Genomic DNA, 72,089 nt, shown 5'->3' with positions numbered 1-72,089 from the left:
TATAACATATATATTTAGATTGGCTTTGATTGAAATAGGCAGAGACAGAGAGACAGACATACAGACAGACAGAAATATTTTGTACTTCGGCTTTAAAACTTTAAAGTATACTGTAAAACATATTTTTCATATTCTTTAACCATTTGAATTGCATGAATTCATTCGCAAGCAGATGGAACAGTCTCGCTCCGTTACAGGTACATTTTTATGCAATAGGGGCGGGCCTAATGATCTGATGTTTGTTTTCTGGCGAGCCTTGACAAAGATGTTTAAGGTCTGCATTATTCTCAAACATAATACATTATTGGCAATATATATCAACTTTGGTATTTAAATATTTTACAATCAATCGTTCAAAAACTTTACCATCAGTGCTAAGCAATGTTATCGGTCCATAATTAGCAGAATCATGTTTATCTCCCTTCTTAAACAAAGGCATTACTACAGCTTGTTTCCACTGGTTTGGAAAGATACGAGTTTCCAACGAAGATCTGAATATAAATATGAGATATTTAGGGAGAGCTACCGAACTTGCGGTGTGTTTCAACATATAATCTTATTCTTATTTTATTCAAAACATTTCATCATCATTTTTTCCATAAAAACCAACAGCCAAATCAAATCTCAAAAATGTGCTCTGAATGACTCTCGTAGTAAAATTCATTTATCGTTTGAAATGCCATGAAATCTCATTCAATATAAGATATCTGACAAAGTTACTAAATATAATATCATATGATACGATATAATATCATATATCTTACGGATGTATTACTAAATTAAATGTCCTAAATATTTTGTGAGATATCTCATAAACTATATCTTGATATATAAGATATGTTGTATAATGTGAAATATTAGATCGATATGGCTCCCTGACTAAATGTAAAGCTAGATTGCCGTAGAAGATCTCCTCTATTGCGCTGCTGCCCTCATTAAAATGCTGTCGTTTATATAAACACGTTCATTTAAAACGTTGTTTCTCTTTGGACCACAATTTTAACATGTTGTCAGAATGTTTTATCCTGATGAAAAATGTCGGATTCCCGCGTCCGTAGTGTGACTTTTCATTGAAATGGCTCCTATATCCTGGCGCCCTGTCGTCAACTGATGGTAATCAGCAATTTGATTGTTATGTGTTATCGTGTACAATTTGAATGGTCTCAGGTATTGTATGTGGTAAGAGAGTGGGGTTCCCCCAAATTGATTCAACATTCAACAGTCAGGGTCAACAATAGTAATTTATATAAGATGACACTCCGATCTTTTACAAATTCAGATTAATCTAATAAGTCATTAACAATGAAACAATTAAAAAATACAAATATTTCTATGTTTTTTGGTATTACTTTAATCATCATGAAAACTATAGAATTTAATTTTTGATAATGTGTCAGATTACACTTATCCATTGCATTGGACATTGAACTGTAATCGACTCGTACAGTACCTCGGGACATCTAGTTGTCATATTGAACGACTGCGTGAACAAGGGGAACTAACTCCTGTTTCGGTAGCTTCACTTGCAGTGTCCAAGCTTGTCGGCGAAACTGCCTGGGTAAATCACGCAGCTCATATGATATTATTTTGGTAAAATTTCATATATCAATTACTAAACGATCGATTTGAAAATATCACTAAAACTAGCATAATTGTCCCAGAAGATATGCTTTACATACATGTATCTTGTCTGCTCTACTTATTGGTATTGAAGCTTGGATGCCGATCTACATGTGAACATGTCTTTGCTCGCGATGTGCCTATCATTAATATACGTCTATCGTCATTGTAGATAAACAGTGTCCTTACTTGTCATTTTCTGAAGTTGATGAGTTAATATCAAAGGAATTATTCAAATGCTTTAAATTTCAATATGTTTGAAAATATAGATATAAAAATATACATTTATAAATCATTTAATATGTATACTCTCTAAGTTTAATTAGTCTAATGAGCAGTGAAGCTTCGGTATTTTGTTTCACTTCCATGATACCTGACTGCTTGTAATTAAATTGATCAAGAGCACATAGAAATTATAAACAAAAAATCAGAATATCGATTTCATTATAAACTCTAAAACAATCTGCTGTGGGAAATGGGGTTTTAATGAATATTTCTGATATGATTATGGCGTATGGTTTCTATTCACAAACACATCTGTTTGCTCTCATTGTATATCCCCCGAGAATAAAACCCGATTGATTTTTTAATGTTTCCTACTTGAACGGTACATTCTAACTAGTTAATTGGAACAGTAGTCCATCGGGAGGAAGGCAGTTTTATATGTGTCAATTGTGAAGTTATTCATATTAAAAAAAAGGGACATGTTGTAAATACAAAGATTTGAAATAGCATGATGTCATATTTTTATATTGCTTGTTGTGTATTGCGTTCTATTAACAGATAGGTACATGTATATGTAACAGTCATATATTGAAAACTGATGTTTTTTTCTCACATTGATTGCAGTAAAGCTATTGTACCTGATTTCAATAGTTCCAAAATACTTAAAGAGACAGCCGTTCCTTCAACAAATCATTATCTGTGAGAATCTTCCCGAACTTGTGGAAGAAAGCAAATATTTAACCTGTTCACAAAAAAGATAGTCGAAACGATGTTAAAAACAACCGACCAATCTCATTACTCTGTATCTAAGGGAAAGTATTTGGAAGGTGTGTGTATAAATACGTCTTTAATTCCCTACTTGACTACCACATTCTCACTAGTAATCAGTCAGGTTTTATATCAGGAAACCCAACTGTCAACCAGTTACTCAGTATTTCAAACGATTTTATGAACGCTTTAGACACAGGGAAATAAATAAAAGTTATTTTCTGTGACATCAGCAAGGCCTTCGACAGAGTGTGGCATGAGGGTCTTCTGTACAAATTATCCCAAATAGATATCGCTGGGTCCCTTCTCAAATGGTTTAGAAGTTATTTAACTGATAGAAAACAAAGAATTTTAATTAATAATGCACAAAATGATTGTGTTGAAGTCAAAACGAGGGTTCCTCAAGGGTCAATTCTCCGCCCGCTTCTATTTCTTATTTCCATAAACGATATCGTTAACAACATCAATTCTATTATCTGCAGACGATACATCACTATACATGATAGTCGATAAACCAACTACTACAGGAATCGCTCTTCAGGCAGATCTACAAACACTAACAAACTGGTCGAAATCGTGGTTGGTAAGCTTCAATACTAAAAAACCCGAAAGTATGTTAATTAGTAAAAAACAATCAAGTCCTCATTACCAACCATTGAACATGAATAATGAAGAAATAACCAATTGTTGAAGTACAAAAGCACCTAGGAGTAATCTTTTTCGAATGAAGGGAGCATGGTCGAACATGCAAACTACATTATTAATAAAGCCTCAGCCAGAATCAATATTCTACGTTCTCTAAAATTCAAACTCGACCGAAACACATTGATAAACTGCATAGAGAAGTAGGCTGGGACAAATTACTAAACGTTGACATCAACACAAACTACTTGCTTTGACAAAATGTTCTACCAAAATACCCCTCAATACTTCAACCGTCTTGTACCACAATCAGTCACTGGAATACATAGCCATAATACTAGACATTCGGATGTTACAACTATCGCTGCCATTCAATGTCATTTTAATGTGTATCAAAGATCTTTCTTGCCCCCTGTCATCAATAGCTGGAACTCTATTCCAGTTAACTTCAGGAGAAACCCTTCCATTTATCAATTTAAATCACATATTTTAAAAACGCAACAACAAAAACCTCCACCAAAACACTACTCATGTGGCTCACGATTAGGACAAATATACCATGCTAGACTACGCATGTCAAGCAGATCTCTTAATGAACATTTATATAGGAAAACATTGTTAGAACCCCTCTTTGCGCATGCGGTAGCATCGAAAACACTTCCCATTACCTGTTAGAATGTACCTTATACACTGCCATCAGACAACTACACATTGAAACCCTTCAGTATCAAAAAACTGTCCAATTATTATTATATGGCGATGAATCGTTATCTTTAGAATAAAATAAAATAATTGTCATCACTGCTCAGGATTACATCCTTACGTCCAACCGATTATCAATAACATTAAGGTAATACAATATGATATATAATAGCTCAATGTATGTATGTATGTATGTATGTATGTATGTATGCCTCCTGCCTGCCTGTCTGTCTGTATGCATAGTTACGCAACATGCCTGTATGCATACACGCATGTGCGCAAGTAAATATAATATAAGTATCTTATATGTATGTAGGTGGGTAGGATTGTACGTAAGTATGTATGTATGTATGTATGTGTGTATGTATGTATGTATGTATGATAGGCATATGTGTTTATGATATGTGTGGCCATGCATACATGGAAGTTTGTGTGCAATCAATGTTAAAAGAAATACCAATGCTGCTATGTATATCATCTTATGACGTCTTTGAATAGGATTCTTAATTTTATATGTAAAGTAAGTCATGTGGTTGGTCTTTCCCGATGCAAACAGTATAGTGGAAACGGATATACCAGGAGGAAAAGAATGATCAGGTGAACGACATATTAAGGCACGGGTTGTGACGAACAATTGATCAGTTACAGCGTATGGAATGTGAACAGTCTATTACAACGGCTGTCTGCGTAGGGAAAATCCACCCACATTATTAATATAGATTATATTTTATATCAGCATTAAAATGCAGCTTGTTTATGAACGATATGACTTATATACATATATATACACTTCCTTGAAATAGTCTGTAAATCAACCACAAAGTGTATTAACGATAACGCAACAGAAAGATTTGTCTTAACCACAATGTACTGATTTTCTGAATATTTTAACAGTGCAATTCCCCAACTCTTTTCTAACTTCCCCTATAATTTATCCCTATTCACGTCAATGTTCCTAAGCCTTAGTTGTTCATGTTGGTTACGATGAAAATTAACAGATTTATATCAGTGTATTAACACTTGTTTCTGTCTCCAATTCATTTATGTTCAATCGTGTTTGTATTATGTATTAATATATGTTATGTGAATAAAACAAAGTTTAAACTAAATTCATAGTTATGGTTATTTAAGGAGGTTCCAGGTTTTACGTAATGGAGGAAAACCGGAGCGCCCGGAGAAACACAACCGACCTGTGAAAAGTACTTGGCGACTGCCCGACGTACAGTAGTAGGCCTCGAGCCCGCGATCCAGTGGTGGAGGCTAGTGACTCACTGATCGAAACGGCCAGACGCCTGAACCACTCTGCTAATTACAATGTAATATGGTTTAACTTTCTATACCAGTGGCTTAGCGAGCACTGGTTCGGAGTGGCTTCCTCTATCCGCGAGCCTAGGACAAGGCCGCTGTAAGGCGAAATAGGGAATGCAACAAGCAGTATTTTTATTTTTATTTTGTTTTTATTTGAAAGTTAAGTATATTCCCCTGCACACCAGCGTATAGGCAACTATTCGCCAGTATACACATCAGCATTATGTTTTCGGCACACTGATACTCTCCCTGACAATACGTTTAGAAAACAATAATGGAATGATAACGAAGGAAAAATCAAAACAAAATCGGTGTTTTTCTCTTGAAACTCCGGCTTTCCTCATCCACCAAAACATGGCAGGTCCTTAACGGACCATAGCTGTTAACAGGACGTAGAACGCAAACAAAACAAACCGATATAAATCCTTTATAAATGCTCACAGAAGAAATTTGATTAGGTTCATTTTGACGCTTTTCCTCTCTCCTCACTTAGTATAAGAATATCGAAAGAAGCAAACGTTTAGACGACGTTAGGCTTTTTCCAGAAATATTGTTTGGATTGACATTGCAGTAACTTCATCATAGCCAATATTAGAGAATATTTGTATTAGGATAATTGATAACTATTGATTTATAATGTAAACATACGCATTGAACAGAGTTTTTGTTTGACATTCAAGCGATATGAACGCAAGTTCGTGACAACCAGAGCCGCCGGCTTCATGAAATATGTTTTTATGACCGATTTCCGTTCATACCGATAGAAATGTTCAAATTGTGTTTTGCAATAGAATGTACTTTCTTGGTAGAGACTGCTGTGTCACTGTAAGCCAACATTAGTGCATAATAACAGGAATGTCCTTTACGTGCCAAGTCAATCGTTGCTTCTGTAGAAAATGCCAGAAAGTGCAACGAAAATGTGCATTTACATTGCATAAAGCATGAAGTTTATTGTTACGGTTGTGGGATCGCACAACGTTACACGATGTGCGGTGTGTGAACGGTGTGCGCACGATGGGCGAACGATAAAAAGATGGACGATCATTGCTTGCGCACTTCTGTGTGCACGATGGACGGACGTTGTGCGATAACAATCGTGGTTGGTGTAAATTGAGGAATGCCTTAACAATTTATACGGTTTCGTGTTTAAACATATAAACTTGATGTTTACGTATGTTTCTATATTCTCGTAACATTTATAAACTTATATTTTTGTCTATACATTCTTATATTTAGAAATTGTGTTTTCTGTATTTTTAAACAAACTTAATCGACACATGTAAAATTACAACACAACCCGTATACAGGTAAACATAACCACTTTGTACATGTACCTGGACCGAGGTTTTCTCCCCGCCTGGGGCACTTACGTAACTCGTCGGGTAAGGCCGGGGGTGTGAACATCCAGGTGAAGGGGAGCTGTATGCAAACGAATGCAAATAACAAATACTATTCATTACGTTCAAACGGTATCGCATATCAGCTCTGTGTGTCAGGCACTGGTCAGGTAAAACTCCGGAAACTCATCAAATTGTTATTTACCTGTTCTGCTACCTTGGCGCGAAACCCATTCTTGACAGATATATACACAGTGTACATTATCGCATACAAGCCTTCCGTAGTTTTGTGAATCCGTAATTTTGATCTACAAATGATACCAAATCGCACAGTTGCGCGGAGAGAAGCGCACAACGGTGCGAACGATTGCTAAATCGCACAGTTGTGCGCACCATGTGTGGACGATGTGCGGACGGTGTGTGAACGATGTATGCACGGTGTGCGCACGCTATTTTTGGTGCGTTGTGCGGTCCCACAACTGTATTTGTTCAAATGTTACGATACTCATTCGTTTTTTAGACAGTGCTATTCGACCAACCGGAAAGGACCTTTCTAATGACTGTTTCATGTTCTTTGTGAAAGCAATTATAAATAGCTTCCACGTGTCTATAGGCTTGTACGCAAATGAGTTAGCAAATTGTTTAAACAGCAAAACAAAACAAGAGGCCCAATGGGCCTACATCGCTCATCTGGTATTAATCTCACAGTTGTAACCTTAATAGTGGACTAAAATAGAGCTACAGACAAAATATCAGTGTCATGATTTCAAGTCATTCAGAAGAATCTGTTAAACAATTAAAACATATTTGCATGGACATTAAGTTGAACAAACGTTATAGCCCTCCATCCCGGAAAGCAACTTGCCAACTACAATGTAACACCACCCTATACCTTTTGTTTATTGAGTAGATGACTTTTACTTGAGAAGATTTATGCACTATCGACCCGATGTAACCATGAAAGTGTGTCAATGTCATTCACATGAACAAGCAACCATCCTGTACGCTTTAGTTATTCAGAAGAAGTCGTTTAAAGATTTCAACATAGTTGACCCATGTGACCTTGAATATAAGTAAAGGTCATTCATTTGAACAAACTTGGTAGCCCTTCATCATAACATTTTTCTGGCCAAATATCATCAACCTGGAACTTATGGTTATACAGAAGAAGTTGTTTTAAGGTCTTTAGTGACCCCTGTGACCTTGAATATGGGCGAAGGTTATTCATTTTAACAAACTTAGAAGCCCTTTATCCCCGCATGCAACTGGCCAAATATCATCACCCTGGAGCTTTTGTTTATACATAAGAAGTTGTTAAACATTTTCAACATATTTGAGCTTTATCTAAGCATGCTATTGGCCAAATATGAACACCATGCTATTGGCCAAATATGAACACCCTGGGCGTCTTTGTAATTTAGAAGAAGTTGTTAAAAAGTTTAAATATATTAGACCCACCTGTGACCTTGAATATGGGCGAAGGTCATTCATTTGCACAAACTTGGTAGTGCTTCATCCCAATATGTTATTTGCCAAATATCATTACCCAGGGCCTCTTGATTATATAGAAAAAGTAGTTTAAAGTAAAATGTTGACGACGGACGCCGCACCATGGCATACTCATTTGGCCCTACAACGCCCTGCCCTGAATCCGCTCCTAAATTAATCCACTCAGAATTAGTGCTAGCTACAATGTAAAAGTTTGTACGTATACGCCCCTGGCTGCTACTTTATGGAAGCAAAATAGCATGTGCATCAATACGTGGCTGGTGCTCAGTTTAATGTATTACACTTCTATCACATTCGTTATTTGTGTAGTGAGAACATGATATTTTACACTTTGTGTCCTTTTCTTTCCGAAAGTAACGCATTCCACAACAGTTACATATTGTATTGATTAAAACATATTTTATCGCAAATAACATATTTTGCAAACGCATTGGACACAAGTTTGCCAACTAATTAAAGTCCTCTTCGACACAAATTAATGGATCACAATATATATCATGCAATTTTAGAGCTACATAAATATACATATGACAAGAAAGAATTGTAGTTAAGAGAGGGTACAAAGAAGAGATCGAGATATTTTTTTTAACATAAGTTTTATTGCATAATACAATTTGTTTTAATCATTTTCCACGTTGACGGAGCTTGTGATATACTAATAACTTTTCACACACCTTCAGCTTGTCTATTGTCCATTACATCCCGTACCTTGTTGCACCTTTTCCTTGACGTTCCTTCCTTGCTGTTAAAATCCGTTTTCACTTACCCGTCTTCGGGGAAAAAGCCCACCCACATAGCATAATCAGTTTGTATAAATAAATTGTTTTGTATAAGATTGTGAATGTTAGCTGTGTACGGTATTCCGATAACAGTTGTATATTGGTAGGATAAATTAATACATGTGTATAATGAAAAGTGCATGTTTTGTAGTGAACACAACCAAATTAATCATAAAAGTAATAGACAGTAAGTAAATAATATCAAATTATGCACATAATACACATTCATTATCAATTTACCTATTATGATATATATCTCGTAAGACAAATAAGACAGACGAAAGATTGAGAAGAAGTGAAAGTGTAGGGGGGGGGGGGGGGGAAATTTTNTGTGCGATCTGTATATGTAGAGTGGAACTAATCTTACAAGATTTGAGTTATCATTATTTCTTAGATTAATATCTCCGTTCAGTATAAGATCAATATTTACTTGACCAGGGTACTTTGACATTGACCTTAAAAGTGAAAGACGGGATAGATTATGTTTAGGACAGGTAAAATAGAAATGGTTCGAATCTTCACAGGGATGCCCACAACTACATGCAGGCGTATTAATTAAATATGCTCTAAATAAACCAGAGTTGAGATAACTCGCACGAAATGTTGTTTAAGTTTATTTTCGTTTTTATTGATACTTTTGTTTATTCTTGATTTGAAAATGTTTAAGGTTTCAGATGATTTAATATTTTCATCAAGATCATTCCATGCTTTAATAGTTGATAGGAAAACAGAGTTTCGCATAATTTGCAATCGATAATTAGGTAATTTTTTTGGTGTGCATTCCTTAAAATTTATCTAGTCATATTTCCAATAACTGGTGGCATAACATCGCGTGAGTATTCGGGGGCAATATCGTTTTTTATTGTATAGAACATTGATAATTTCACTTCTTACTTATGTATAATGGTATCCAGCCCGTTTCAGTGTATAGTAACTGCAGTTTAGTATATATGGGCAACTCTGTGACATTTCGAGCTGCTTCTAATTGGATTTTTCAATGTTTAATAAATAAACTTCCCCGCAATTATCTCCATACCTCACATGCATATTCAAGAAGTGGTCGGATGTATGTCAGATACATTTTATCAATATTATTTCTGCTCAATATAAGTTTGAGTTTTCCTAACGTTGCAATATATTTGAAAGCTTTGCGAATAATATCATCTATATGTTCTGTCCATTGCTTAATGTAACGCCAATGTGTTTATGAGTTTGAGAAGTGTCACTATCACGATTTCTGTTTTTTTCGGATTAAAAGTCAGAAGCCAGTCGTTCGACCATTTTTCTAATCAATTCAGGTCAGAGTTGATTTCAGATTCTATATTAGTAAGATTAGGCGATGAATATGACAGTGAAGTGTCATCCGCAAATAAGCGTGCTAATGAAGTAAGTTCTTTTGAAATATCATTTATTAATATAAGAAATAATAGTGGACCTAGTACAGAACCTTGAGGTACACCCGCAGTGGTGTGTTTAACTGAATATACGAATTCGTTAATAAATACTGCTTGTTCTATATTCATAAGATAGTCTGAAATCCATTTTAAGATATTGCCTGAGATGTAATATTGTTCAAATTTATAAAGTTCTCTTCTATATTATCCAATAGGATAAACAACACGAATACAAAAACTGTATTTCCCAGCGACATAGGCACTGACCGATGTTTATTTACAGTCATCATGCTTAATAAACACAATTACACAATAATGTACATCTCACACAAAAACATATAACTTCTTACCTATTAATCTCAATATAATAACCCCATTTAAAAATTTATAAATACACGTGTGCTTCTTGTTACCTGTGTCGCCTGAATAACACGTATAGGTACAGTTGTGGGATCGCACAACGTTACACGATGTGCGGTGTGCGCACGATGTGTGCACGGTGTGTGAACGGTGTGTGCACGATGGGCGAACGATAAAAAACTGAACGATCATTTCTTGCGCACATCTGTGCGCACGATGGACGGACGTTGCGCGATAACAATCGTGGTTGGTGTAAATTGAGGAATGCCTTAACAATTTATACGGTTTCGTGTTTAAACATATAAACTTGGTGTTTACGTATGTTTCTATATTCTAGCAACATCTGTAAACTTATCTTTCTGTCTATACATTCTTCTATTTAGAAATTATGTTTTGTGTGTTTTTAAACAAACTTAATCGACACATGTAAAATTACAACACAATCCCGTATCAAAGACGTATAATACGTCGGGTAAGGCCGGGGGTGTGAAAATCCAGGTGAAGGGGAGCTATAGGCAAACGAATGCAAATAACAAATACTTTTCATTACGGTCAAACGGTATCGCATATCAGCTCTGTGTGTCAGGCACTGGTCAGGTAAAACTCCGGACACTCATAAAATTCGTATTTACCTGTTCTGTTACCTTGGAGCCAAACCCATTCTTGACAGCCTTACGGTCGCTGTAATTCTGTGTAACACGCATTGTGAAATTGTATAATCTTGATTACTGTGATGAGAAATTACAGATATATACACAGTGTACATTATCGCATACAAGCCTTCCGTATTTTTGTCATTCCGTAATTTTGATCTACAAATGATACGAAATCGCACAGTTGAGCGGAAAGAAGCGCACAACGGGGCGAACGATTGCTAAATCGCACAGTTGTGCGCACCATGTGTGGACGATGTGCGGACGGTGTGTGAACGATGTATGCACGGTGTGCGCACGCTATTTTTGGTGCGTTGTGCGGTCCCACAACTGTAACAACCCAGACCATTATATACTACTCCCCCAAACAGCTTAGTAATGATATATGTCTGTAATATTTGAAACTGCATGGATGTTACCTGATTTCAATATTGGCATGTCTTTTGCAACTTTCCATTTGTTTGGTTAAAGGCCTAAAGGAGAGAGAGGTTAAAAATAATTGAGAGGGGGAGGGCGGGCGATCGCTTTCGTTATATATTTTAGCATTCTCTGACTTATTCCATCAGGTCCTGTTGATTTGTAAATATCTAATATTTTCATTAAAAGTAGATCTACATGTAGATTTCATTACTGGTGGTTGTCTGCTAGCATAAAACGTATGTGGAACAAGTGTGTAGCCAAACAAAAATAAATTCAAAATTTCAAGAAATTAATAACCAAAACGCCTTTGTATTTTATTGATTATGCATTTATATTCAAGTATGCAATCCTACCCCTGTTGATGAAGGGAGAACAAATCAAAATAACATAGCAGCCTATATTGCCGGGAAAATGTCATTAAAACCCGTGGATGTATAAAAACTTGGTTGTGATTTTCGGGTGAGCCTGGTTTCAGCAGCCACCTGTCTTAAACGGTCAATTTCTACCGGTCCCTTGGGTGGCCTGTTAATACAGGTTTGACTGTATTTTAACTTCAGATAGAAAAACCTTTATGTTATAGATATAATAAGATCAAGTAAAGTTGAGGATGAACGAGTGGTTCTAGTTGGCTCAGTAATAATATTCGACATGTTTAATGTAGAAAGCGTATGTTGAGGTTCCCCCTGCCAAGTTTCAAACAATCAACATTTTGATCACCCAATAGCTATCACAAGGAGGCAAGCACACCAACATACCATGTTTCCTGCATACACACATGCAAGCACGCATACACTACGCACATTTAGGCACGTCCTTAAATGACCTTAGCTGTTAATAGGACGTTAAACAAAATTAAACTAAACCAAACCAGATATTACATTGTTAGTAATGTCGAAAGCCAAATCAAAGATGTGCTTCAGGCCCTGCCACAGACCGCTGCCCTGCAGGTAGGGCGTAAGAATTGTACCTGCTGCCCCCAATTGCATGATCGTAAGAGGCGACTAAATTTGGGACCTTATCTCTTCTCTCCTTTCTAAATAACTTTATTCTTCCTAATGTCTCCCTTGACAATGCCTCACTTTTGGCCATTTGTTGAGCGTTCGCCCCTGTGAGGAAGGCTTTGGGTTCTGTCCCCTGGCCGAGACATACCAAAGTCTTTAAAAATGGTAGTTTCTACTCCTGCTTAACGCTCAGCAAATTAGGAGTGGGACGACTGGTTCGCCCGTTGTCAGTATAATGTGACCGGGTGGGGCGTCCTGCTGGGTGTCTTCGGCAGTATGTTTCAGTGAGGTAGCACTATAAAGTCGGCATCAGTTCCGCGCTATCACAAGGAGATAAACACGAACATATCGCAGCCTCCCAAAATACACACACATACATTACACGCATGCATCTTGCACACAGGGGAGGCCGTCCTTAAATGACCTTAGCTGTTAATAGGACGTTAAACAAAATCAAACAAACAAACAAACAAAGCCACAGACCGTCCGTGTTAACTGCATTTGGTGGTCTGTAGAGATTCCAAATCAAATATGTCGTATTTTGGAAACTTACTTTTTAAGGTCTGTTTGTCGTTTAACAGCAAGTGATGGTGAATAATATATGGCTACTCCACCACCGAACATGTTTCTATCTCTCTTCTGAAGGGATTGTCAAAAAAAACGTCCGCCTGTATTGGGTATACTAGGGTCTAAATGGGTTTCGGTTAAGCAAAGGATATTAATGTCATCTGTCAATGATTCTAAATAACTAGCTTTATTTCTTAAACTTCTGATATTTAAGCGCATTAAATTAAGAGAATCAACACAAGTAGTGTTCATTGATGAGTTAGGACCTGGGTTAGGATGTACATCGTCTGATAAAGACAACTATATACTAATAGTGGTGAATAAGCTGTCGTCAATGACGCTATGAAGGAGGAATAAGTATACTGTAATTCAGAACATAGAGTAATCCTGGGGGATTTTAAAATAAAAGCTAACAGGAACAGATGCTAATTTTTGTGTGAATACAACTTATAGCAGTCCTCCACGCTCCGACCTCAATGCCATTCGTAGCGTATCATCGTCGACATCATTGGAAGGAATGTACAGTTGCATTAGAAGGGGGACGATAGGAAAGAAGGGCAGAAGTAGAGGTGGTGAGAGATAAGGTTTGATATTTACTTGAGTTATATAAGGCAGAACACATTTAATCATTTCCATATGGTTGGAAACTTACTTTGATTAGCGGTATGAATGGTGACTATTTATGTTAAGTATATGAATACAGATGTGTTATGGACGTTGTATTAAATACGTTGAATCGGGGTAAAGGGTTAAAGAAGTTATGTATGATACAATCCTGGATATTTTCTTAAATGTTGGAATACCCAGTACGCATATTACTGATGATGTTGTATACACTGCAAAAACGAACTGCAGTATATATTGTATAACACGCCTTACTACAAACGACATGGCTATTGAGTGTCAGACAATTATTTTAATAATAAAGATACAGAAAATCTTAAAAATAAATTAACATTTGGTAAATGAAATTACATGTATTTGTTTTATTAACAGAAGTAAACGGCTCATTTGTCTCAGCTCAAGGTCTCGACGTCCTTTAAGATGTTTCAACCGATATTCATATGCTTTAGATACCCAAGTCCGAAACGTACATGTACTTTGGGTATCAATGGGGTTTATTGTCTTTTCTAGATCGTTAGGTACTATTTTAGTGATTTAGGGAATAAAACTGTATTTTTCACACGAGAATCATCAAAGGACGATCAACTTTCAATATTTGAACACTTCATTCCGACCAATACATAATTTTTATAAGTGTTGATCAAATATACAGTTACTGATTGAAGTATCTCATTTGAAGATTATTTGTGATTATCCTGAAAATAATTGTCCGCCGCTCAATAAAAGTGTTCTTTGTAAAACTGTATGCGAACCTTATGTTCCTCTCGCGTATATTTGTATCTAATTATAAAATTTGCATAAGGTTTGAAGAAGCGTATACGATGTTTATTTTTAGTGAAGAAAAAGGCACGTGTATCGCTCTCACGATACAATCATCTGTTATTTTTATTTAAACATATTTTTATTTGCATCTAGTATACATAAGGGATTGGGCACAAATTGTCCAATTCATACAAAGCCTTTTCCCAATAACATGATAAAATGTAATCATCTTCTTGACAGCGTCCAAGAATTCACGAAAACTGACATTAATAGTTGATGGTAAATGTCGTTTCCTCTGTGGATCGAAATAAAAAGGAATTGGAATCGAGCGACACTAAGTCATATACTGTCGAAAGTTTGTTATAATTTTGTATATCCAGTGTGTTGGGTTTTGATAAAATGACTTTGTACCCAATCTGACCAATGTTAGCAAGACTGAGTGAATGTATTTAGGGTATTCCGTCTTTTCGTATTGCAGAGTTATTTGTTTGTGAGAGTAACGTCATCAATTTTTGAGAAAACGACGTAATTTTCTCACACAAACCAATGACGTAACAATGAATACCTGCTCACAAAAGAAGATACTGTAATACGAAAGGACGGAATACGCTGCATACATACATTTACAAAGTGACATATTTCATCTTTCCAAAGAGTTAATAACCTGTAAATACGTCAGACCTGTTAAATTTACTACAGTAATTGAAATATTGTCCTTATTAAATCATGGAAGACATTTTTGATCTGTGCGCAAGACTAATTATGCTTTTAATTCTTAGGTGATATTAAAACATTTCTATGAGGTTGGTTAAAAAATAAAGGGAGATAACTCTAAACACACCATACGTTATGTATAAATAGGTAAACACATTTGTATTTCATTTCAAAAACATTAATGAATAGACTGTAGATTTTCAGCGTTATCGATAAATTGTCATCTCGGCGAAAACCTCATCTATATTATACAGTGATGTGTTAGATCACGTGCCACGATCAGCTGCTGTTCATAACACTTTTTCACTACCACGTGTAGCGATGGCTTTCTATCTATAATATGATGTCATAGACGTCCGCTTTACCGCCATTAAATGTCTCACATCTCCGCCCATTGGCATACATGTATCTTGTAGATTTTTATTGACATGCTTGGTACGACGTAACACCCAATCAGGAGCTGTTCATTCTATGAAATCAATTATTACAGCTTAATTGAATATTCTGGACGATGCCGCGTCTATATATATTTAGGACAAACAGAGGAGGCGAGTGAGTTGATTTAGAAAATCAATGCCTCAAATACAATACTGTCTTAAACACTCTGTATCTCCGTGAAATTGTACTTACAAGTCGGTGTGTTGAAGATCTTCAATTGTGATTAAGACATGCTGTCAAAAGTGTAGATACAGACATGTTGGGAAAATGTTTTTATATTTACATTTTTCTTTCAAATTCATGTTTGATGAACTCGTTACAGTATGTATCAGCCGTGACAGAGATCAAAGTCGGTGTGTTACTAATGACAGAAGCGGTAGAACCGTTCGATTTGCGCCGCGTCAAACCTGCTTTAGACATCGCATTTGAATTCTCAGAAAGCTATTATGGAATAAAATATAATCCAATTACGTTGAATTATACAGGGTTTTGTCCAAAGCAGTCTTCCATTGGACACTTTTCAGAACTCTACTACGAACATAATGTTCATGCAGTTATAGGACCCGCCTGTTCGGAAACCATCTTATCCATAGGTAGACTTGCACAGTACTTGCATACTCCGATGGTTAGTGGTGTCGGCGACCTCATCATTCGGAGTCCTTCAGACATGTACACGACTTTTACAAGGATGTCATACAATCTTGGGAAGTTTTCAAGTAAGTATGGATTGAACTAATTTCAATATCATTAGGATGAAATCGTCCTTCGTCTCAACTCTTCCCGTTAAAGAGATATGCTACGTCACTATCGTATGTGTCTCCCTGCCAAAAGGTGTCTACATCTGTAAAAATATATTTTTATAAATGGCACATGTGTGAGGTACACAAGATTTGATGACACATTTGAAAGATTGATTATTATTATAATTATTATTATTAGCTTAACATTGAAGGCTGGAGTGCCGTTCGGTTATCGAATTTTTACACACATTTAAACGTATGTAAGGAAGGATTAGATATGTATGCCTAACATGTGCATATAACGTTAAATTAAGTAGACTACAGCTATTCTAGTAGGCAATACATTAATGAACGACCAACAGCAAAATGAAATCATTTACTCCGAGACACCGTCTTCGCTTAATGTAAAGACGCCATGTTTTACAGCTATATTGACAGAAAAAAGAGAAATTTAAACAGTATGCTCGATCGTTATTATCAAATTTAGATAATTGTTCATGTTCTGTTCTTGCACGAGAGGGCATTATGGCCAACAGTTAAGCTTTTGTTTTTTTCGAGCGATGCCAATGTGGGCAATAGTGTTCTTGCAGGAAAGTGAGAATACTTCAAAATTATGAAGAAATACAAAAAAGAAGGTAGTTTTTCCAAAAAGAGCAAAATGAAGCCATTTATGATTTGGATCCCCCAGTTTACCCTCACATATCTCGGAATGGTCTCAAAGCTGTCCTGAATTTTATATCATATCATGATAGTGTAACCCATATTATATATTTCAGTACTCGAGTGTGTTGTATTGTATATGTAATACAGTGAAATACAAAGTCAGAAAAAGCATATAATTTACTATGGGTAATAGCATTAAGCGTTTTAGAAAGGATCTTAGACGTAAAATAAAAGAAACGAGAAGCAATAATCCTAGAGATTATTGGAAACTTTTAAAATCTCCTGGAGACAGAAAAAAGAAAAATAATATATCAATTGATCTGCCCCTTATAATCATATTGATGTAAAATTGATAACTGCTAATGATTTTTTACATAGGAAAATAACAAGAGAGGAGGGTGAACGTGCTATTTTTAAATTTATTGAAAAAGAACAAGGCCTGTTCAGATGATCACATAGCGAGCGAATACATAAAACACTTTTCTTTTAAAATGACAGATGTATATGTTAAATTGTTCAATGTTGTTTTAAGCACTGGAAAACTTCCAGAGAGCTGGCTAAGGGGCTCTATTGTTCCTATTTTCAAGAATAAAGGGTTGTCTAAAGACCCCAAAAATTATAGACCCATCACTATTGTTAGCTGCTTTGGTAATTATTTAATAGTATTTTAAACGAAAGACTCCAGAAGTACTCGGATGAGTATAGTTTGATATGTTAAAACCAAGCTGGATTTCGGGAGAATTACTCAACTGTTGATACTATTTTGTATTGTTCACATTAATTAATCTTACTTATATGACGGAAAAAACTTAACTGCATTTGCATTGATTTCGAAAAAGCATAAGATATAGTTTGGAGGAATGGACCCTGGAACAAAATGTTATTTTTACCATATTAATGGCAAAATGTATTCTATTATATACAATATGTACCAAGGCATTAAGTCTAAGATAACTTTTAATGGTCAAAATTTTTTCCCCATGTGATAACAGTTTGAGACAAACTGTCAAACCCATATTACTGTAAGGATGTGAGATTTGGGGATATACAAACCTACAAGTTATTGAACGTATACATCTTAAATTTTGTAAATTACTGTTAGGGCTCGAGAGAAGTTCACCTTATATGGTTTATGGAGAACTAGGTACTTGTCCATTAACAGTTTCAGTGGAATCCAGAATGATAACGAATTGGTCACACAAGATTGATTCCAAAGAATGTATATTAAATGTTATCATGTCTTATTTGCTATGTCATAATCAAATTCATGGTAATAATGCAGTCCCCTATTTAAGTTGTATCCATCAGATATTAAATAATTGTGGCTTAACTTACATTTGGAATGCACATTTCGTAGAAAAATTAAATAATTCCTAGTTAAAATTAAATGTTTAACAAATTCTCTATGACCAATTTGTTCGAAATTGGGAAAATGATGCATTTAATTCATCGAGAGCAATGTCATGATTTTTAGAGAAAAGTACAATTTTGAAGATTATTTAGATCTTTTAACTGATAACGAAAGACGTGTTTTGTGAAAATTTAAGTCAATGAATCACAAATTTATCATCGAGACCAGAAGACGGGATAGCATTGACCGTCAGAATAGGACAGAACATATTATAACAGCCGGTAAATTGGAGACGAATTTCATTACCTATTGCAATGTCCATCACTAACTGAATTCAGAAAAAACATATTTTGTTAAGAACTATTATATTAGAGCTATCATTTTAAAGTTTAACGAGCCGATACATTTCAAACATGTAGGTACCTTGAAGATACTATGTGCATTTATAAGAATAATCTTTAATAATATTTGTCCTCCGTGATATGAATAATTGCAATAATATTGATGGGATTGTGAATGTGTGATTTACCTAATGAACAACTGTATTGTAAATAAGCTTGTAAACATGTTTCTCTATACTTTGTATTGTAAAGAGAATAAACTGAATTGAATTGTGCCTGTGTGACCTGTAGCTGACGGTACTTTGCCAATTGTGAGTGTACACGCGTTCTATGGGATGTGATCAAACCGGTTTCGAGTTCTTATGATAATTTGTGGAAGTTACTTACATTATTATTTAATAAAACCTGCTTTCCCGATCCCGCAACTACATAAACGGCGTGATCTTAAACGGCTTAGCCGAAAAATGACATTGATGGTAATACATTTGAAAACGATTGTGTTTTGGATGTTATGAAGAAAAGACGCATCAGTTATATTAAAAAAAAAACAGTTAAAGCGCAGTATGACATTTATGTTTTGTTTTTTCAAAATCTTTAAAAACCAAAATGACTAAACTCAAATTTACGTTATAAATTTACATATGTATTAATACGAGGCTAACACACCCTGTCTCCGGCATACATACACGCATGCATGCATACACAACACACAAGGAGACACGTCCTGAAATGACCTTAACTGTTAATAGGACGCTAAATAAAATAAAACAAAACCTATACGAGGCTATGACGCGACCGGTTTTGTTATCGACACGTGTTAACTCCGACACGGTATTGTGTCCTGTTTAATATCGACCAGTTCATTACTGTCTAGTCATCGCTTATTAACGAAAGTGCCGGCTCGGTTAATATTCATTAAGTTATTGTTATACATAATTGGTGGATATCAGAATTCAATAAACTTCCTACTATCTATTATATTCTTGTATGAATGAGAGGAAAAGAAATGGTAATTGCTTTAATAAAATGCGTTTAACACTTCTGAAATGTTATGTGCATGGTATAGAACACGTAACACAGACAAGACAGGTTATAAAATAACTGGAAGTGTCCTCTGCTAATTCTAGGTCAAAATCGATATCCCTCAGGTCATTACTGTTGCTGTTCATTGTAGATGCGATGTCCTCCAAAGTCAATATTCATCTATTTCCAGTTTCACTTTTCCCTTTATTGTTTAACTCCTAGTACGTTAAAAATTAGCAATGCTGTTGAACAGTTGAGCATGTGGTGTTTTTTGTTGCCAGGGGAATAAAGTCTTGGTTATCATTGCGTTTGTATTTGGTTGAGGAGATACAGTCGTAGTTGTTTCTGCGTTTGTCGTCTATAGGAAAATGTCAAGGAATTAAAATCACGGAATCTATTTATGGGCGGCTCAAATAAATAAATAATGTCTATTATTATAGGAGGTCATATAATATTTTGTCGGTCAATCATATCCAATGAAAAAGATGAAGTAATGATAAAGGACCATCAATAATATATGAACCTGATCTGAGGAATATTTACCAAAGCTTGCCAAACGCCTCGGTAGACATTCACTCAGATCAAGACTGTAACTATTATCTATTAACTTAAATACTAGTATACAATTGTTTCATTATGTTTCACTTTTCATTAAACCCTATCGGAGTTGTGAATTCACAACATGATCATAAATACTATCCTCTGAGAGATCGAATAACTAAATAAACTGATCGGAGCCGAGCTGATTCCTACTGTAGTATCCATAGAGTCTTCACACTTACGTCATCCATCAAATGAGAAATAATAAGAAAGTCAGATTTCCGTATTACAATGAATCTTCGATAATCACGATTCTTAAAAATATCTTACCAGTGTCATTGGCACCAATAATTCGAGATGAAAACATATATGTACATCATAGTGGTTCTCGAATAACGATGCCAATGACAGGATATATTCCGAAAGAGTTGGCGATCTGTAAAAGTGTCATCACAGCAACACAGGGAAGCCAGAATTTGTTACAGCAGCTATTTATTTGGACATAAACTGACAATGTTCAAAGTCATAACAGACCTGTTAGATATTAAGATTATTTGTCGCTAAATATACCCCACCATCCCCCCATCAACCAATTATGCTAAATAAGATAAAACATTTTTGTTTTTACAATTTAATCTTAATTCCTGAAGCGTATAATATTACTCTGAACACATCAGTACATGTAGGTCCTAACATAGCTGATTGATAACAGGTAACAAAGTCTTATCTCAATATGTATTTCAGCAATGGAGATCTCCGAGACCGAAAAACCCCGATTATCAATTTAATCTCAAACGAATTTATGTGTGGTTTCGTTTTAACGAGTTACATGTACATTTCATAGATGTATTATTCAACATATATATTTAAACAGGTTTTATCAAGGTATTCTAATTTTCATGATTTTCGCGGCAGCAATTTTGTCCGCGAAATATACAATATCGCATTTAACCGTCCACAATGTATTAATTACCATGGCAATTAATCTTGAAATTCTGAAAATAAAAATCCCTCGAAAATGAGCATATAACAAACGGCAAAGGCTGGGGAACGTGAAAAAAGAGTTTTGCAGAAGTATGCAATATCAATATTTATTAAAGGATGAAAATAACAAAGACTCGAGGTTCTAATTAACCGCTTTATGATATCACAACGTAGGTCGTCTCAAAGCGGTTCACAAATTATTATCCGTGGTTATAGGGCCTTTGCAACCAGCCAATATATGTCTCAACTCCCTGGGGAGCATACAGCCGTTGCTGCCATTTCGGCGCTCACAACTAGCATTCAACAATTCTAGCACTACCCAATCACGTATTCATTAACAGCTGAGAAGACTGGAACAAGCAGAGTAAATAATCTTGCTCAAAGATAAATACAGTGCCTACGTAGCCTTGCCGTGACTCGAACCCGCTGCCCTGCAGGTAGGGCGTAAGAATTGTACCTGCTGCCCCCAATTGCATGATCGTAAGAGGCGACTAAATTTGGGACCTTATCTCTTCTCTCCTTTCTAAATAACTTTCTTTTTCCTAATGTCTCCCTTGACAATGCCTCACTTTTGGCCATTTGTTGAGCGTTCGCCCCTGTGAGGAAGGCTTTGGGTTCTGTCCCCTGGCCGAGACATACCAAAGTCTTTAAAAATGGTAGTTTCTACTCCTGCTTAACGCTCAGCAAATTAGGAGTGGGACGACTGGTTCGCCCGTTGTCAGTATAATGTGACCGGGTGGGGCGTCCTGCTGGGTGTCTTCGGCAGTATGTTTCAGTGAGGTAGCACTATAAAGTCGGCATCAGTTCCGCGCTATTACAAGAAGACAAACACGAACATATCGCAGCCTCCCAAAATACACACACATACACTACACGCATGCATCTTGCACACAGGGGAGGCCGTCCTTAAATGACCTTAGCTGTTAATAGGACGTTAAACAAAATCAAACACAAAAAAAAGGCTCGAACCCGCAACCCTTTTGCCATGAGCCCTGCGTCCTACCACTAGACTACCGTGCCTCCTATACAGTATACAGATATTACGAGTAGTTTGGTTTGTGTTGTTTTATTTTGTTTATCGTCGTATCAACATCTAAGGTAATTTAAGGACGTTTGTAAGGTAAGTTTGGGGTATTTGCCCCTTTGTGATAGCGCGGATCTGATGCCGACTTTATGGTGCTATTTCACTGAAAAACTATGCCGAATGCACACAGCACAGCATTCTGCCCGGTCACATTATACTGACAACGGTTGAACCAGTTGTTGCCATTTTCCCAAATGCTGAACATTAAGCAGGAAATACCATTTTAAGGACTTTGTTATGTCCCTGCCTGGGGACAAAACCCATTGCATTCCTCACCTGGACGAAGGTTCAACATTAAAGACAAAAGTGAGGTATTGCCAAGCAAGGCTCTAGGAAATAAAAGGTAGTTAGAATTAGAGAGAAATAAGTGCAGAAGATTTATTATGATCGCTTTTGTATTCCCAAGTTGAGGGCACAAAAGCAAATCCCCAATTCTGCAGGCGGTTTCCGCATTAGTCGTCTCTTACGATGCATGCAGTGTGTAACAGTAGGTGTATTCTTATTTCGATCTCCGACCTGCAGAGGTGCTGTACCTAGTTCACGACGGAGACCACACTGTGTAGGGACACTAAATACACCATGCTGACGACACAGTTTTCAGCACGGCTGTACATATATGTGTATATATTCAAGCAAAAAAACATTCTTATCTATGTCTAAATAAAGCAATTGATTTGTGAGTTAATTAATCTATTTTGAATTATTTATTTATATATTTTTTTTGACTTTCATTTTTTTTTCTTTTTTTTCTTCTGTTTGTAAGTCCACATTGTTCGTGGAATTACCAGGTTTAAAAGTATACATGCATTACATCAAAACATTAACGCAGAGGCTCATACATGTACTTAATTAACAGTTGTTAATGTCTTCAATCTTTCGCAGTACAAGGTTAACTATGTACCTTAGTGCTATAAAGTCAAAAGATTCACAAAAATAAACCCGTTCTATGCTGACAAAAGTAATTTTATGCTTGTCTTACGTTAGATTAGCATGTTGTTTCTCAATCTGACCGCTTCTTACGACTACATGTTGACCATAACAGCCTTGAGTGAACAGAGATAAGGATGTTATAATTATACCAATCGGACGTTTTCGTTTTCATGACTGCATTGTGCAGATACCTACATTATAACTTTGCCATTATTTTTGTTCTTTCTTTTTGATTTTCTTCTCGTCAATTAAGGCCCGATTAACCAGTGACATGAGCATAACCGTTGTCCTTTGTAAAGACTTTTGATCTATTTTTGCTAAACTATAAAATATCGCTAATGAAAAATTGCGGTAAACGAAACGGATGCAAAAGAATGAGACAAAATACACTACATGCACTTAAGTCCGGCATACCAGACTTCAACTTTAATTGAAAGAGATTTTATAACCAAGATCTAATATTTACAGCTTCCGTGATGTCTTTGATGAGCAAATACGGATGGAGACATATCTCCATCATCTATGACGTGGAATATATCTTTTTTGAGCTGGCAGGTGTCAATCTAGTCAGGGATTTCGTTAACCACGCCTCCTGGCCACGCCCCCTCGACTTACAGTTTGGATCATCCAAACTTAGCGATCCGGGAACTTTACTGACGACGGCAAGTCGACAATCAAGGGGTAATGTTAATTATATTAATAACGTATATGGCGTATTTGATGTACGTAGGCGAAGCTGTTCAAGTATAGAATGTTTTTAGTTCATTGTTCATTGTTCTTGCAAAATATATTTTTTCTTCAAGGAATTCGACATTAGTTGCACAAACTTGTCTAGGTCTTCCACAACGAATGCAATTAGTTATTCTTAATGTGATAATGTGAAGATACAGTTTGAGTCTGGTCTGGTCGCTGTGACCTTTCCATTAGTCAATTTTCGTTAATACAGAACATACATGGATGTAATTAACACCATTACAGTTTACAAACAACTACAACAACATCACATCTACATTATCAACAATATGAACAGATGCGCTAAGGTGAAAGCAAAACTGAGTGTTTATGCCCCTTCTTCAGCCAATACATTGTAGTTATACTTGCTAGTTTTACAATCTCAGGAACTGTTATATCCATCTGTAGAGGGTACTATGGTATCTGTTTCAGGAATTAAAAAACTATTAGAAATACAAAGGACGTTAGCATCTAATAGACATTTTGAGAATACATTGCACCATATTATCAAGTCGTCCATCTTAAATTCATTAGCAGTACTTCAAATGTATGACTGCTCTATCAGGAAATGGTTCTAAAATACAGTTGTAGAATATTTTTATAGAAAATATAGACTGTTGAATATGTAAAGTGGTAACTCTTAGTAACAATAATGAAATATTAATCAAAGTGTCATGTACATACCTTCTTATCCTTAAAGTTTTTGTGATTTTCTGTAACGCGGAGCTGTTCCGAGATTTTATGTACCGGGCCTACCAGTTGGGAATGGCAGATGGGGGTTACGTCTTCCTTACCATGGAACTTTTTCCTAGCGATTGGCTTGGCTATTATACCGAATTCCGTCGAGGTAAGGGAGTTTTAGTATAATTTGAGGAACTTGCCAGTAAAATAAAGTTTTTGAGAAATTTTGAAATATTAAAACAAAATCGATTTTCGAAGTGTATAACAGAAGTACAAGATTTTATGTGAAACCATGCTTGAAATAAAAGAACAACACGTATTGAAATATATGAAATCTAGAAACATTGTGTTTTGAAATAGTGGTTTTCCGGAATAGCTATCCAACAGAAATATAAATATTTAAGAATGGTAATATAAAACTCTTACGATTTAATTACAGGTGATTACAAAGATGTAGGCGTAACTCGGGCATACGAGTCCGCCCTGGTTTTCACACTACATCTCCCAAAAAGTGGCAAATACCTTAATTTCGCCTCCGAAGTGAAATTGCGGGCAAGTCGAGATTATGGCTTTGACTTCGGCGACGAAACGGTAAGATACTGAAACAAAATAAGTAAGATTAGAAAAAAATGACCTTATTGTTTAATTCGAAAAGAAACATAAATGTAAATATTTTGTAACTTGGTAAGGTATGAGTAAAAACTACCCCAACACTTCACATGAGGTTTTGTTCACAACTATGTAATACTTTTGTGATTACTGACATTAAAATCTGTAAATATGAAGTTTTGATTTCGACTATTTCTGTTAAAACACTTTTGGTGTGGTTGGTTTAGTATTGTTTAACGTCCTATCAACAGCTATGGTCATTTCAGGACGGCCTCCCCTGTGTGCAAGATGCATGCGTGTAGGGTGTGCGTGTGTGTTTTGGGAGGCTGTGATATGTTCGTGTTTTTCTCCTTGTGATAGCGCGGAACACATGAACATTTGCTGTGATTGAGCATTTATCGAATCAAAACACTGACCCGTAATTTTTGGACTCCAAGACCAGTTTGAAACATGGCTAATGTCCAAAAATGTTTTATATAGCGCATGGATTAATTTGCAGACACACAGAAAAAGAAGGAAATATACAAACCTACGCGAACATTTCTCTGTTTTATATACACCCGCCAATAAGATGTAAGAAAGATTACCAGGAAGGTATGGAGATACTTCTTAATACTTAAAAAGTAAAACCTTTTTCATTCATGAAATTATTTTTCTGAATTGCAGGTAAACTATTTTATTACGGCATTTCACGACGGTGTTTTATACCTGTCCGAAGCTTTCAACCGAACGCTGGCTGACGGACAAAACATAACGGACGGTCTGAAGGTCTCCCAGAAATTATGGAACAACACATATTCGGGTAAAAATGCTTGACTGCAAGAACACTTTATTTTTTTCAGACAATTAAAACGAAGAAATCGTTTTGTGCCAGATAAGTGAAAAGAAGTCAGTTCTACAGAATGTGATTGGTTTGGTTTGGTTTAGCGTCGGATACTAGTATAGTAGTCTAGGTCATTTAAAGAATATCTCTTTGTATGTAATGTATGCATGTATTTGTGTATGTACGCTGGATGCGGTATGTTGGTTTATTAACCTTCTGACGTTAGTGCGGATCTGATGCTGACTTTAAAGTGGGTGTTTTTCTGAAATGCCATACCATTCCATCTGGTAGCGTTATCCTGACAATTGATTAAAAAGCTCTTGTGATTTCCGTAAATGCTGAGCGTCCAGCAGGATAGAAAATTGGAACCATTTTGAATGTCTTTGAAAGTCCCGGCCTAGAGACAAAACCCATTGCCCTCTTTTCTCGGAAACAAATGGTCAACACTAAGACTAGTATTGAGACTTTGCAAAGTAAGACGCTAGGAAAGAAAACGATTGTTAGGAAAAGGAGAGGAAATATAAAAATATCAAATGTTGCCATGGGTGTAGCAGATTAATCCGGTTGCTTTTGTCCCAAAATACATTATATGAAAGTAAATTCCCAGTTCTGAAGGGTTCCCACATTAGTCACCATTTGCATCATGTAGTGGGTTACAGCAGGTATATTTTTTTGTCACTCCCGGACATTCAAATCTAAGTAAATATCAGAATTATATCTTCATTGGATAATATTTCATTGAATCCACTAGTTTACACTTATTCTTTATAATACTTTACATTTCTGTATGTTAAATCTAGACACTTGATTTAAGGTATTTCTGGAACAATTGCCATTGATGAAATGGGTGACAGAATTGCTGATTTTGACTTTCTAGATATGACGGATCCTGTTTCAAAAAGCTTCAATGTACGTATATTTTAAGTGTTACCATTACCTTAATATCTCTTAAATATGGATGCAATAAATATGTTTTTCAAACCTGACTGCAATAAACTTCCAAATAACAATTCGAAAATAGTTAAAGAAGTCGATATAGAGTCGTTTTGGAATACTTAATCTGTGCAACTCTTTTCCTCAACTTTTGTTCTCAATGTGGTAATTTTTCATTTTTGTTTATAATTTATTTTTCCTTTCATTTTATTATTACATTTTGTTGTCAACAGATCGTTGGGGCGTTTAGGGGTTTTACCCAAAAATACGAGGCCGTTGCTGGGATCGAAATTCTTTGGCCGAACGGATTGCCTGTTGACATCCCCGTGTGTGGGTTTGAAAATGAACTTTGTATCTCAGGTAGCTATTTTTCTAATGAAAAATGTTTTACATACAACAACTGTATTTGTCCAATGTCATCAGTAAAATGTTGCCGATTTCATGATTGTTGGCGGCTAGACATTATATAACCTGTGGATTTTACAATCGAGACCCATCAACAGATAAGAGGTCATTAGGGCCAATAAAAGTAGACAAACATGTTAAAGGAAAAACATCAAACGAACGAAAAGGTAAAAGACAAACGTCAACTGGAATACATTGTAAAAGTGGCTATGATTTGTTATATCTTTCTGAACAGACCGACAATTTTTAGATAGTTAAGAATTGTAGAGATACTGTTTAATTTGAAAAGTGATTTGAGATCAGTTATACTATTATAAAAAAAGGACAACCTCGTCTAGGTGGAATATCTGGTATTATAGCAATTTCGATTAATGATAGGTCTAAATCCGAATTTTCTAGTAGTTTTTGAAGTGGTTTTCCAAAAGACGGGATCAATTTCTTGTTTCGTCCAAAAAGCTGTGTATACTTTGGACAAAGTACTGATTGGAGAGGTGGGTTTTCTGGGTTAGATTTTAACTGGTAAGCAAACTGTAGACATAATACACCACAGCATCCCGCCCGGTCACATTATACTGACAACGGGTGAACCAATTGTTACCATTCCCCTAAATTCTGAATGTAAATCAGGGAATAACAACTACCATTTTTAAGGACTTTGGTATGTCCCGGCCTGGGGACAGTACCCATTGCCTTCATCACCTGGGCGAACGCTCAACATAATGGTCAAACGTGAGATGCTGCCAAGCAAGGCGCCAGGAATTAAAAGGAAGGTAGAAGTAGAAAGAAATATTAAGATCCCAAATATTGAGATATTCTTTAAAGTTTTGTTGCGAATGCTCTGTAGAACAGATAAAGAATCAGAATAGATTATTGACTTCGGTACACCACTTGATTCAATGTGTTCGGTTTTTACTGTTTCATGGAGTGTAAAGTCAACTTCGGGCGAAGTCAAAAGCCATGGAGGAACATCAATTGGTTCAAATGATTGAATAACATCAACATTTATTTTGGCGTTTTCCAAGATAGATTTAATGCAAATACCAAAGGTTGGAATACACTTCGGTTTGTTTTGAAATAAAGTTTCATAATTTGGATTGAATACAAGTGAATAGGATGGATTATTTTGAAGGATTTGATTTTAATTGGATTGTATACTGCAATAACAGTTTCTCTCGACGATTATATAGTGATGGTTCGTTTGCTTCCACGTAGATAATATTTCCTATCGAATATAACGCCTAGGAATACACCGCAAGCAATGTTTCGGTAACGCAAATTCTGCAAATAAACAAAAAAACAGAAGACGACGTTTTAATTTAACATAACAAGTACTAGTAATAATAATAATAATAAAAATATACAGCATTTATATAGCGCCCTATATAATTTGTAAAATTACTCTAAGGCACTTTACAACATATGGATAATAGTTATGGTTATAATTGTGAAAACAAACAAACAAACAAATGACATAGTACGTGTACGCTCGCTATTACTACATGTACATGACACTGTATTTAATGTGTTGTCGGAGACCCTAAGGATAACATGTTTTTGAGACCTCTGCTGAGGAAAATATTGATGACTCTTAAATCAAAATATTTGTTATAGCTCTACGCTTTTTTTAATGTTGTACTTCAGAGTGCCATCTTTACAGATTTATTGAATGCAAAACGTTTCAACTATTCATCGTGAACAAATTGTATCCAGATTAGTAATGCATATTTGGAATATTTATCATTTAATATTGAAATAAATATAACATTAGTTTGATAAAATAAATGCCCTTAGTATAATGTAACTGTATGTGTATTAACAAACAAATAACCTATTTAGCTTGTGTAAATATTAATTATTCCATAATTCATATTTTATATCAATATTCAGATTTTGATTGCTATGTAAACTTTATCTTTACAAGTTTGCACGTTCGAAACCTCTCCGTCTATATGCCATAAAAACAATACGTAATTCTATTTGTATCGTCTTACTTAAGCTGAAAGCGATGACTCCAAGTTGGTTCTTCCGTTGACTCTATCATTAGGAGGGGTGCTTTTGTTAGGAATTGTTGCGGCCATCTTCACTTACAGGTACGACTTATCAACACAAATGTACGCACACACGTACACACATTACTATCTTTTGTTAATTTGAAAAACAAAACTAGCATTTATAAGCGCAGTTATATTCTAAATGCATTCAATGAATTGAAATATAATATGATTTTTTCCGTTATCTTTCCGCTGACAATACAAATAACTTGCACAATGTATTTTCTGTCTTTTCTTTTCTTCATAGCTGTTCTATTGTGATTTACCCCATTCATCTAATTATCCTACTATAGAAATGTTTTTTTTGGTTGTTTTCAAGAAAACTTAAATTTGAAATGGAAAGTGTAAAAACGCCGTGGTTGGTTACATGGGTCGACGTGGTTTTGTCCAAAGCAGATAGGAGAGGAGGATCATTTCTATCGAAGTCAAGGCTCTCTATGGCTTCTGCGGTAAGAACGAAAACAACATTATTTTAAAATGGAGTATTCTCCATTCATAAATATTTTATAAAATCTAATTTGTTACATTTTGAATACTTGATGTTATGTAGTAAGTGTTGAATCTTTTTGAGTAAATAATAATCAATAAGGAGCTACATGAAAAGGGTTTGATCGGTAAGTTTTGTTTAAGCAGCTTCTGTATCAAAAGGTTACCTTGAATTAATGCCATAAAATGACGCTTGGTGTTATAAACGAACAAATCACTGCATGTTATTTACTCAAATGATAAGAAAGTTGACATAACAGTTACATATAACTTTTGGAAAAATAATTGGAAAATTGAAACAATAAGAAAGGTAAAATAAATTAAATATCGTACAAGGAAAAAAGGAAGAGCCATGTAATGTTTTAATGTTGTATTCTTTGTTGCGGTATTTAAAATGATTGATGATGAATTCGAGGGAATTAATTAGAAAACAGTTTTTTAATTCGTTCCAATTACCCCTTGGACCAAATACAACTCGAGCGATACTTCTATGTGAAAGGTAAAACACATGTACTTATATATCTCTATTGGATCATGTGATTCATATTGATAACGTTATTGTAATAATTGCATAGGAAACGTAGTTCGTTGAGCCTCAAAAATCCAGCCAAAGTGGCCTGTAGAAAGAACATGTTACATTTAAATGACGTCACTTATCGCATAAAAGTGACGTCATGTTTTCAAACGTCAGCCAACATGACTGACTGAACATTAAACAAAAACATTTCAGAATCATGATTTAGAAAAAACATAGTTTTTAAACTGCATTTCACCGGGTGCTCTTATCGTTACCTGACTTTGGTTGTCCAACTAGATAACGTATGGCGTGAATAGTTACATTCCCCCTTAATAACAACGAACCGTCTTTAATGTGTATCATAAAAGTGTTGAGACCATGAACAATTTTCGAGGTCCTCAAAATGTCTTAAACTTATGCAAGGTTCAAGGTGAACGGATACTTTGAGATATCGGGGTTCGTATTAAAGAAGTTTGAGTGTGCTGTAAAAAATATATAATTGTTCTTAACAGGACACAGATGTTTCCCATCAACAGCTGTTTACTTCGGTTGGGAATTGTATGGGGAACGTCGTTGCCATAAGGAAATTGTCTATCCCAACCGTGGAGCTCAACAAGACAACATTACTGGAATTCCACAAGGTAAAAAGTACATACCATACCTATTGTATATAGCTGCTTTTCCGTGCTCGGGGTAGAAACATACATCATCAAATTGATTTGAATCGATTTGATCCTTCTTCCTGAATATACATACTGTGTTTAAATAAAGCGTGTATTGTCCATCTTATTTTGCCAAGAAGAAAAGCAATAGTTGTTAAAAATGAGAATTTCTCTTTTAACAAATGAAACTCTCAATGAGAAACGAATATCTCAAAAGTGAAGCTAGTTTTATTGATGCATCTTCTTTATAGAAAATCAAAAGAAAACTTTTGAGTGGAGCTCTCCTTTAATTATATCATTGAGTTACGATACTAATTTCAAATCTATAAATATTGCATTTCATTGATGATAACCTAACTTTTGAGACTAATGAATCTAGTTTGTGAATACTTTATAGGTACATGTATCATAGGTAATGTAGGTATAGGTTAATTATTAATTAAATTGATTTTGCCAGAAATTTGAATTTACCACCTGTCAGCTTTTACTAGGCTACATAAACATACATACATGTACATGCCATAAAGTTTGCTCAACATGTCCGGAGCGGTTACAAGTAGGTCGAGTGTTCACTCTATTTTACGGTTTTCCTCCTAGTTATACAGTGTGCAGCACCAGAACCTAGTCCGATTCGTCGGAGCATGCTTGGAGCCTGAGAATTGTGCTATACTTATGGAGTACTGCTCTAGAGGCAGTCTGCAGGTACGATTCACTTCATACACGATATATGTTAATGCTGCCTTGGCCAGTATTGATAAAGATATCTTCATTTTTTACCTATAGTGGTTCACTTATTACAGCAATTGATTAACATGTGTAAGTATCTGCCGGTCATATCGACAAAACAGATATTTAATAAATTCAATATGTGTGACGTGATTTTCTGCGTACTATGTGTATGGGGAGATAGACGGTTTTTAACTGAAACATTTTCGTTCAAAACAATTTTGAACACAATCGTGGAGATAAATGTACAGTATTTTCATTTTCTTCACTATAAAAAAACGTCTATTTGAACACATTTAAAGTATCACATCTATCTCTTGTGTAATATTGAGAAGTAAAGCATGTATGCAGAAAACTTAGGCTTACCAAGTTTCAATCAATGAGAAACACACATATACTGATATTGAAATAACTATTGCCAATATCCTCAATTTTAGAAAAATCACATCGTGTCTTCCCTTATCATGTAAAGAAGTTAACTTCTTTTGCAGGACATTATAGAAAATGATGACATCAACCTCGATTGGACGTTTAGATATTCTCTCATCTGGGACATTCTTAAGGTAAATGATATGATAATTCTTCACGACTCCTTAACATATAAGAAATATAAGTTCTTCACGACACAGCAACACAGCGAGGTCACGTTTACTAGGACCCTCTGCAGTCACCACAGATGACCTATTGCAATATTCAGGCTTTACAAAACGGCGTGGTCATACAGGATCCATTGAAGTCTTAATGGTCAATTTACACAATCAGCTCTGACATGTCCATACGACAGCCTCCATGGCCCATCAAATCAATAATAAAAAAAGGTTTAAATGATTGGTTTGGTTCAATTTTGTTCAACGGCATATTAACAGGTAAGGTCATTTAAGGACGTGCCTCCATGTGTGTAGTGTATCCGTGCTTGCGTGTGTGTATGCAGGAGATACGGTATGTTGTTGTGCTTGCCTCCTTGTGATAGTGCGGATCTGATGCTGACTTTATAGTGCTATCTCACTGAAACGCCATGCCGATGTGCTTGCCTCCTTGTGATAGTGCGGATCTGATGCCGACTTTATAGTGCTAGCCCTGCAGGTAGGGCGTAAGAATTGTACCTGCTGCCCCCAATTGCATGATCGTAAGAGGCGACTAAATTTGGGACCTTATCTCTTCTCTCCTTTCTAAATAACTTTCTTCTTCCTAATGTCTCCCTTGACAATGCCTCACTTTTGGCCATTTGTTGAGCGTTCGCCCCTGTGAGGAAGGCTTTGGGTTCTGTCCCCTGGCCGAGACATACCAAAGTCTTTAAAAATGGTAGTTTCTACTCCTGCTTAACGCTCAGCAAATTAGGAGTGGGACGACTGGTTCGCCCGTTGTCAGTATAATGTGACCGGGTGGGGCGTCCTGCTGGGTGTCTTCGGCAGTATGTTTCAGTGAGGTAGCACTATAAAGTCGGCATCAGTTCCGCGCTATTACAAGAAGACAAACACGAACATATCGCAGCCTCCCAAAATACACACACATACACTACACGCATGCATCTTGCACACAGGGGAGGCCGTCCTTAAATGACCTTAGCTGTTAATAGGACGTTAAACAAAATCAAACAAACAAACAAACAAACAAACAAACTTTATAGTGCTATCTCACTGAAACGCCATGCCGAAGGCACCAAGCAAATCATTCTGCCCGGTCACATTATATTGACAACGGGTGAACCAGTTGTTGCCATTTTCCGTTATGCTGAACGTTAGGCAGGGAATAACAACTACCATGTTTAAGGACTTTCGTATGTATCGGCCTGGGGACAGAACCTTTTGCCTTCCTCATCTTTGGAAACGGTCAACCTTCAAGCAAAAAATGAGGTGTTGCCAAACAAGTCACTAGGAAACTAGAAAATGCCCCTAAGACATAAATGCCCACGCTCATGGATGGGACGGGACCCGATGTGACGGGGCGGAACACAACACTATATGCCCCACCCCCACCCCATTTTATGGCGGGGGCATAATAGAAGGTTGTTAGAAGTAGAAAGAGAGATATACAGATCCAAAATATTGCAATGGGCGCTGCAGATTTATTTTGGTCGCTTTTCTGCAGGTAGGGCGTAAGAATTGTACCTGTTCTGTTACCAGGGAGCTAAACCCATTCTTGACAGGCTAACATGTACAGTCACTGTAATGCTGTGTAACAGGCATTGTAAAATTGAACACAATCCTAATTAATTTGATGAGTAATTTATATACATAGTTCCTTATTCCATACGAGGGTTCCGGATATATTTCGTTCCGTAATATTGATTAACCAATTGTACCAGATCGCACATTTGTGTGGAGAGAAGCGTACCACGTGGTGAACGATTGTTAAATCGCACAGTTGTGAGCACCATGAGTGGACGATGTGTGGACGAGGTGTGCACGATGTATGCACGATGTGCGCACACTAGTTTTGGTGCATTGTGCCATCACACAATTCTAATATATTGTTAATCACAGTATATTCGTGTTATAGTTTATTTAGCAATGTATAACAATAAAAGTAATGTAGTTATTGATAGCAATTAATAGAGGAATGATACATGAAAAAAACCCTCAAAAGATTGAACTACGCCATTTTTCTAATATGAAAACACGGAAATTAATTTCGTGCAAACATTTCGCAATTATAGGTTTTGTTTTGTAAATTGATCCCACATTGCCCGCAACCCTGTACATTCTAAACTGAATTGGTATACCAGTGTGCGTTTGCTTTCGACGTTGTTTTTTTATTCTACTTTACGATATACATTAAAAATATATTTCTCGCTCACACTTTGCTTTTTTAACATTTTAACTAATGTTTATCCTCCAGGGAATGCAGTACATCGAAAACAGTCCACTAAAATACCATGGCCGACTGAGCAGTACCAACTGTGTGATTGACAGTCGGTTTATGTTGAAGTTGACAGATTTTGGCATCCCTAGTGTATATTTCGCAGAACGCCAAGCTGTCCTTAAAAACCAGGACATAAATTACTACAGTGAGTTTTAATTTTCAAAAGCATATTAGTTTTTGATACTGATTTGTACACCATATATTTTGATAATGATTTCCACACCATATATTTTAAATACAGTGCTAAAAGTATGTTATGGTTTAGCACTAATTCATTTTGAGATGAATAATTATCACAATCGTATTAAAATCAAATCACCAGTGTATTCCATTTTGATAGAAAAAGAAAAAAACTATTCATTTGATATCAACACAAACTGATGTACTAGGTTTTAACATGAACTTATTTACTTGATATTAACATTAACTAATTTACCTGATAACAACAGGAACTGTTCCGACGTGAATTGGTCCTGGTTCACCTGCCCGGCCACGTGACTTATTTTCAAATATTTAAATGATTTGAAATGCATCAACAATATATATTGTTCAACGTCGCGAGAATTTTAATTGTGAAATGAATACTCGAAGTTCAGAATTACTCTGTAGTGACAATGGAAACATTCTTCATTTTACATATACCTTTGGGTTTCAAAATCGGGACAGGTAGTCAACAAAACATTAAATGTAAATAAATGTATGTGCATGTAAACATTTCAAAAGCCATTTGCCTTTGTAAAGGTTAACTGGCATCGACAATGCTAAAAATAAATGCATTTTTAGCAGTTACAAACAATAGTGCTTTAGGCTTTCATGACAGACGACGTTTAGTTAAGGTTGTACACATTTTTGCACGGTAGCAAGGAGAAATGACAATGACAAATTACACAATTAGTGATTTTAACTTTTCGGTCGCACTGTCCTTCGGTATTTTGTATCATTCTGGACATACAATTTTTTGTTATTCATGTTTCAATTAAATTGAACGGGTATATAATATTTGAAAAGTAAGATATTTGTATTTCGATTTGATATGTTTCCACATCTCATGTACACGAATTGCATAAGAAATAGTAATGTATGGTGCTCTAGTGTAGTACTAATATAGGACTGATCTGTCGATATATGAATGCTTTTGATATTTTGTTACTTTTGTTCAACAACAATCATCGTAAACGAACGTGGAAATATATATCTGTATGAGGGTTTCATGTTTTATCTCCCTAGAGCTGTTGTGGACTGCTCCAGAAATTCTCAGAGAAGATGCAGCCAAACTGAACAGTCTCGGCCAACATGTATACCAGAAGGGGGATGTATACGGATTCGGTATTATTCTACAGGAAATTGCCACGAGAAGTACACCGTACAGTGATATGAACTTAAACGCAGATGGTAAGTATAGAGGTTCACGGATGTATAGAGATTTAGAAAAAAACAAAGGTTTTTGTTCATGATTAATTCACTTCGTCACCTACTGCTAAGATTAACCAGCAAACATCTTTACCTTGGACACGTCATTCTAAAATTGTATTTGTACTGTTTCATGGCCTAACAACAATGCGAGTCATTTAGGGCCAAATAACACGTTAAAAAGGGCAATCACAAAAATAAATATATCAAACTAGAAACTCGTTCAATGTTGAAATATTGTTACACCTATTAAAAGTTTAACAGGTGTAACGATGTATCAAAATTGAACGAATTGGTTGTAAATCATGTCAGATCTAATCATAATGATCAATTGAGTTAAAAATAATCACATATTGATTGATCAGAAACTGTACTCAATAAACTTTTCATACACGATACATTATAGAATCTGTCACGTTTCTGTTTGAAATCGGTGCATTCAATCATAAAATGTTTGACTGTAAATGGCTAATGACAATAAAGTAGCTCTTCTTTATGTAAAATGCTACTGTGTGATGAAGGTATGGCCTATGCGTAGTCGCGAGAGGACAACCTCCTCTCAATGGCCCGCTCCACCCACTTTCCGCACATGAATCTACGTTAGGTTGAACTGCGTTTCAGATATGAAAGGTCTGGTTTCGACCCCGGGTTTTTGTGTAGAATCAATATGTGTTTCCGTTTTATTTCATGTCTAGACTCCTGATGCTAACGCCCTTTTTCATTTAGTATGTTGTTGTTGTATTAAACACTAGAAATGAGGTACAGCTACATGCATTCATTTATAATTATAGTTTATTATTATTATCTATTTGATAGAGCTCATGTTATATGATACTATCCCTTAAATTTTGTTTAAAAAATATCAAATATAGTTCCAATGTAAGACTGTCAATATTATGCCAATGTTCAACTTTAAACAGACCGTCGTCAACGTATAGTGGAATTATCTCTATTGTTTTGCCTGCAGCAGGACAGAGATCCTTAAATGATGTTAAACCATTTTTGGTGCACATTGTACGTTGTTTCGGCATTCGTTTTCATGTATCAGTTTTGAATTTGGATTTAACCATGTATACTGAGGTTTCGTTTTTGATTTATTTCTCGATAGATTTTAAACCACCAGGTTAAAGTTGAGTATTGAAATGAATCTAATACACATTTATGATATTATTCAACAAAGTACCGTTAAAAAATAGTCAATTATGATTGGTTGTACATCTTTGTGAAAGTTTGCACGGAACTGATTTTCATAACAACGCTTATACTAAAAATATATTGCATTCCTTATCTTCACGTTAATAAAACCCAAACGTTTATTAAAGCTCACGCTGGTTCTTTTGGTCCATTGAAACGATCTGATCACACTATTTTACGAATTGATGGAACACCCATGTTTGGAGGGCATAATGGTCGATTTTATGATTAACAGTTCTGTCAGAAATCGAACTTTAATCGGAACCATTCGGGAATTTCAGTCGTAATTCGAAATTTACGTCACTCAATGATTGGTCCCTAATTTCGGTGAAAAAAAATGAAAGTTTTCAATCGGTAAACGTTCACGTGTACCGTATCTTTCCAAGAACATTTTTGGTGTGTAGGTTTATACAGTATAAGGTCTGATCAACAGAAATGTATACCTGATGGAATATTACTAAAAAAAATATCTTTCCTCTATGGCAGATATCATACATCGAGTGATAACCGTGTCAACAATCCCATTCCGGCCTAATGTTTCTGGGACTGACTGCAGTAATGAACTGCTGAAACTGATAGAGATATGCTGGGACGAAACAGCAAACGATCGACCGACGTTTGATGGTATAGCATTAGGATTTAAAAAGATCAATTCGTAAGTGTGTAATGATGATTTATAGTTTTGTATGCATGATTATGCTTAAGGTACACCTTCACTGAAATTGCCATACCTAAAAATGTCAACAGTGTGCATAGGCGATTATGGGCCAGTATTGGTCTCGGCTGTAAGTACGTTCTAGAACTGATTGAAATTCTTCTAATTGAGTGTAAATATGTTTGTGAGAAAGTAAAATAAGATATATTTGGATTAAATTATATTGTCGAAGCTGTTTAAATCTTGCAAGAAATGAACAGAAATGTACAAGTATTAATGATTTTTTTAATAAATAAATCCCTTTTATAATTTGTTGATCTGAAAAATATATATATCATATGTCGAAATTTGATTAACGCGTAAGGAGCAGTTTAGTAAATGTTGTGTATTAAAACAATATCAAAAATAACAATTAATGAAACATTTTGTGACATAGATCATAAAATCAATCTGGTTTATGTCATCGGAACAACTTTTAAAAATCTTAAAATAATTTTTTTTTTCAGTATTACATTTTTGTGTGTTCAGAAGCATATTAATCATGATTCGAGAATCGAAAGAAGTAGAATAAAATATTTTCTTATGAGTACATAATTTTATTCTTAAAATGTTGTTTTTTTGAAAGTGCAAACTCAAGTAATATCATGAACAACCTGCTGAAACGCATGGAGCAATACGCGGATAATCTAGAGAGTCTGGTACAGGAGCGGACTGACGCCTACCTCGAGGAGAAGAAAAAGGCAGTAGAACTGCTTCATAGACTTTTGCCAGCGTGAGTAGATTAAGAACAACTCACAATGTTCAATAATATTTGAAACTTAAAGAAATTTTCTAAGTATGTGATTACTTGAAGTATTTGAGCATACCGTTTGAAGTATAAGACAAAACCGGATGTGTAAGTATAACAGCAATAATACACCTGTCTTCGACAGACGCCACGGGTGTTCAATAGAAGCACTATGGGGGTGTAACATGGTTTACAGATTTTCTACTCTGTGCTAGGAATGTTCTTTTTGTACTTGGAACATTTATAAATGTATCTGGCAAAGAAGTCAATTAATTTTATTTAATTTCATCAAATCTGTATGGGATTTCTCGCCTTTGTACAAAGTTGTTTTTGTGGTACATAATTATTGATCAGAAGATTAAAAATCATAGTTTTTTTTTTGAACTTCTGGTGTCAATTTTGTAGAGTTTATTACATTCAAATATTTTAATTTGTTTAGGAATTTTCTTGTTGTTAATATCTTTATGTACTATTTCTGTTTTATTCTATTGAAGGTCTGTGGCTGACCAGCTCGAGGCCGGTAAGAACGTACTTCCCGAGACCTACGACTGTGTAACCATTTACTTCAGTGATATTGTTGGCTTCACAAATATAGCATCCGACAGCACCCCGATGCAGGTAAAGTTTACCACTAGATATATGAAGTAAGGAAGCACTTGTTTTTAACATTTATTATGTCCATGCAGAAAACTTAAGTGAACGGTTTTTTTTAACGTTTGATCAAAACGTAAAACAAAAAGTTGCTACTCAAAATTAAATAAATCAACTAGAAGATTTACAAGCAATTACAATTAACTACATTCAGGGTATCATGTTAGCTTCACTACCCATACAACCGGGTAAAACTCCATATGCTTCTTTATTATTTATCCCTAATATCATGTTCTATCTTTCATTCTTAATAGTTTCCTATGTACATATTTAGAATATCGCTGTAAAGGTATACATGTATTATAAGCACTGCTTGTTATGATCGATGAGAATGACTATGTATAAGTACATTATTACAAGTTTGCCAATCATCACAATCAAATGTCTTTTGTAATTGTATATATTAATTGACATGAATAAAATACGGTTTAAACTAAAATAAAATCACTGCATCATGTAGCAGCATCGTACTTTGAGAACTCTTTAATAGTACCTATGTTTGAAATCTAAATTCACGGAGTAATTGTTCAGAAACAACAGGTATGAAGTGAAAGGTGCCTAAAACTCAATCATATCGTCATGCGTTTAAAAACCCTTTGTGTTTCAACAGATACAATGGTATCCTTGCGCAAATCAATGCGCATTATCCCAAACACTATTTGTTTGTAGCGATAGATGTTTAGTCATTAAGTTGCGTCATAAAAACACTTTGTGTCACAGTTTTTCAGATTTTTATCAATCAGCTGAACTCCTCAATTTTAAATGTTGTTCAATGATAAGTTTTCAAAATTTTGGATTTAAAATAAATCAATATATTGGTAACAGTTTTGGCTTGGTTCAAAATATAAGTAACACAAAACGATCTAAATGGCTTCGAGCCACGAAAAAAATTACTCACGAACATTTCATTTAATACAGTAAGTAAGCATAATGTACTTGCCAATAAACGCATAGATTTGAATAATTGTCGTTTTTACCTTGCAGTTATTGAACCATTTTCAATTATTTCAGGTTATAACATTGCTAAATGAGCTGTACACACACTTTGACAGGGTAATTGATAAATTGGATGTTTACAAGGTACGTATAGCCATTAACGTCGAACCCCTTAATTCATTGCCAGCTATGTATTTACAAAGAATGTAAGGTCATTCATCATCTTTAGCTTACAGTTCTGGTTTATATAGGAGCGGGGGTATTCGTTAGCTTTTGGCTTACAGTTCTAGTTTTATTTCCAACTTCCTATCAGACAGAGTATTTCGGGTACGGAACGGAACAACATTTTCGAACGTGTATGAGCAGGAAATGGGCGTCCCACAGGGAAGCATTCTTTCTGTAACACTTTTTGGGCTGAACAAAAATAGTATTGTCAAAACATTAACTCCATCTGTAGAAGGTTCACTGTAAGTGGATGGCTTTCTTATATGCTACCGATCAAAAAATTTGAATACTATCGAAAGACAGCTACAACAATCTTTAAATAAACTCCGATCTGGGCTGATGGAAACGGTTTCGAATTATCCAAATTAAAAACGGTGTGCATGTATTTTTGTCAATTACTTAAAACCCATGACGATTCCAAACTCACCCATAACAGCCAACCTATTCCTGTAGTAGAAAAGATTAAATTCCTAGGCGTTATATTCGATAGAAAATTATCGTTCCTTCCTCATATCAAGTACCTTAAAGCTAAATGCATTAAGGCACATAACCTTTTAAAGGTAATCTCCCCTACCGACTGAGGCGCTGATAAGAAAGTATTGCCAAGAATCTATAGAGCACTTATAAGATCTAAACTTGATGGTGGATCCATTGTTTACGGATCCGCAAGAGAGTCGTACCTTAAATTGGTGGATACCGTTAATCTCTAGGATCTAAGACTCGCACATGGAGCATTCAAAACCACGCCAGTCTCTAGTCTCTACGTGGAAGCAAACGAACCATCACTTTATAATCGTCGAGAGAAACTTTCATTGCAGTATACAATTCAATTAAAATCAAATCCTTCAAATCCATCATATTCACTCGTATTCAATCCAAATGATGAAACTTTATTTCAAAACAAACCAAAGTGTATTCCAACCTTTAATATTCGCATTAAATACTTCTTAGAAAACGCAAAAATAAGTGTTGATGCTATATTCAATCATTTGAAACAATTGGTATTCCTCCATGGTATTTTACTTCGCCCGAGGTTGACTTTACACTCCATGAAACAGTAAAATCTGACACTAAAATTTATGTCTTTCGTTTATCCTTTTCGAAATTGCAGTTGAAATATAAGGTCTTTAAATCATTTCACACCGATGGTCCGAAAGACGATCATAAAGTCGCCGCAGCCATAGTTGCAACAGATGCCTCTTTTGGATGCCGGTTACCAAATGATACATCAATATATTCTGCAGAAGGCCACGCTATCTATCTGACCCTTTAACACAATAAATCAAGTGGTGTGCCAAAGTCAATAATCTATTCTGAATCTTCATCAGTTCTACAGAGTATTCACAACAAAACTTTAAAAGAATATCTCAATTGGGAAAATATTACCATTATTACATAGTATTGCCTCAATAGTGAAATTATTATATTATGCTGGGTTCCCAGACATTTGGGAATACCTGGTAATGAAACGGCAGATTGCTCCCACCTTTTGATATTAAACTTCATTTTACAGATTTTAAACCGTTAATAACAATTTTTTTTTAGGTCAAAGTGGCAAAATATTTGGAATCAATGCGTAGACAATAAATTACATTGTGTCAAACCAAAAATCGGTGAATGGTATCCAAGCTATAGAGAAAACCGCCGAGACGAGGTTGTCTTTTCTTATTTATTGAAAACCGAAGACCAGCCTCAATGCATAACATGTCACGAACCATTTACAGTAACACTTGATATTAGATTGCATTGACCTTCAGCCAACAAGAGAATTTTTTTATGATAATATAACAGACCTCAAATCACTTTTCTAAAAAGTCAGTATCTCTACAATTTATAACTATTTAAAAACTGTCGGTCTGTTCAGAAAGATATAAATAAATCATAGCCACTTTTTCAATATATATTCAAGTTTAAGATTGTCTTTTACCTTTTTGTTCTTTTGATGTTTTTCCTTTAACATGTTTTGTCTCTGTATTGGCCCTAATGACCTATTATGTGTTGAAGGGCCGTTAAGAATACAATTAAAATAAAATTTATATAATAATCCGAATTTTTTGACCATAACGACTTTTCTGTGTACATGTTGACTAAATTAGATGATCTGACCACACAGGCTCTTTGTACAAGGTTTACTTGCCGAAATATACACAATTGAAGTTCCAATCTAATCCGCCCTGCTCCTTCCAGTCGCCATTTGTAAATAGGACCTAATCTCGAGCTGATGCGCGTTTGAAAGAGTCAGTATTGCAAAGCTTCTAAACGATAATGCCCAGAACATACTCTCTAAGTATAATGATTTTGATAAATTTAATATCAATTGTTTAATATATTTCTTTTGTATCATTTTCATTAATTAATAAATAAAGACAAATTGATTTTTTCCCCGTCAAACCTTTTTCGTTTATACTTTAAACTATCTTTAACTAATAAATTTCAAGATTTTGTGACATCATGTATTGAAAAATTGCATTTTTTTACGTAACCGGAAGTGCACGTGGTACGGGAACGTGACCCGGAAATAACTCACAAAAAATCAGGACGGTAATAAAAAACAGATGTGTGTCGAACATTAACAGATTAATACCGTATGTACATTGTATTGAGACATTGGTGTGTTAGAATACAACACAAGGTAAGACTCATTTAATCCATTGTTATCACATGAAGTAATAACTAACATTAATGCGAAAATATCAGCATTAAATGTTAGCGATCGCGCAGACCTACTTTCATTTTACAGTTTACATACATGTGTACATGTCGGCATCAACAGTATACCTTAACTTGTGTACTTCATCGTGCCTAAGATTATACAAAGGCGCATTAAGCTTATGTGTGTTTTTTTTGTGAAAGGGAGCTATAGGCAAACGAATGCAAATAACAAATACTACTCATTACGGTCAAACGGTATCGCATATCAGCTCTGTGTGTTAGGCACTGGCCAGGTAAAACTCCGGACACTCATCAAATTGTTATTTACCTGTTCTGTTACCTTGGAGCCAAACCCATTCTTGACAGCCTAACGGTCGCTGTAATACTGTGCAACACGCATTGTGAAATTGTATAATCTTGATTATCGCATACAAGCCTTCCGTATTTTTGTCATTTCGTAATTTTGATCTACAAATGATACGAAATCGCACAGTTGTGCGGAGAGAAGCGCACAACGGGGCGAACGATTGCTAAATCGCACAGTTGTGCGCACCATGTGAGGACGATGTGCGGACGGTGTGTGAACGATGTATGCACGGTGTGCGCACGCTATTTTTGGTGCGTTGTGCGGTCCCACAACTGTAAAACATTGTAACAGTGTAAAGGCAAACAACAAATTTTTATCATAAGATACATACGTTGAAAGGATTAAGATAAAGAGGCGAAATAATCATGCTGAACAAAACTTGGCACTAAAACAACTTAAAAAGCAGTCCAGAGGGCAGGTGATTGGGACAGCCCCTACCTAACATCCCTCTGGGTACTGCTGTACACAACTGTTTTCTTTAAACATAGCATTTATTTGTAACCTGGAGCACGGGTTTGGTAGCCGTTAATATTAAAAGACGATTTTAGTATTGATGCTGCTTGTGACGCCAGTAATGTATTTTTCGCTAACCTTAAAGCGTCGTTATCCAAAGAGAAGAATACTACGAATTGAAAAGTGTGAATTGCCTACAGTTCGTGTCAAAAGTCAAAAACGTTCCTCTCACGTTCTTTCTCGTCACCTGGATGTTGGTAAATTAGAACAGCTGGTCTCGCAGACGCTTAAACTATGTACACAAAAGTTATACCACAGTATTGTATTGTCTCAGTATGGCTACGAATGCGTTCCAGGTCAGGTAATAGAGCATCAAATGTATTAAATTCAAATATAGCATCACTTCACGACAATCATGGATTCATATGGGTACAAAGTTATCAAAATAACATTCATACAGTGCATGCAAGCTGAAATTAACAAATCATTTGTTTAAAATTACAAGTCATCATTTCCATGAAATTATCCAAATCTTTACGTCAAAATAAACTTCAGGTTTGGTTTAGTATTGTTTAATGTACGTCCTGTCAACAGCTATACATGGTCATTTAAGGACGGCCTCCCCAATTTGCAAGATCCATGCTTGTGGTGAGTGTGTGCATAATTAATTTGTGTTTTGGGAGTCTGTGGCATGTTCATGTTTGTCTCCTTGTGATAGCGCAGAACTGATGTAGACTGTATAGTGTAATGTCACTGGTGCATACTGCTGAAGACACATCTTCTTGAATTTGGTGTACAGATATATCTTGAATTGACAGATCTGTCAGATCAGGACAAATTACTTAAATTGAGGTCTACATGAAGAGTTATGTCCCTTCACTCTCTTTTGCCAGAATACACGATTCAAACAATTTTCTACTTGAGTTATCGAACAATGTACATGAGATGGGGGTCTACTACTTGGGGACATTGAACAGACCAAAATAGATCTTCTGCCCATTGCAACACACTTGGGATCTTAAAACTTTCCTTTATTTCTTCACTGTTCTGCCTTTCTGTGCTTTGTCGTGCCGCCTGCGAAGCATGGCGAACACTTAAGGATCACCGTCATCACACGTTGTCGTTGACGGAAGCAGTCACATTTAAGTTTCCAGACTTTTCCCCCCACCATTTACCATATCAATTTGTAACTTGTATGTGGCTTAATCATAATAGATTACAGATCAAGTTCGAACCACGCGCAAATATTTTATTTTTTTGCTGGAGTTACATGTATGACCCTTTGCACATTGGAGTTTCTCATAATTAACTGTTTGCCATACTTTGTTCGTTACCGCTTGCCACTTAGTATGTGGCTTTATCATAATGGATTACAGTTCGAGTCCAAACCCTGTGTCAATATTGCATTCGTTGCTCCAGTTAATGCCCTTTGCACATAAGAAATATCATAATTAATTGTTTTCCAGGACTTCTTTTCGCTACCACTTGCAACATCAGTTTGTTACTTAATATGTGGCTTTGTCATAATGGATTACAGTTTGAGTTCGAACCCTGTGTTAATATTCCATTTTTGGCTGGAGTTATGGCCCTTTGCAATAATCAAAATTAACTTCTTTTTTTAACTTATTTTCGCTACCGCTTGCCATATAAATTTGAAACTTTGTTTTTGACTTTATCATAATGGATTACAGAGTTTGAATCATGTATTAATATTCCATTTTTGACTGGAGTTATGGCCGTTTTTACATAAGAAATTCTCATCATTAACTGTTTACCATATTATTTGTAACTTATTATACATGTATAATGGATTATAGTTGGAGTTATAATCCTGTGTCAATGTTCTATTTTTTCTGGAGTCATAGTCCTTTGCACATAGGAAATTCTTGTTTTTAACTCTATTTTTTTTTTGGCGACCACTTGCTACATCAATATGTAACTTGATGCTTGACTTTTTCTTCAATGATGGATTACAGTTTTGAGTTTGATCCTCATGTCAAATTTTATCTATTGCTGGAGGCATCACACAGGCACATGCAATACGTACCATGCACTCATGATACCATCCACATATGACCCCAGATGTTGTGTAAACGTTAAGCTCCCTCAACCAACTAACAAGCAATTGAAAGCATAATGCTTTTCATATCGTGACCATGATATTTCAAAATTACACCTTTTAATTGTGTGGGTGTCGGCAACACATCCACTTCCTTCGAATTGTTGTTTACTTCTATAGGTGTCTCCCAGACCCCCGTCCTCATACAAATGTATGACCCTGGCTGTTGCGAGGACATAAATCACCTACTAGAGAACATCCTTTTAAGTCATTCTGTATGGCATGATGATGTTTTCAAACCAATGGTCTGGAGCATAACTTGTTCAAGAAGACTGAATGCCGTTTAACAGGGGGTCTCTCTTATAATACTCTGGCTCCCTAGGGGTAGTGATAATAAATACTCTGGCTCCCTAGGGGGAGTGGGTGGGTCCCATAGGGGGATTCTCCAATTTAATAACACATTTTGTTGATAGGACCCATGCATATCTTCAGTAATCAGGTTTTCCGTCTGTCTGTCCTATCTGTTTTTAGCTTGGTTGGATTGCTTTCAGACTTTATCCAGTGCTTTTTTTGAAGAAAGTGCTTGCTTTGAATAGTTTTTCATGCCCGGCGGTCAAAGGTCAATATCACTGTTACCATGAATAGAAAATTAGTTTTGGCACAATATTTCAAATTCTATTGGGATAATTACACTCAGACGTTATCAAGTGCTACCTAGGAGAAAGTGCCTGCTTTGGCGCTTTGGTGGTGAAATGTTAAGGTCATTGTTACTTTAGAAAGTATTTACTTAGGATAGAAATTGTAGCTTTGTGGGCATCGATGTCAAAGTTCAAGGTTAATATTACTATAAATAAAAAAACACTTCATGCACAGTATTTGGAGCTCTTTTGTGCCGTATGCACTCAGACTTTATCCAGTGTAATAAAATGTTTGCTGAAGCCTTGGAATAGCTTTTCAGCCTTGGATATCAAAGGTCAAGGTCACTTACTATAAATAAAACATCAGTTTCTGAAGAAAGTGCCTGCATGGGATAACTTTTCAGGTCCAGTGGTCAAAGGTCAATGGGTCACTATAAATAGGTCAAAGGTCAATGGGTCACTACAAATCGAAAAATCTGTTTTTAAATGCACTAATGCACGATATCTTGATTTATCTTGGGCTGATTACACTCTGACTTTATCCAGTGCTTCCTAAAAGAAATTGCCTGCTTGGGATAACTTTCAAGGGCCGGGGGTTAGGTTTCTATTACTATTACTATATGAATAGAAAATAAGTTTATAAAATGCACTATATATATATATATTGAGTTCTGTATGGCTTATTACACTCAATACTTTATCCAGTGCTTGCTTTCATTAGTGTTTGATACATGTATACCTAACCACAGTGTCTTTAAATCTTCAATAAACATAATTATGGAGAATAGTCACGGCGGCTTTTAATATATAGATATATAAATCTTATTACCGGTTAGCTTGAAATAATAACAATAATATTCATCACATTTGGCTTTAGTGTTGTTGTTTACTGGATAAAGGCTCCTTTTAGGTACAGCCTCCATTATTTTTCTGCACAATTGTATTGTTTAATCTATTTCATATATTATTATTGATCTAAAAACGCAAAATTATCGAAAAATACATAAGTCTCAAATCTTTAAATATATAATTAAGCGTGACATACTATTTTTTCAGCATATAAAAATCATAATTGTGATGTGTAAATAATGCATACAATGAATGTATAATTTTATATACCTGAAGGTCGAAACGATAGGAGACGCATATATGGTAGTGTCAGGATTACCTACGAGGAACGGCAATCTGCATGCAATTAATATTGCAAAGATGGCGCTTGAAATCCGGCAAACTGTCAAGACCTTCACAATCAAACACCTTCCAGATACTAGTCTGAATATACGGATCGGCCTTCACTCAGGTAATTCAAAATAATGAAATTAATATGAAAACTAAAAAGTGTTTTATATAAAGGTAAGGACTGTTGTATCAATACAAGGGATGATCTGTTCTATTTTACGTGATATATGTACCTGTGGGGAAAAAAATAAACGGTGAAAATGTATAGGATGTAAGAATACAAAGGATGATAGCAGTAATACTTAGGTATGTTACATGTAAGTTACATGTGTTGTATTAAAACTATGAATGCCTGGTAATGAGTGCTGTATTAGTTGTAGGGATTGTTAGTAAAACGTTTTGTTTTGAGATACAAGAAAAAGTAATTAATACGAATAGATATAGAGTTTATGTAGGTAAGGAGTGTTGTATTAGTTGTAGGGATTGTAAGTAAGATAGTTTGTTTCAATTCTTGGGATAATAGTATTGGATTGTTGTACTTATACTAGGGATATTAATTGATAAGGTAGGGAATGTTGTAATAATTGTAGGGATTGTACGTGTGATGTTCTGATGATTTACTAGATAATAGGATAGGTGTGGTATTAAAACGATGGATATGAGGTTATTAGATAAGGAGTGATGTATTAATACTTAGGGTGGGGAGTAAATAATTGCTGTGTCAATATTAGGGTTTGTGAGTAGGGAATGTTGTATTGAGACTCAATAAAATAGGTTAAGAGTATTGTATTTAAACTAGGAATAATATGTTACAATGTAGGAGTACTGTATTAATAATAGGGATAACACGTATAAGGCTTATTGCATTATCAGGTTAATTCGATGTATCATGCATCGTCGAACATCATATGCTTTATTTCTACATTTGACTTCACATATAACGTTAAGATTAAATAAGGTAAGTGGTTGTAATATTAGAAATTTTATTTTTTTCTTCTTATTTTACAACAGCTACTGTGATGATGCTAGTTTGTAAACGTTTTATTGAATTACTCTTGTTAGAATGAATGGTTTTGTGCAGAGGTACATAATACTCCGAGGAAATTGTTAAATACAAATAAATGACACATTGAGATTTAACTACCATGCATAATAGTTTACTGACTACAATACTATCTAGATACAGTATGTTAATATAAATACTAGGAGGTACAAGTAATGGAAGATATGTTTTGGCTTAAGATTAAGAACCTATAGAAGCATCAAATATATGAAATGTTTCCATGTTTGCAGGGTCGGTTGTGGCTGGAGTAGTTGGACTGACCATGCCTCGGTACTGTCTGTTTGGGGATACCGTCAATACAGCGTCACGTATGGAGTCTACGTCAGAAGGTATTATAACGCCACATTTTCTATGGAGAAAAAAACATGATAATTATATACTGTAAAAGCATATATTTTCGTTGGGGTTAAAATTCGTTGTTTTTGTTTTGGGACAAATTCGTTGGGATAATATTTCGTGGAATCAATATTTTAAAACCCTGTTTTTTTTGTATATTTTTTTTGACACCTGCACAATTAGAGAATAGGTTCGGTTAATTGTACATCCCTCGAGTTGATCACCTGTCCACTCCAGGTGAATTTTTCAAACCTCGCTTCACCTCAGTCTGTGGAAAACAATTGATCGACCATCGCTCGATGGTCATATAATTTAGTCTAAACAAACATGTGTGGTAGTTAATAGCTATCTAAAATGGAAATGATTAGGCCTAACGACATTTCGTAACACGAACTCTGATCAGAAAACGAGCATGCATTTCATAAATATGTACGGTTACCTTGGCACATCATGTGAGAAAATCCTGCCGATTTCAATGAAAATATTACTCCAGAAGGACAACGTGTGTTTTAATCATTAAAGAACTAGTTTCTCTATTGCATTAGAAATTTATTTCCCCGTGTCTCCATTGAAAAAGTATCAAAATCAGGGCATGCCGTCCTGACAGCATGGTGCCGGAGTTCGATCCTTTAACGTTATTGTCGTAAACAACTGAAGACGACTGCTTTATTTACACTATTGGATTATTATTATTATTATTAAAAGGGAATATTTAGTGTTTTTTGTTATTGTTTCTATACAAGTTGATTTCACCGCACGATTAAGGTAATTATAAGACCGGGCGAGATAAACTCACTCGATAGGAATCGGTCAAATTCATCATGCTCTATAGTCAACATACAATATGAACAAAGAGCGATGTAGGGTCCTTCCTGTGTTACAAATATAACGTTTGATTGACATGCTATTGTTATTAGTGTTTCCTCTGTGCCTGTGACGATAATTACAACGTTTATCATGACTTGTGTCTAAATGTAAATACAGTATGGGTTTGTAATTAAATCAATCTTTTAGTTTATATTTCGTGTGCTTAAAATTTCGTTGGGATTATGTTTCGTGGTTTTTATAAAACCACGAAATATACGAATTTAAATCCCCAACGAAATATTATGCTTTTACAGCAGACGCCCATAACCCGATATCAGGCTATTTTTGAATAAATGTACTATTTTTTACATTTGTTTTATATTCTGTGATTTGACGCTATGGTATTCATTTTATATTGATCATGCATGTGTGTTGACGCTATGGTATTTGTTTTTTATATTGATCATGCATGTGTGTTGACGCTATGGTATTTGTTTTTTGTATTGACATTGTGTGTTGAGTCCATGATATTGCTTATTCTATTGATCCTGTGTCGAATATGTCATGTTTGTTTCTTATTGATTCTGTGTGTTGACGCGTTGGTGTTTGCTTATTTTTACTTTTTTTTGTATTGACGCTATTATATTTGTCAAGATCATGTATATTGGCGCTATGGTATTGGTTTCCAATCTGAATATTTGGCTTTGGTTTATGGCGCTTTCTCTTTGTTGTTTTCGTTGTGTAGAAAGACATATTTGATTTTAATCATCCATAATGTGCTTGCTCTGTGTTATTTACTTGCTAGCTGACCCTTCTCTTCTCCACTATCAATGCATCTAATATATAAATGCCTTCCCAACCTTATCGCGTTGAATTAACAATTGACAAAATGATTATGTTTTTACCTTTCTTTCTTATCTCTGCAATTTATTATCGCCTAAACTTGTTTTTTTTTCCAGACAAGTTAGCGTGTACATGTTGATGTCTATTTGCCACAAGGAAATAAGCAATTATGATATTTTTAATCCTTTTATTAATTTGTAACATGCAGTTAATATTTATTGGACGTGTTTATTGCAGCGATGTGCATTCAAATATCCTCTTCGACCCGAAAAATTCTGGAAACCTTCAACGAATACGAAATAGATGAAAGAGGAGAGGTCGAAATCAAGGTTAGATTTAATGTAATTTTTTGTTAAGTTTCTTAACTCGATAACAATTGCATTTTTAATGATTTAGCAAGCAGGCCTTAATGCCCACTTATGTGTATTGATTTAAAAACTTATTTGCTCCATTTCTGTTTTAAACGTTTTTAGTGATCCGCTAAAAAGACTTCATGTAACTGGCTGAACATTGAGGATTCTAAATTTATCTGACACCTTATTAAAAACCTGTTTTTCCTTACGTCAATACAACGCTTGGTAGGATAAAACGCACCGTACAGCTGGACCTAAGCGATATGTTTGGAACCATTCAGACAATTTGTTTAATAAGATATGAATAGTCTAACAGGCTGTGTAAACACTTGAAAGGGAATAAAGGATCTAAATACAATCTACGTTTAGATAGAGGTGGTAAATTGAAAGAATCACAGATTTCTTCATAAGATGAAACACGACAGTCAAGCTTTGCTTTAAAGCATAAAAATGTAGGAAATATTTTCTGAACTACTTCTAATTCATGTGCTTAAATAGTCCGATATGGACACCATATTTCTCAAGTATATTCTAGTTTGCTTCTGACCATACTAAAAAACCAGAACGGATGGCAGATCTAAATACATTCTACGTTTAGATAGAGGTGGTAAATTAAAAGAATCACAGATTTTCATAAGATGAAACATGACTGACAGCCAAGCTTTGCTTTAGAGCATAGAAATGTAAGAAATATTTTCTGAACTACTTCTAATTCATATGCCAAAGTAGTCCGATATCTCAAGCATATTCTAGTTTGCTTCTGACCATACTAATATATAAAGAACGTATGACAGATGTATCAGTAAAATTTCTACATGTACGTTTCAGGAAGCCAAATGTTTGCATTGCCTTGGATACAACCTTTTTTTAACGTGAAAATTAAAATTAAAGATTGATGACATTCATACGCCAAAGTCTTTCACACAATTTTCACTCTTCAATTTTTTAACTCCCATGGTGTTCTTAACATCTTTGAACTTTTTTTTATTTTTTAAAAGGAATTTGACAACATTTCGTCACATTCACTGACAGACTCCTGTCAGCACACCATGTGTACACCTGGTCAACATCTGGCTGAATAAGTTTATAGTCAGAAGCTTTTCCTGCCGATTTGTATATTTTACCATCATCTGCGAATAACACGACTTTTGAAATCTCCACAACAGATTGATGGTCATTGATAAACATTTAACAGCTTTGGTCCGATTATAGAACCCAGAGGTACACCGGAAGTGACATTACACCAATCGGAAGTTACCTCATTTACTGTTACACACTGAAGCCTGTCACTCAAGTAACTCGTGAACCATTAAAACAGATTACCATTAACATAATATGATGACAGTTTGTGTACTTATAATTAATGATTAACTCAAAAGCTTGAGTGCGCTTCCTTCTTTTCTTCAAACGATTTTGTAATGAAATATGTAAGACAAGCAATGTTTGTATTGGTTGACATAAACAATGTTGTTTATAAACTATCAAAGGGTCCATCAAATCAAATTTGTCTTTCATTTACGAGTTTTTCAAAAACTTTTGATAAGATAGGCAACATGGACACTTGTCTATATTCGGAAACGTCATTCCTTTTACATGTACCAGCCTTCAAAATTGACATCTTATGAACACCGTTCGATTGCCCGTCTCTAGGTACGTGTACGTATGCATTGAATTTTTCGAACAGCACAACACGTCCAAAATGTACCTTATACCCATTGTGCTATTCGAAAATAAAACTACTTGATATATCTAGAAGCCAATCCGAACAATTGCTCCACTCCGAATGGCTCATCAACGTCCGGAAACACCACAATGACTATACTCAACAAAGCGGCACACAGTGTGATCAACACGGTCGCCATCTTGAAATAAAAGTTGATGATGATACTTTATAGGAACTGACAAATGATGATGTCTTCACGAACGCGAAACATATATTGTGTTGAGCCTTTAACACAGACTATGTTCCTCACAACCACGTACGAGTTGTATTCGAAAACTTACAATTTATGTTTAAATGCAATTAAGATTGTTAACTTTTTTTATAATTTATCCTTTTGAAATATAGTCGTGATTTTTGTTTTTGGGTTGGGGAAAGGGAAGGTAAAATATGTTATTGTTTTATGGCTAACGGATATAATGCGATACAAAACTCCGTTCTCTGGAATATATGCATTTTTCCCATTTTTTTATTGCCATGTCGTTATGTGGAGACTGTAAAACAGATATAATCCGGATATATATATTCATTTATTTGCAAAAAAATATAAATTTATTCCATAAAATGTATTAGTTCAGAAAAAAACTTTTATTGTTTGTCATCTTTGATCGGCAAAGCCCTGCATTTGGAAAGGACGAAATTTCCAGGAAGTTACTCCTCGTTTCCTTTTCAGGGGAAGGGACTGATGCGAACGTCTTGGCTGATCGGTACAAAAGAAGCGGACGAAGAAATTGCCTTTCCAGATCCTGATACTTTAGCGAAATAAACACTAAAAAGGTGCTCTGCGGAAAGGGATGATACTCAAGAGACTGTAATACTTGTTTGAGATGAACCCTGAACGTGTATTTCGTTATCTGAATTGATGTAATAAATGAAACTGTAGTATTCGAAAATCTCTCTTTTCCGTCCAAACATTATTATATCTACTTGTGTGGTTTAATAAAGACAACGTAATGAAAAATCCTAACAAATCATATCGCATAACTTATCTTTTTAAGACATTGTGAAATTGAGCAAAACAAATTGTAGTATGTTTTTCTACTATACTACTAGAACATTTTAGGATAAATTTTAGATTTGGATCCATGGGAACACAAATACTCAAAATGAACATACAGATGGTATTCAGATTTAAACTACTTTTGAACTATTCAAATATGAAGCGTTACATTTTGTCAGAATAGGAATATTTATTAAAGTGAATAATGTGTTCTATTTACTTCAAGGTCACTACAAAAGGCAACAAGGTGCATATACATTCTACTTTGTTTGGCTTTATTCATTAATACATTGTATTTTGTCAAAAAGTGTTTCCTTAATTTGAATTTTTAGTTACTATATTTCGGGAAAGGCATTGATACTTACCGTATTTCTCAATGTTTAAAACAAAAAATGTGGCTATTGATTATTTTGTGATATTGTAAAAATGCTTTCATATTTATACGGTTGACATATGTTAGGGCCTTTGGTATGCCCAAACCTGGGGACAGAAAAAAACTACCCCACTGACAAAAACAATGTCCTCTGTCACATTGATAAACGCCACGTAAGGGCCTATGAATTATTAAAACTTATACTTGTTCCCACAAACATTGCTATAAACATGTAAACATGCAGGTAGGGCGTAAGAAGTGTACCAGCTGCCTCATTGCATGATCGTAAGATGCGACTAAATTTGTGATCTTATCTCTTCTCTACTCTCTAAATAACTTTCTTCTTCCTAATGTCACCCTTGACAATGCCTCACTTTTGGCCATTTGTTGAGCGTTCGCCCATGTGAGGAAGGCTTTTGGTTCTGTCCCCTGGCCGAGACATACCAAAGTCTTTAAAAATGGTAGTGTCTACTCCTGCTTAACGGTCAGCAAATTAGGAGTGGGACGACTGGTTCACCCGTTGTCAGCATAATGTGACCGGGTGGGGCGTCCTGCTGGGTGTCTTCGGCAGTATGTTTCATTGCGGTAGCACTATACAGTCGGCATCAGTTCCGGGCTATCACAAGGAGACAAACACGAACATATCGCTGCCTCCCAAAACACACACGAATACACTACACGCATGCATCTTGCACACAGGGGAGGCCGTCCTTAAATGACCATAGCTGTTGATAGGACGTTAAACAATACTAAACCAAACCAAACCAAACCAAATAGCAAAAAAACCTTGGCCAAATATCATCACCCTGGGTATTTTGGTTATTCAGAAGAAGTTGTATAAATTGTTTATTTTATACATAGTTGACCCCTGTGACCTTGAATATGAGTGAAAGACATTAATTTGAACAAACTTGGTAGACCTTTACATCAGCATTATACTCACCAAATATCAACATCCTGGTCATTTTGGTTAATTCACAAGAAGTTGTTGAAAGTAAAAAGTTAACGCCGGACGCACCACGGCATAAGCGCACTTGGCCCCCGAGCCAGGTGAGCTAAAAATGACATGTAACAGTTTTTGGTAAATTTTTTTATAGTATCAAACACAAATTACAGTACCACACGGTAGTCCAGTGGTAGGACGCCGGGCTCGTGACCGAAGGGTTGCGGGTTCACGCCACGGCACGGCAATGTGTTGTTTCCTTGAGCAAGATACTTTACTCCGCTTGTTCCAGTCTACTCAGCTGTAAATGAGTACGTGGTTGGGCAGTGCTAAAATTGTTGAATGCTAGCGTTTAGCGCCGAAATGGCAGCTCCGGCTGTATGGTCCCCAGGGAGGTGAGAAATATACTGGCTAGTTGCAAAGGCGCTATAACCACGGATAATAATTTGTGAACCGCTTTGAGACGACCTACGAACTAGGTTGTGATAAAGCGGTATACAAGAACCTGCAATTATTATTATTATGATTGAGTTCATCTCTCGATGCCCAGCAATGGTATATATGGTAACGGAATGGGGATTTCAACATTTCCCCCCTATCTTCTAACTAATTGGCCCCGCCCTTCTAACCCCTGGGGAGCGACATCATTCGTTAATACAAAAGTTCATTCCTTTTGCCCAAGGATGTTCTAGACAAAATTTTGCTAAAATCCCTCTTTTTGTATAGGAGAAGAAATTCAAATGATTTACCTAAATTTCCCCTTTTAGGTCCCCGCCCGTCTGCCCTAGAGGGTCACTCCCCCATTTATAAACAACTGCATGAGTCACCTTTACCAACGGATGCTTAACACCAAATTTGGTTCAAATCACTCAACTCATAAGGAGGGAGGAGGATTTTAAACATTTTCACCATGTCCTCCCATTTGCCCACAGGGGAGCGACACACTGTGTTTATGCAAAAGTGAATTCCCCTTGCCCAAGGAAGTTCTACACCAAATTTGGTTAAAATCCCTCTATTCGTACAGAAGGATAACTTATTATTATTTACCATAATTCCCATCTAAGCCCCCCCCCCCCGCCCCTCTGTTCCCAGGTGGCCACATACTCTATTCATGCAAATGATAGTCCCCTTTACCCAAGCATGCTCTTAGCCAAATTTGGTTCAACTCCTTTCATTCACACAGAAGGAGAAAGTTTTGGAACATTTCCCCTTTTGCTCACTCTAATGCCCTGTCCCTCCGTCCCCAGGATTTTCCTAAGGATGCTTTACTCCAAATTTTCTTTGAATTCCTCTATTCGTACAAAATGAGATTTTCCTGCCAAAGGATGTTGTTCTAGATACACTAGTAAACATTCCCTCCATTTATTTAACTCAATTCCCCTTATTGGGGGCGCCCCTTTGCCCTCGCGGTGATTTTAATGACTGTGGGCAGGTGACCTAAACAAATATAAAAGGAAATAAACAAGTGTTCTGATGGTCAAAAATGTTTAAATTTCGATCCCCGGACCTCGGATCATTATGCTGTATCAACGGTAGTACCAAACACTGATTGCGCTACAGTCATATCCAACGCGAATTAAGGGTAAATACATATCTACAAAACTTAGTGGACTTTTTCAGTGATTTACCTACAGTGGGACAGGATTTTGTTCGATAAAAATGAGATTTTCAGGTTGTCATTAAGCTAAATAGCCATTTTAATACATATCAGGTCATTACTACTATGAACAATCAAGCGAGAGCTTAAGACAACTCACTCTCCGAAGAATTTCGGTTCGATCCCCAGCGGTGGCGGAAAAAAGAGAGTGAAGTCTGATAGGGTTAGTAGTTATCCCTCCGATGGCACGTTGGTTTTCCTTCATTACGAAAACAACATTTGTTCCATTTGCTGCGTCGTAATAAAAGCTCTACAGAGCTTATGTTTGTTGTTGACAGTGTACACGACGATAAATAAGATTATTTATTTATTCTTATAATTGTTAACGAGTTATTGGTCTTTTAGCTTTGGCATGCTTTTTTTCTTTTATTATTCCTTTTTGTCGTTTGGCCTTTTGAAATGTCATATATGTGTTATTTCCATATTTTGAAAGTACATGAACAGAGGTTTTTTTTTTTTGTTTTTTTGTCACATCCTAAGGTCATTTAAGGGCGTTCCTCCATGTATGTTGTGCAAGCATTCATGTGTGTGTTTGCTGAAGGCAGTGTATTTTGGTACTTACTTCTGTCTTCCATAAACTGTTTAATGACTGATTGCTCTTCAACACAGTCGACCATGACCAGAGAAGTCCCATCGGCAGCACAGGCATCTCGCCCGTCACTCCATGGGAGTTGAATAGGCACCAACTTAAAGCAACTTTCGGTAAAAATGTCACAGTCATATCCATTGCTCATTCAACCGACTACTGTAAAATTAGTTAAACGTATTTGACATTATTGATTTCTAATTCGAAATGATGGGCAGAATGTCAGAAAACAACCTTAACGTCATTTTCGGTTTGGTAAAAAAATAAATAAATATACATATAAGTATAACAAACATAAGTTTTAAAGTGAAAAAAGAAATGATATACAAAGCCGTGCACCTTACTAAATTGCAATATGTTTGTGTCTACCAGGCACAAAGTAACTATGTGTATATGTGCAAGTATGTCATATAAGAAAAAGAAAACGTCTTTATTGATAATAACTGTGGTGTCAACAATCAACGGAAAAGTAACGGCATATTTACAAGGGTTAACGTACCACAGAAGTATTCTGTTTTTTTTCTTTCTACAAAACTAACTTAAATAGGTCATCGATATGAGAATTTGTTTGCTTACGCAACTTAGTTTGTATTGCATAAATTTTCCTGACTCCATGAGATTTTGGAGATGTTGGCTTATTAAAATCTGCATGCAGAGATTAAACTTTTAAATGTTTGCAAAGAAGGATAATATTTAGACAAAACGTCCCAATGTGCATGTCAATCACTAAAAATTAAGAACACAGTAACAAGTTTCAATTCAAATTTCACTATTTAAATCGAAACAAGGTAAAATAATAATAACTTTTGGTATTCATGGCTAAAACTGATTACATGTAATCATAATTTAGCCCAGGGAACTTTTACATTTCTAAAATTTGATAAATGATATCTTCTACATCATTAAAATAGTTTTGTTTGTATGTTTCGTTGTGTTGTACGTCTTGTTAACAGCTATGGTCATTCAAGGACGTGCCAGGTTTTAGTATTGGAGGAAAGCCGGAGTACCCGGAGAAAACGACCGACATGCAACAAGTACCCGCAGGCGACTACCCAACGGTCATGTGTTGGCCTGGAACCTGCGACCCAGTGGTGAAGGGCTAATGTTAGCAAAATATCAGACGCCTTAACAACTGGGCCACCGAGGCCCTCATTACAATAGAAAAATTAAAATGTTTTAAAAGCACCATTTGCAGACGATCGAGTTAAAATTAATACTTTTTTTGTTTATTCAATATATTATCTGACCATATCAATAATGTATCTATAATACCACATGAGACGCATTTTGCGCGGCTTTAAAGCTGACTGAGCAGTAATTGTGAGCAGATGATGATTAATGCAATCATGAACAGTGGCTTTACCTAATTTCAAACATTTAAACGTCCTTTTCTGACAACTTTACACTGAGAAAGCTGATGTCTCTCTTTTTCGTGTTTTAGATTATACATATCTGTACTGTGTTCAACCATATCGGTAATGGAACAAAACAGTTATGTTAAATGTAAAACCCTTGTTACCTTCTTCTGCAAGAGCATGGACATACAATGTATTATCTAAGTGGTTATTTGAATAACATTAATCAAAAATAGTTGAGGTGAAAAGAAATGCATTTATTCCCAATGAAAGTAATTACATGTGTTCTCAATAATAATCAGATCTGCACAAAAACACACATACACAACACACATTGAGACACGTACTAAGCTGTTAATAGGACGTCAAGCAATATCAAACCAAACCAAACCAAACCAAACTAATTTGATAATTAATTATCAGAAATTAAATTCAGTTCATATATTTAGCTGCGGGTGAATAATACTATTGGATCTATATAATTGTAGAGTATCGTTTGGATCATATGTTCTACTGACATTTTTTTTCCGACGTAAGGCGCGTTCTATCCTTGCATAGTAACTACTTATGACCCCTTGTACCAGTTTTGATCTTCTTTTGTGACATTAATTTTCGAGCGTCTTGAATCACGTGTTATATATCCGTATTTTGCCATTGTAATATGCAATTGAAAAAAAGTAGGATAAAATGCATACATTATCAGACGCAAAACAACCATAACATTATCAGAAGCCATTTTCAGCCTGCCGACCACGTGACTTTCACTCAGTTGACACGGCTAATTGGTGTTCCGTAAACAGTAGTTGTATAATATATCGCCACAGCGTTTCGTTGAGTATTCTTTAATGCCTTAAACTATATTACTTCTGATTACATATTTATAAGTCTATAGAAACACAGAAAAGTTCTATAATATTAACATCGATGTGTCAGTATTTCCTTTCTTTAAACCTTTATCACCATGATGATTGAAAACAAACAAGCTACAATTTGAATAACACTTACAATGTTATCAGAAATTAACATTCCAAGTGTTTGCTAACCTTGCTACAAATATATTCAAATACATATTGACGAAATGAAGAATTTTTATACAAATATTGGTGTAATTTCGATTGATAAGCTGATTTTGGTGATTTATTTTTTGATGCAAAGCAGAAACATTGTTTAGCTGCAGTGTATTTTATATAATTTCGTATTAAGTAAAACAAAATCCGTATCAAAAATGATGTTTTAGTATTAAGACATCAGACATAAGACATAAATAAAGTGCTAGTGACCTCCAAGGTCACTCTGGTAAATATCCAAATGGTTATTCACATAATACAGCATTAATGGTAATGCGTGTTTTATAAGTTTGGTTCGGAAAATGAAAATAAATAAATAAAACGATACTTAATTTATTAATTTTCATCAAAAATGAAAACAGTCAGATTTTATTTGTACGTCTATCAAGCGCTTTACCTCTTCTCAGCAGTAAATATGATATGCAAACGGTGTTTACAGAAGACGGACTTGGTTGCATGACGCTCCATCCGGTCATATAATTCTATCAACAGACTAAGGAGATCTTCCTAGGGAGACACCAACAAAAAATAGTAAAAAGATTGAAAGAAAGAAAACATACTGGTTAAAATTGATGTTCTCGGGAGCAGGTTAATTGTAGTCTCTCAAATGTTCTGTTAGCAGGAGACAAAGAAGAAAATCTCCAGATGCCATGCCAACTACAATCGTACTATTGCGTTGCTTTATTTTGTCGACAAGAATACACCAAGAGTATACAAAATCGACGTAAAAGTGGCAAAGACGTAAATGACTAGTAGGAAACAACAGCATCTTTTCTCGTTTACCTGCATATTGAGTGGTATAAGGTGTCCAAGAACATTAAGATGTATTCCATGAGATCATGTCGTTACAATGGCAAACCTTAGTAAGTATCTCATAAACGATAGACATACAGCCAGCCGCTAGACACTCCCTTCCGCAATAAATTTCTGATTTTACCACGCCCACTGTTGTCAACGGATTGTTGGGGAACCAGTTTTTCAAGTTCAGTGTTTCTTTGTAGAATAATTAGTCATCATGCCATCAGCACTGTAATGTAAAAGAAACAAGTACTTATTGTAATGGGGGACCATTATAGATGTCCCCCAAACTGCCACCATAGTCGCAAAGATGCATCAGAAAAGGATCGCATTGCCATAGTACACCTACATTGTACATACTAAATTTGAGTAAAATTGAGCAATTTCTAAATTGCAAGTAATCAGAATCCTTTGTAATTGCTATGGCAACGAAACGTATGCGATTGAATTGTCAGTCCCCTAATACCCCTATATACCATTTAACATCAAAATCGAACAATATCTAAATTGCAACCAAGCAAAAGCCTCCGTGTTGTTGCTATGGTATCGAAACTTACGCGTTTTTTTCGCAGTCCCCTTATACCCCTATATACCAATTTGAATCGAAATCGAAAAATATCTGAATTTCCACCAAGCAGAAGCCTTCGTGTGGTTGCTATATGGTTGCTATGGCAACAAAACATATGGGTTTAATTCTCAGTCCCCTAACAATGCTCTATACCAATTGTCATCAAAATCGAACAATATTTGAATTTTCACCAATCAGAAGCCGTCGTGTGGTTGCTAATGGTTAATAATGTTCCAAGAATCCGCAAAAATGTCTTACTGCAAAGGGTCACACAACATAAGAAGTATACATGACGTCATTAAACAATTACTAAGCAACATACATTATCTATAATTAAATCGGTAAATTACGAATGCGCCCTTTCGAATTCATATAGTTTGAGATTATATACATGTATAATGTTATTGTTTGAGACAACGACGTGTCCAGAATAATGATATCAGGACAAGCGTAAAGTGTACAATACGCAGACGAATGAAACTTTACTTACAAAATTAAACTATATTAACAAATTGACCCATCAAAAGTAGCAACTTCAACACAACAAGAAGCCCAGAGGGCCTGAATCGCTCAGCTGGATATCTAAGCAATCATGGCAAAATATTCTCCAAATGAGATCCAAGGGAATATGCCAGACCCCAATGCCAATTCTTGTAGTATGTCTGTATTAGATTTTTCATGCCCAGCAATTTAATGTAAGGTCATGGGGGTGGGGATCTCTGTTTCCAAGCTGTGACTCAGAAACTAGATCCCTAGGGTTGTGGCCAGACCCAAGGATCAATTCTAATATCATGACTGCATTCGTCTCTTTTTGTCCAGCATTTGTATTTATAGACTTGGGGTTGGGATCTCAACCGTTTTTAAATTATGACCCAGGGGTTAAGTCTGCAGGGTGGGGCAGACCCGAAGGCCATCCTGGATGCATATGTGCATTCATCTCTTTATACTCAGCAACTGCATATATGATATATGTTTGGTTATAGAGTGGGGATCTCAACCGTTTCCACGCTGTGACAAGGAAACTAGGTCCCTAGGGGCTCGGTCAGACCCCAGGTTCTATTCTAATACCAAGACTACTTTTGTCTCTTTATGCCAAGCATTTGTATATATAGTTCTGGGGTGAGGATCTCAACCGTTTCAAAGTTATGACCCAGGGACTATGTCTCAAAGGGTGGGGCCAGAACCTTGGCCATCCTGGAAGCAAATGTGCATGCTTCTCTTTATACTCCACAGTTGTATAGATGGTTATACAGTGAGGATCTCGACTATTTCGAAGTAATACACCTTTTTTGGCCCCACCCCTTAGCATAGGGGGGGTGTCAGCCCAACCATTTGAACAATTTTGAATCCCTGCCTCCCATGAAATGCCTCTGACCAAATATGATCAATATCTCATTATCCATGGCATAATTCTACATTCTACAGAAGAAGTCGTTAATAGACAATTTTACCCCTTTTGGACCCTCCCCTCAGCCAAACCATTGGTACAATTTTGAATCTCCACTACCGAGGGATGCTTCAAGTCAAATTTGGTTGATATCTATCTCTTAGTTCCAGAGAAGAAGTCGCTTAAATCAATATACACTGTAGCACAATTGCCCCCGTTTGGAACCGCCCCTTAGGTTCCTTGGGGCCGGACCCACGGTTTATACAAAACTGGTTCCCCTTCCCCCAAAGATGCTTCAGACCAGATATGGAACAATACTTTCATTCCTACAGAAGAAGAAGGATTCTAAAGAATTTACTATGTGTTCCCTTTTGGGCCCCGCCCCGGAGGACCCTCGGGGGCCAGACCCACGGTTGATACAAAATTGTTCCCCCAAAGATGCTTCAGACCAAATATGGAACAAATCATTTCATTCCTACAAAAGAAGGATTGTAAAGAATTTATTATGTGTTCCCTATTGCGCCCCGCCCCTCAGGTCCCTCCGGGGCCAGACCCCCGGTTTATACAAAATTGGTTCCCCTTTACCTTAGGATGCCTCAGACTAAATATGGAACAAATCCCTTCATTTCTACAGAAGAAGAAGGATTTTAAAGAATTTATTATTTGTTCCCTATTGGGCCCCGCCCCTCAGGTCCCTCCGGGGCCAGACCCCCACTTTATACTAAATTGGTTCCCCTTCTCCCAAGGATGCTTCAGACCAAATATGGAACAAATCCTTTCATTTTGCAGAAGAAGAAGGATTTTAAAGAATTTGCCATATTTCCCCTATTGGGCCCCGCCCAACAGCCCCCCGGGGTGGGGTGGGTTGGGGGCATACCCACCATTTATACAAAATGTATTCCCCTTACCCTAAGGATGATTCTGACCAAAAAGGGATTCAAGACATATGATGTTATTATAGAAAACTTCTCGAGTTGACTGAAAGTCGATACAATCTAGTATCATTCTTTTAATAGATCCTGACACTCTTTGTATTGAGGCTGGACTTCACGTTTTAATAAATAAGAATGGGTAATATCTGAATGACCGATCCGCAGACGGGCAAGGACAACCTCGCCTCGGCGCCTCTGTCTATAGCTAGGATGCCATTCACCGATTTCAGGTTTAATAGAATGTAATTTGTTATCAACGCATTGATTCCAATTATTTTGCCACTGTGATCTTATAGATGTTGTAATTAGTGATTTAAAATCAGTAAAATGAAGCTTAAAATCTTCAGGTGGTAGTATAAGTGCTGCTTTCGCGGCACGATCTGCCTTTTCATTATCTGCTATCCCCACATGTCTAGGAACCAAGCAAAGTTATATGACATTTTGTTAAGATTTTTCGAATTGAGATATTCTTCAAATTTTTGTTGCGAAGGCTCTGTAGAACAGATATTGTATCAGAATAGATAACTGATTGCGGTACATCATTTGATTTAATGTGCTCAAAGCCGAGATAAACAGCATGGGCTTTCGCTACAATCGCGCGGCAACTTTATGATCATCTTTCGAACCGTCAGTATAAAACGGACTGAAAGTCCTTATATTTTAACTGCAGTTTTGAGAAATGTGGACGAAAAGGTAAAATTCGGTGTCAGATTTTTTTGTCTCATGAAGTGAGAGATCCACTTCCGGGGAAACCAGAAGCCACGGAGGAATATTAATCGTGTTGCAAATGATTCGATAGTGTCGATATTAGTTTGGATATTTTATATATACCCGGAAACTATACGAATGCAGTCATGGTATTAGAATTGACCCAAGGGTCTGCCCCACCTTGTAGACTTAACCTGTGGGTCATAATTTTGAAACAGTTGAGATCCCCAACACAAAACTATAATTAGAAATGCTGGGCATAAAGAGACGAAAGGGACCTAGTTTCTGAGTCAAAGCTTTGAAACAGTTAAGATCCCCACCCCATAACCTTACATGAAATTGCTGGGCATTACATTTCTAATACACTTCTGGCATATTCCCTTGGAACTCATTCGGAGAATATTTTGCCAAGATGGTTTAGATATACTATTGGCCTTTTATTTAAAGGTGCATGTGTATGTTCATCTTACCTAAACTTAGTAATATACCTAACATATCAATTAAGTGTACAACACGCGTCGTGAGCTAGGTCCTAATATATCAGCTAACCTTCTTAAATAAAATGAAGTAGAAACGTTTTCCTTGCATCAGAGCAGCTTTAACCAATCATTTTTGAAAAGAACACCATACCTTGCAGAACCGTTAAGGAAACTGATACAATAAATCAACAGCAGTTCTGCCATGTTTAAATCTGTAATACTTGTCTTTCACCATATATGTATCATATTACCCGACAAATGAAAAGCAAATCAATAGTACATAATACCTTCAATCTTAATGGGAGTGTGTTAAGTACCTGATTGCGATCGTATGATTACAATACAAACAAATTTTAATACGATTTTTGTGTATTATTTACAGTTACTTTCACACTAATAACTTGACAAAGCAAATATTACGTAACCTCTGTACACCGACTATTTTAAGTAAATTCCAATTGATCAGAAAAAAGTCTATTGTAATTCCAGGATATTTAAATGTCAAAACATTGATTTCATCCCCTCATTGATTTGTCTATAGAAACAATTTACAAACCTCTGACGCATCTATAACCGACCATTTAATACAGTCTTTCTGTATTGGGCGACAAAGACAGAAACACAGCTGATCGTTCTACGTGATTGCGACATGTTCGTGGTTCGGATACAATTCCTTCTTTCAACCCAAGGTAAGAAGTTTGTATTATTTTATTCAATAACCAAGAAAATACAGGATTGTTTTCCATCATTCAATTTTATATTCATTTTGCGAGAATTAACGTGAAAGCGTTTTCGAAAGGTTGTTTGATCGAAGATTAAAACAATGTTTCCTTTTAATACATTGACAACTACACACATGCATACAGGTACATTCAAAATTAAGTTAATATGGAACAATTTGATTGTGTATAGCTAAAAAAGTCTTAACTTTTTTGTGTGTAGACGACATTAGTTCATAGGCCGAGACACTTTCGTTTGTCTATACAGTATAACGTCATTAGCTAAGACATTTTGGATTGTGTATACAGTATATTTCTATTAGCTGGGACACTTTGGTTTGTGTATAGAGTATAACGTTATTAGCCTGGACACTTTGTTTTGCGTATAGAGTATAATGTATGGAAAATACGCAAGCTAAGGTCTGGAAAATACCCAAACTAATATAGACATAATCGAATCATTTGCAACAATTAAAATACCTCAGTGGCTTCTGGTTTCCCCGGAGGTGGATCTCTCACTTCATGAGACATCAAAATCTGATACCGAATTTTACCTTTTCGTTCACATTTCTCAAAACTGCAATTAAAATATAAGGACTTTCAGTCGTTTTATACTAACAGTTCGAAAGATGATCATTAAGTTGCCGCGCGATTGTAGCGAAAGCCCATGCTGTATATCTCGGCTTTGAGCACATTAAATCAAATGATGTACCGCAATCAGTTATATATTCTGAAACACTATCTGTTCTACAGAGCCTTCGCAACAAAAATTTGAAGAATATTTCAATTCTTAAATGACCAATAAACAATACTAAACCAAACCAAATGTACAGTATAACTTCATTAGCTGGGACACTTTTGTTAGTTTTTGTGTACGTGTTGAAAGTTGCTACTTTTGATGGGTCAATTTGTTAATACAGTTTAATTTTGTTAGTCCAGTTCATTCGTCATTCGTTATACATGTATATAATCGAAAACTATATGAATTCGAAAGGAAGCATTCGTAATTTACCGATTTAATTATAGATACTTTATGTTGCTTAGTAATTGTTTAATGACGTCATGTATACTGCTTATGTTGTGTGACCTTTTGAAGTAAGACCTTTTTGCGGATTCTTGGAACATTTTTCACCATTTCATTTCTTTTATATTACAGCGCTAATGTCATGTGGACTAATTATTCTACAAAGAAACACTGAACTTGAAAACTGGTTCCCCAACAATCCGTTGACATCAGTGGGCGTGGTAAAATCAGAAATTTATTGCGGAAGAGAGTGTCTAGCGGCTGGCTGTATGTCTATCGTTTATGAGACACTTACTAAGGTTTGCCATCTTAACGACATGATCTCACGGAATACATCTGAATGTTCTTGGAAGCCTAATACCACTCAATATGCAGGTATGCGAGACATGTTGCTGTTGTTTCCTACTAGTCGCTTACGTCTTTGCCACTTTTACGATTATTTTGTAATCTTGGTGTATTCTTGTCGACAAAATAAAGCAACGCAATAGTACGATTGTAGTTGACATCGCACCTGGAGATTTTCTTCTATGTCTCCTGCTAACAGAACATTTGAGAGACTAGAACTGACCTGCTCCCGACAAGACATCTATTTTAACCAGTATGTTTTCTTTCTACGCTGCTTTTTTTTTACACATAAACTTCAGAAACCACAAATATTTGATGAAGAAAAAGAAAAGCAAAAAAAACAACAAAATGGCACAAGTCATTCATTTTATATGTAAATATTCATAAATTGTTGATCAGTAATTTTGTGCTGTTCTTTAATCATACTAGAAACAAATCAGCAGACACATGGACTCCGTTGGCAATTAACAATATATTTAATATATTCTTAAACACACTGTTCCAGCTCTAGGTATTTATCTTACAGAAGAAGGTGACAAGGGTTAACATTTAACATTACTGTTTTGTTCCATTACCGATATGGTTGAACTCAGTACAGATGTTTCTAATTTTAAAACACGAAAAAGAAAGACATCAGCTTTTTCAGTGTAAAGTCGTCAGTAAAGGACATTTAAATGTTTGAAATTAGGTAAAGCCACTGTTCATGATTGCATTAATCATCAGCTGCTTAAAATTAATGCTCATTCAGCTTTAAAACCGCTCAAAATTCGTCTCATGTGGTATAATAGGTACATTATTGATATGGTTAGACAATCTATTGAATAGACAAAAAAGTATTAATTTTAACTCGATCGTCTGCAAATGGTGCTTTTAATACATTTTAATTTTTCTATTGTAATGAGGGCCTCGGTTGCCCAGTTGTTAAGGCGTTTGACAAATTCTTTACCATTCGCCCTTTACCACTGGGTCGCAGGTTCCAGGCCAACACATGTACGTTGGGTAGTCGCCTGCAGTAACTTGTTGCATATCGGTCGTTTTCTCCGGGTACTCCGGCTTTCGTCCAATACCAAAACCTGGCTTTTGTTTGTTTGTTTGTTTGATTTTGTTTAACGTCCTATTAACAGCTAAGGTCATTTAAGGACGGCCTCCCCTGTGTGCAAGATGCATGCGTGTAGTGTATGTGTGTGTATTTTGGGAGGCTGCGATATGTTCGTGTTTGTCTCCTTGTGATAGCGCGGAACTGATGCCGACTTTATAGTGCTACCTCACTGAAACATACTGCCGAAGACACCCAGCAGGACGCCCCACCCGGTCACATTATACTGACAACGGGCGAACCAGTCGTCCCACTCCTAATTTGCTGAGCGTTAAGCAGGAGTAGAAACTACCATTTTTAAAGACTTTGGTATGTCTCGGCCAGGGGACAGAACCCAAAGCCTTCCTCACAGGGGCGAACGCTCAACAAATGGCCAAAAGTGAGGCATTGTCAAGGGAGACATTAGGAAGAAGAAAGTTATTTAGAAAGGAGAGAAGAGATAAGGTCCCAAATTTAGTCGCCTCTTACGATCATGCAATTGGGGGCAGCAGGTACAATTCTTACGCCCTACCTGCAGCGTTCTTGAATGACCATAGCTGTATCAAGACGTATAACACAAACAAACATACATACAAAACTATTTTAATGAGGTAGAAGATATATTTTATCAAAATTAAGAAATTATAAAAGTTTACTGGGCTAAATTATGATTACATGTAATCAGTTTTAGCCATAAATAACAAAAGTTATTATCATTTTACCTTGTTTCGACTTAAATAGTGAAATTTGAATTGAAACTTGATACTGTGTTTTTGATATTTAGTGATTGACATGCACATTGGGACGTTTTGTCTAGATATTATTTTTACAATCATTTTAAAGTTTGATAAGCCAACATCTCCAAAATATTATCGATTCAGCGTCAGGAAAATTTATGCAAAACAAACTAAGTTGCGTAAGCAAACAAATTCTAATAAAGATGACCTTTTAAGTTAGTTTTGTAGAAAAAATCCAGAATACTCCTGTGGTACTTTAACCCTTGTAAATATGCCGTTACTTTTCCGTTGATTGTTGACACCTCAATTATTATCAATAAAGACGTTTTCTTTTTCTTATATAATATAATTGCACATATACACATAGTTACTTTGTGCCTGGTAGATTTATGGAAGACAGAAGTAAGTACCAACATACACTACCTTCAGCAAACACACAGGGAGGAACGCCCTTAAATGACCTTAGGATGTGAAAAAATGTATGGATATAACACATATATGACATTTCATCTTTTTACTATGTCGCACTCGAAAAAGGCCAAACGACAAAAAGAAATAAAAGAAGAAAGCATGCCAAAGCTAAAAGACTAATAACTCGTTAACAATTATAACAATAAATCAATAATCTTATTTATCCTCGTGTACACCGTCAACAAAAAAGCATAAGCTCTGTAGAGTTTTTATTACGACGCAGCAAATGGAACAAATGTTGTTTTCGTAATGAAGGAAAACCAACGTGCCATCGGAGGGATAACAACTAACTCCATCAGACTTCACTCTCTTTTTTCCGCCACCGCTGGGGATCAAACCGAAATTCTTCGGAGAGTGAGTTGTCTGAAGCTCTCGCTTGATTGCACACAGTAGAAATGACCTGATATGTATTAAAGTTGCTATTTAGCTTAATGACAACCTGAAAATCTCATTTGTATCGAACAAAATCCTGTCCCACTGAAGGTAAATCACTGAAGAAGTCCACTAAGTTTTCTAGATATGTATCTACCCTTAATTCGTGTTGGATATGACTGTAGCGCAATCAGGTGTTGGTACTACCGTTGATACAGCATAATGATCGGAGGTCCGGGGTTCGAATTCTGAAAATTTTGACCACCAAAACAATGTTGTTTATTTCCTTTTGATAATGTTTAGCTCACCTGCCCAAAGTCATTAAAATCACCGCGAGGGCAAAGGGGGTTAATAGGGGAATTTTGGTAAATAATTTAATGTTCTCCTTCTGTACAAATAGAGGGATTTTAACCAAATTTGGTGTAGAGCTTCCTTGGCCTTTTGCACATGGGAGGAGCCCATTAGAGAGAACATTAAAATCCTCCTCCCTCTGTATGAATTGAGTGATTTGAACAAAATTTGGTGCTGAGCATCCGTTTGTAAAGGGAACTCGGTTGTTCATAAATAGAGGAGTGACCCCCTAGGGGCAGGCGGGCGGGCCCCTAAAAGGGGTCATTTAGGTAAATCATTTAAAGTTCTTCTCCTATACAAAAAGAGGGATTTTAACAAAATTTTGTCTAGAACATTCTAGAGCAAAAGGAATACCTTTTGTATTAACGAAGGATGTCGCTCCCCTGGGGTAAGAAGGGCGGGGCAAATTAGTTTGAAAATACGGGGAAATGTTGAGATCCCCATTCCATTACCATATATACCATTGCTTGGCATCAATAGATGAACTCAATCATGATAATTATATTGAATCTTTGGTCTGGTCTATCCCTAGGGACTTATTTCCGGGCAATAACTTTGAAACGGTTTAGATCCCTATCCCATTACCATATAGGCATTAAGAGATAGATACAGTCATGCTAATATAATTGATCGATAGGTCTTTCTTCAACCCTTGAAACTTCATTCCTGAGCCATAACTTTAAAGCGGTTGAGATCCCCACCCCATATCCATAAATAGCATTGCCGGGCAACAACACACTCATTATATTAATATTGACTCTCGTGTCTTGCCTCACCCCTAGGGAAATTCATTTGGGCCATAACTGAAATAACTGAACCAATAGCCATACGCATATATACCATTGGCATAAAGGTCCAGATGAGCGAAACAGGGCCTCTGGGCCTCTTGTTATTAAATATTCGGAAGGTTTGTTTTTCATTGCAATAATTATTTATTTAATAAATAGCCAAAACATAGGTAGAATGTTTTGCAGTAATACCGATATACTTAACTCCAATTATTATTATTATTGTGCTTAACGGCCCATCAACACAGTATAAGTCATTAGGGCCAACAAATGGTCGAAAAAACACATGCAATATAAAAACATCAAACAAGCTTAGAGGTTGAGAGACAAACGTCAATTTGAATATTGAAAGTGGCTATGATGACTCAAATTTACTGAACTCAAACAATGCTTTCTTACGGAACAACTGAAGGTAAGGAATGTTCATAGAACTAGGGCCTCCCTTTAATGTAAAGATCTAGAGATCGACCCCTCCTTGCTGTCCTTTACAGGCTTAACAGTATGTTATGTTTATGGTTAATCTGTATAACTATCTTTATATTCATACAAAATCAACTCAAGTTCTCGTGCTTTTGTTGGGTGTTATAAACGTGTAAATCTCCCTGTATTATTCAAGACACCACACAGAGCATTTAACTTTTCGTGTACGGTTTAATTTGAAGTGAGTTGGCTTGATAATTTCCTTGCTCTACTCATCCTTCAAATAACATTTTTTTATCCCGGTCTTGATCGCGTCTGGCTGGGGATTAATGACCGGGTTCAGGAGGGTGACTGGAGGGCACAGGACGGAGGAAGTTTACCACCTTTCACCTATTTTACTTACGGACAGCCCGATGATTCCAATTCACAAGACTGTGGATACGTTGGAATTAATTATGGATACATGTGGGATGACCTGCAATGCAGAGCCATAACCAATGTTGTATGCGAGATAAGAAAACTGGGATATCCTTAGGTTATGCTTCAGAGGAAACAGTGGTTATCCTTGAGTTATGCTTTTATATGAAAATTGGAATATACTACATACAGTAAAGATATCTTTCCTCTGTATGATCTTATT

The 72,089-nt window shown here is 35.8% G+C and overlaps 1 protein-coding gene across 1 annotated transcript; it reads left to right on the top strand.

The window, feature by feature from the left end:
* The first annotated feature begins 16,130 nt into the window (after positions 1 to 16,130).
* On the top strand, positions 16,131 to 54,201 carry LOC110447160 (atrial natriuretic peptide receptor 1-like). Its single transcript, XM_021492665.1, has 22 exons — positions 16,131 to 16,539; positions 23,948 to 24,160; positions 24,912 to 25,034; positions 25,332 to 25,483; positions 26,168 to 26,303; positions 27,139 to 27,233; positions 27,491 to 27,617; positions 29,659 to 29,719; positions 30,033 to 30,179; positions 31,234 to 31,357; positions 31,976 to 32,080; positions 32,596 to 32,667; positions 34,943 to 35,111; positions 36,194 to 36,358; positions 38,057 to 38,225; positions 38,851 to 38,997; positions 39,507 to 39,630; positions 40,675 to 40,743; positions 48,119 to 48,293; positions 49,466 to 49,564; positions 51,459 to 51,550; positions 53,968 to 54,201. Exons 1-22 carry the CDS (start codon positions 16,131 to 16,133, stop codon positions 54,058 to 54,060), a joined length of 3,066 nt encoding a protein of 1,021 aa, XP_021348340.1. The 3' UTR covers positions 54,061 to 54,201.
* Positions 54,202 to 72,089: the final 17,888 nt, after the last annotated feature.

This window comes from Mizuhopecten yessoensis, unplaced genomic scaffold (genome assembly GCF_002113885.1).
Source record: "Mizuhopecten yessoensis strain PY_sf001 unplaced genomic scaffold, ASM211388v2 scaffold371, whole genome shotgun sequence".
In the NCBI taxonomy this organism is placed as follows: Eukaryota; Metazoa; Mollusca; class Bivalvia; order Pectinida; family Pectinidae; genus Mizuhopecten; species Mizuhopecten yessoensis.
The sequence above is the reverse complement of the archived record's forward strand: the minus strand, read 5'-3'. Positions and strand labels throughout refer to the sequence as shown.

Bases quoted from the DNA above. Each gene is read 5' to 3' on its own strand.
- LOC110447160 (XM_021492665.1), top strand. From the start codon at position 16,131: ATGAACTCGTTACAGTATGTATCAGCCGTGACAGAGATCAAAGTCGGT. The intron at 31,358-31,975 runs GTAAAAAGTACA...TTTTCCTCCTAG, and splicing joins CATTACTGGAATTCCACAAG to TTATACAGTGTGCAGCACCA. The intron at 40,744-48,118 runs GTACGTATAGCC...ATATACCTGAAG, and splicing joins ATAAATTGGATGTTTACAAG to GTCGAAACGATAGGAGACGC.